Source organism: Ursus arctos, unplaced genomic scaffold, assembly GCF_023065955.2.
Source record: "Ursus arctos isolate Adak ecotype North America unplaced genomic scaffold, UrsArc2.0 scaffold_2, whole genome shotgun sequence".
Classification (NCBI taxonomy): Eukaryota; Metazoa; Chordata; class Mammalia; order Carnivora; family Ursidae; genus Ursus; species Ursus arctos.
In genome coordinates this window covers 88,681,456-88,749,271 of record NW_026622874.1, presented here as the reverse complement: position 1 = coordinate 88,749,271, position 67,816 = coordinate 88,681,456, and the positions used below count along the sequence as shown (strand labels likewise).

At 49.8% G+C, this 67,816-nt stretch overlaps 5 protein-coding genes across 11 annotated transcripts; 1 reads left to right on the top strand and 4 right to left on the bottom strand.

The window, feature by feature from the left end:
* Positions 1–15,568: 15,568 nt before the first annotated feature.
* Positions 15,569–16,487, bottom strand: AHSP (alpha hemoglobin stabilizing protein). The gene is made up of 3 exons (XM_026516366.4): positions 16,399–16,487; positions 16,150–16,228; positions 15,569–15,931 (listed from the first exon to the last, which is right to left on the bottom strand). Exons 2-3 carry the CDS (start codon positions 16,222–16,224, stop codon positions 15,728–15,730), a joined length of 279 nt encoding a protein of 92 aa, XP_026372151.1. The 5' UTR covers positions 16,225–16,228; positions 16,399–16,487; the 3' UTR covers positions 15,569–15,727.
* A 7,684-nt stretch (positions 16,488–24,171) lies between these two features.
* RUSF1 (RUS family member 1) lies at positions 24,172–38,933 on the top strand. Of its 5 annotated transcripts, XM_057315150.1 has the most exons (14): positions 24,186–24,255; positions 24,452–24,511; positions 24,721–24,835; positions 29,315–29,360; positions 30,963–31,024; positions 31,112–31,217; positions 33,431–33,532; positions 34,925–34,995; positions 35,074–35,258; positions 35,340–35,397; positions 35,752–35,822; positions 36,670–36,813; positions 36,920–36,997; positions 37,443–38,933. In XM_057315150.1, the coding sequence occupies exons 2-14, from the start codon at positions 24,496–24,498 to the stop codon at positions 37,538–37,540; spliced, it is 1,152 nt and encodes a 383-aa protein (XP_057171133.1). In that variant the 5' UTR covers positions 24,186–24,255; positions 24,452–24,495; the 3' UTR covers positions 37,541–38,933. The 5 variants fall into 5 exon arrangements, with proteins under 5 accessions (XP_026371672.1, XP_044246072.1, XP_057171133.1 ...); XM_026515887.4 differs by having other exon boundaries at positions 24,172–24,511; positions 30,992–31,024; XM_044390139.3 differs by having other exon boundaries at positions 24,189–24,511.
* Positions 37,611–43,930, bottom strand: SLC5A2 (solute carrier family 5 member 2). Of its 2 annotated transcripts, none has more exons than XM_057315149.1 (14): positions 43,608–43,930; positions 42,989–43,060; positions 42,807–42,911; positions 41,807–41,893; positions 41,391–41,496; positions 41,102–41,182; positions 40,748–40,977; positions 40,304–40,439; positions 39,951–40,058; positions 39,681–39,831; positions 39,386–39,554; positions 39,093–39,308; positions 38,175–38,304; positions 37,611–38,086 (listed from the first exon to the last, which is right to left on the bottom strand). In XM_057315149.1, exons 1-14 carry the CDS (start codon positions 43,731–43,733, stop codon positions 37,860–37,862), a joined length of 1,944 nt encoding a protein of 647 aa, XP_057171132.1. In that variant the 5' UTR covers positions 43,734–43,930; the 3' UTR covers positions 37,611–37,859. The 2 variants fall into 2 exon arrangements, with proteins under 2 accessions (XP_057171132.1, XP_026371669.1); XM_026515884.4 differs by having other exon boundaries at positions 41,807–41,971; positions 43,608–43,929.
* A 3,129-nt stretch (positions 43,931–47,059) lies between these two features.
* TGFB1I1 (transforming growth factor beta 1 induced transcript 1) lies at positions 47,060–52,597 on the bottom strand. 2 transcript variants are annotated; one of them, XM_026515890.3, is made up of 11 exons: positions 52,356–52,597; positions 50,952–51,067; positions 50,774–50,826; positions 50,529–50,671; positions 50,276–50,363; positions 50,045–50,159; positions 49,748–49,942; positions 48,681–48,854; positions 48,373–48,454; positions 47,954–48,102; positions 47,060–47,747 (listed from the first exon to the last, which is right to left on the bottom strand). In XM_026515890.3, exons 1-11 carry the CDS (start codon positions 52,471–52,473, stop codon positions 47,481–47,483), a joined length of 1,500 nt encoding a protein of 499 aa, XP_026371675.2. In that variant the 5' UTR covers positions 52,474–52,597; the 3' UTR covers positions 47,060–47,480. The 2 variants fall into 2 exon arrangements, with proteins under 2 accessions (XP_026371675.2, XP_057171134.1); XM_057315151.1 differs by lacking the exon at positions 52,356–52,597 and adding an exon at positions 51,910–51,992.
* Positions 52,598–54,163: 1,566 nt separating this feature from the next.
* Positions 54,164–60,700, bottom strand: ARMC5 (armadillo repeat containing 5). Its single transcript, XM_026515883.4, is given in 8 exon segments — positions 54,164–54,713; positions 54,715–55,068; positions 55,070–55,301; positions 55,389–55,521; positions 56,102–56,607; positions 57,112–57,898; positions 57,997–58,104; positions 59,646–60,700. Coding segments are annotated over 8 exon segments (2,832 nt in total). The 5' UTR covers positions 60,124–60,700; the 3' UTR covers positions 54,164–54,479.
* Between the last annotated feature and the right edge of the window lie 7,116 nt (positions 60,701–67,816).

Genomic DNA, 67,816 nt, shown 5'->3' with positions numbered 1-67,816 from the left:
AGCACCCAGCGCTCATTACCACATGTGCCCTCCTTAGTACCATCACCGGGCTACCACATCCCTGCACCCCCCTCTCCCCTCTGAAACCCTCAGATTGTTTCCCAGAGTCCATAGTCTCTCATGGTTCATGTCCCCCTCTGAGATCCCCCTTCAGTTTCCCTTTCTTCCCCTAATGTCCTCTGTGCTATTCCTTATGTTCCACATAGCAGTGAAACACATGATAATTGTCTTTCTCTGCTTGAATTATTTCACTTAGCGTAATCCCCTCCAGTTCCATCCATGTCCATGCAAATGGTGGGCATTCATCTTTTCTGATGGCTGAGTAATATTCCATTGTATATATGAACCACATCTACTTTATGCATTCCTCTGTTGAAGGGCATCTCGGTTCCTTCTACAGTTGGGCTATTGTGGACATTGCTGCTATGAACACTGGGGAGCATGTGGCCCTTCTTTTCACTACATCTGTATCTTTGGGGTAAATATGTAGTAGTGCAGTTGCTTGGTCATAGTGTAGCTCTATTTTTAATGTCTTGAGGAATCTCCAAACTGTTTTCCAGAGTGGCTGTACCAGCTTGCATTCCCACCAACAGTGTAAGAGGGTTCCCCTTTCTCCACATCCTCACCAACATTTGTTGTTTCTTGCCTTGTCCATTTTTGCCATTCTAACTGGTGTAAGGTGGTATCTCATTGTGGTTTTGATTTGTATTTCCCTGATGGCTAATGATGTTGAACATTTTTTCATGTGTCTGTCAGCCATTCGTATGTCTTCATTGGAAAAGTGTCTGTTCATACCTTCTGCCCATTTTTTGACTTGGTTATTTGTTTTTTGGGTGTTGAGTTTGAGAAGTTCTTTATAGATCTTGGATACTAGCCCTTTATCTGTAGTGTCATTTGCAAATATCTTCTCCCATTCCGTGGGTTGCCTCTTTGTTGTGTTAACTGTTGGCTTTGCTGTGTAGAAGCTTTTTATCTTGATGAAGTCCCAAAAGTTCGTTTTTGCTCTTGTTGCCCTTGCCTCTGGAGATGTGTCATGAAAGAAGTTGCTGTGGCCGATGTGGAAGAGGTTACTGCCTATGTTGTCCTCTAGGATTTTGATGGATTCCTGTCTCACATCGAGGTCTTTCATCCATTTAGAGTTTATCTTTGTGTATGGTGTGAGAGAATGGTCGAGTTTCATTCTTCTGTATATAGTTGCCCAATTTTCCCAGCACCATTTATTGAAGAGGCTGTCTTTTATCAATTGGATGTTTTTTCCTGCTTTGTTGAAGATTAGTTGACCATAGAGTTGAGGGTCTATATCTGGGCTCTCTGTTCTATTCCATCAATCTCTATGTGTCTGTTTTTGTGCCAGTACTATGCTGTCTTGGTGATCACAGCTTTGTAGTATAGCTTGAAATCAGGCAATGTGATGCCCCCAGTTTTATGTTTCTTTTTCAGCATTTCCTTGGTGATTCAGGTCTTTTCTGATTCCACACGAGTTTTAGGATTGTTCCAGCACTTTGAAAAATGGCATTGGTGTTTTGAACGAGATGGCATTGAAAGTATAGATTGCTCTGGACAGCATAGACATTTTAACAATGTTTATTCTTCCAATCCATGAGCATGGAATGCTTTTCCAATTTTTTGTGTCTTCCTCAATTTCTTTCCTCAGTGTTCTGTAGTTTCTAGAGTATAGATCCTTTACCTCTTTGGTTAGGTTTATTCAGAGATATCTTATGGTTTTTGGTGCTATTGTAAATGGAATTGATTCCCTAATTTCTCTTTTTTCCATCTCATTGTTAGTGTATAGAAATGCAACTGATTTCTCTGCATTGATTTTGTATCCTGCCACGTTACTGAATTGCTGTATGAGTTCTAGTACTTCGGGTGTGGAGTCTTTTGGGTTATCAACATAACATATCATGTCATCTGCGAAGAGAGTTTGATTTCTTCTTTGCCAATTTGAATACCTTTTATTTCTTTTTGTTGTCTGATTGCTGTTGCTAGGACTTCTAGTACTATGTTGAACAATAATGGTGAGAGTGGGCCTCTTTGTCGTGCTCCTGACCTTAAGGGAATAGTTCTGTTTTTCCCCAAGGGGATGATATTCGCTTTGGGCTTTTCTTTGATCGTTTTTATGATATTGATGTATGTTCCCTCTGTCCCTGTCCTTTGAAGAGTTTTGATCAGGAAAGGATGCCGTATGTTGTCAAACACTTTCTCTGCATCAGTTTTTGACTTTTCTTCTATTAATTAATTCTACCTCTGCTTAAATCCAAAAAATCATTGCTAAGGCTGATGTCAAAGAATTTATTGCCTATTTTTCTTCTAGGAGTTTTATGGTTTCAGATCTTAGATTCACATCTTTAATCAATCCATTTTGAATTGATTTTTGCATGTGGTGTAATGTAGTGGTCCAGTTTCATTCTTTTATCTAAGACTGTCCAGTTTTTCAAACACCATTTATTGAAGACACTCTCCTTTCCCCATTGTATTATCTTGGTTCTTTTGTGGTAAATTAATTGACCATATATGCTTTGATTTATTTCTAGGCTATAGTTATTTTTAATAGTCTTTTCCTTTAAACTTTACATTATAGTTAGTTAACACACCATTCTAATTAGAGTTACAGTTTTCTATTTCTGGCTGTCTAAATTTCATCTTTACCAGAATGTTAGTTACTTTCACATGTTTTTATGTCTCTAATTAGCATTTTTTCATTTCAGCTTGAAGAATGCATTTTAGCATCTTGCAAGGCAGATCTAGTGGTGGTGAAGTCCTTTAACATCTGTTTGTCTGGAAAAGCCTTTATTTCTCAGATACAGTGGAAGCATGACTTTGCCAGATAATATATTCTTGGCTAGCAATTTTTATCCACTAACACTCTGATTATGTCATTCTGCTCTCTCCTGGCCTATAGCATTTCTGCTGAGAAATCACTGATAGCCTAATGGGGGTTCCTTTGTAGGTTACTTTCTTTGTTCCTGGATGCCTTTAAGATACTTTATCATTGATTTTTAGCAGTTTCATTTTAATGTGTCTTGGAAAGGTCTTTTTGCACTGAGATAATAGGTGTTCTATTAGCTTCATGGACTTTTATGTCCAAGTTTTTGCCCAGGTTTTGGACGTTTTCAGCTTTTATTTCTTTAAATAATCTCCCTTCTCCCTCTCTTCTCCTTCTGGCACATCGATTATTTTTATATTTGCCCTTCTGGTTGAATCAGATAACTATCATAGGCTTTCTTCACTTTTTAAAGATATTAGTTCTCTCTCCTAACTGAATTATTTCTACATTCCTATCATCCAAGTCACTTCTTTTTTCCATCTGGTCTGTCCTGTTACTGGTGCTCTCTATTGCATTTTTACATTTTATTCATTGGATTTCTCAGCTCCAGAATTTGTTTGGTTTCTTTTTATAATTCCAGTCTCCTTGGTAAAGAACTCCTTATGTTCATTGATTTTATTCTTTATGCTAATTGAATTGTCTTTCTGAGTGTCCTTGTAGCTCACCGAATTTCTTCCTAATGGGTATTTTTAATTCTTTATCAGTTAGATTGCAATATACCATAACTTTACATTTAATCACCGGAGAATTATTATTTTCTTTTGGTGATAGTATATTTCCTTTATTTTTCATAGTGTTTGTAGGAATGGACTTGTGCTTTCACATTTGAAGTGGCAGACACTTCTTTAACTAAGCTTTTATGTCTTTTTTGGTTCTTATGACTCAATAGGCTGACTATTAGAAACCTTTCTTTTGTATTCCAGAAGGTGGTGTTATAGCTCAAGTTCATGATTTCTCCCTTGCCCACATTTCTTGGCCTGTTATCTAAGCACCCTCTGTGTCTACTGGAGTTCACTCTGGCAGATACATTTGTAAGCACACAAGGAGCTGACAGCAGAGTGGGGGAAGGTATGGGTTTAGCACATAGTGCTTTTGGAGTGCCCACAGCTGGTGGGGGTATTCTCGAGTGGGGAACTACCAAAGATTTGAGTGGACTTCTCACTGAAGTCCTGAAGTAGACAGTAGGAAATGTTCCTTTAATGCCCTTTGATATATTTATATCTGCTTTATTCCCTTTTTTCTCCTTTCCCAGACATAGTGGTCCTCAGAAATCCAGGTGCTGCTGGAGAGAAATGGATTTCTCCAGCAGCAACCTACACAACTAGGATAGCCAAGCAGTCACTCGCCACTTTCACTTTCCACCTACCGTGTGAGACAGGTCACCACTTTCCACCTCTGCTGCCAGAGAAGTGGCCACTGCTGTTTCCAAAAGTCCACCCCTGTATTGTTCCTGGGAGAGGTGTCCCCTTGGTGAGTTTCTCTCTCTCATCTGTGTCCAAACTTGTCCTTATCCTGCTCCAATGGCATGATGGAATCTCCCCTTAGGCAGGCTGAACTTCCACAAATTTTCTCTTATTTGTGGGTATCTCCCAGTTTTGCCATCTCTAGGTTCTTTTTCCCCCCAGTTGTGGTGAGTGGGGGTGGAGCAGGTTTGCTGACTCCTTTGGATCTGCAGCCTTTACCGAGGTTCTCTTTCTTTCTTTTGAGATGGAGAGGTGGGCTAGAAACCTCTTAGATTCTTTGCTGTAATGCACAGTGGCACATTTGTTCAGTTATGGATGTCTAATTGGTTATTTTTAAAGGGGGAGGAGAAAAGTGGAACACCTTGCACTGCCATAATGATGACTTCACTCCTACTAGTCTGTTCACACTGTTTCTAACCCATCACCACATGGGTAATTCTTAACTTTCCCCCTTGACTGTCTCTCAGTTCCCACTCTAACATTGAGAAACCAAACTCCAACCATCTATTTACGTGTTTCTTTAATTCCAATGTGCATGTATAACAGCATCAGAATTATTAACGTGCATTTCTGTGGGAACTAATTTTGTCAACTCTCTTATGTGCAGTTACTTCTGCCTTAGTCTTTTAGACTCCATCATTTCCAAAGTCACTTAGGTTAACACATTTTATTCCCCCATCCCCTTCAGTGAGGCTGTCTTGTACATTTGTAATACATTTGGATTCTCTTGTCATGTTCTGTATTCTTTCCTGCAATTCTTTAGACTTCTCTAAATATTTTTTCTCTAAATTTGCATACATTACAATACATTCTTTGTGTCATAAAGTTCTATGTATTTTGAAAAATGCATAATGCCATGTATCAACCGTAACAGCATCATACAGAATAGTTCCACCACCCAAAGAAATCCCCTATGCATCATATAGTTAACCTTCTCTGCCTCCTGCTTCATTCCTGACAACCACTGGTGTTTTTGACCATCTCTATAGTTTTACCTTTGCCAGAATGTCACATAATTAGAATCATGTATTATGTAACCTTTTCATATTGGCGTCTTTCACTTAGCAATATATTTAATGTTCTGTCATTTATGGCTTAACAGCTCATCTCTTTTCATCACCAAATTATATTCCATTGTATAGATAGATGTAGATAAGTTTATTTATCCAATCACATGTTGAAGGATAGCTTGATAGCTTCCAGTTTTTGGTGATTATAAATGATGTGCTTGTTCCTATTGTTTTTACTTTTTGGTCCTCTCAACTGACAGAGCAAAGAAATATGTTTGCATACAACACATGTACATATGCATATCCATAAATATTTCTATATTTATCCATTTGTGTGCAATGGCTGAGAATTTCTGTTGCTCCACATCCTCACCAGCATTTGGTGTTCTCCCTGTTTTGGATTCTAGCCGTTCAAAAAAGTGTATAGTGGTATAACATTGTCGTTTTAATTCGTACTTCTCTTATGACAGATGATGTGAAGCATTTTTTAATTTAAATTCCATGAGCCAACATATAGCAAGATGTGGAGCATTTTTACATGCTTATTTGCCGTCTGTTTATCTTCTTCATGAAGTGTCTATTTTTTTCTCTGCCTATTTTTAAAAGTCAAGTTGCTTTCTTGCTGAATTCTAAGAATTATTCATATATTTTGGTTATAAGTCATTTATCAGATATGTTTTACAAATATTTTCTCCCATTAATTATAATAAAATCCAACTTCTCATATTTTTCTTTCACAGATTATGCTTTCGGTGTTATATCTAGAAATTCATCACCAAACCTGAGGTCACCTAGATTTTCTCCTATATTTGCTCATAAAGTTTTATAGTTTTGTGCTTTACATTTAGGTATATGATACATTTTGAATTAACTTTTTTAAAAAGTATAAGATCTTCAAGAGAACGAGAAAACAAGCCACAGACTCAGAGAAGGTATTTGCAAGAGCTTTTCATGAATTATTCACGAAGAGGCATGGATCAGGTTTAGGATGTGTTTAGGTTTAATATTCAGTGAATGGTTTGCGTAAAAGTAAGTGTCATGGTGGGGATCAGGGTCATGGTCAGATTCAGAGTCATGGTAGTATCATAGTGAGTCATATAAGGGTTAGGGTTAGAGCTAGCAAGAGTGAGGGAAGGAAGGGTCAGGGTGAGAATGAGTTTCAGTCTGTTTCAGGGTCACAGTGATGATCAGGGTCAAGAAGAGTGTGAACATGAGGTTTCGGTCAGGTTCAGGGGATGGCTGGGGCACGTGTCAAGGTCTTGATGAGGATCAGTATCTGAGTAATGTTAGGATAGAGGTAAGGGTAAGAGTTATAGTTGAGTTTAGGGATGGCGAATCTAGTGTCAGGGTCAGAGTAAGCATTAAATAAAGGTCAAGATAAAGATGAGATGCATCTTTAGAGTGAGGTTTGTGTCAGAGTTAAGGTGATGGTCCCAGTCAGGATCAGGTTGATCGTCAGCATCATAGCAAGGGCCAGGATCAGTGCAATGGTAATGGTCAGGGTCAGGAACAGTGTGTGGCATCAGTTCAGGGTCATGTTGAGGGTGAGATCAGAGTCAGTGTTTGTGTGAGAGGCAGGGTCAGAGTCATGTCAAACATCAGGAACACAGTCATAGTCAGTGTTGGGTGTGGTTTGGGGTCATATTCTGTGTAAAGGTCAGGGTCAGCTTGGAGGTCAGAGTCAGGATAAGAGTTAAAATGAGAGTCATTTGACAGAATTGGGTCTGTATCATATTTGGTGTCAGGGTCAAGGTCAGTCATAAGTCATCCTAGTAAGACAGAAAAACTAAAGGGACCCCCTGAAAAACTGCTTTTTTTTTGCTCCTTTTCCTGCTTCTATTCTTGCTAGGACCTACACCCCCACCTTGCACATGCCTTATAGAACACATAATGTATGTCCTTCTTATAAAGGTCAAGGATTTAATGATTTCTTTGGAATCGGCCAGCACAGTAGATAACATCTAAGGAGTGACTAGGTGGGGTCATCATGAAAGTTTACCAAGACCACTGACTCATCAAGACTCCTGGCTCCAGGGTATAAATGACTTATCAGGAACACCTAAACACTCATCTTTGTTCCTAGATTACTAAAAAGACACATGCACGAAACCACCATCCTCAATAAAAACCCCAGACCCCAAGCAAAGATGAGACTCACTCTTCTTTCCTTTCTAAGTCTTCCAGACACTCTGTCCATATCTGCACTCCATATATATCTTTAATAAACTCTGCTTTCACTTCCTTTCACTTTGCATTTGATTTCTATCCTGTACAAATCCAATGAACCTTTTGGCTGGTCCTACGAGCCCCCACTCTGGGTCCTCAGACCCAGCAGCCTGCATCACCAGGGTCAGTTTCAGCATGAGGGTAACCAAGTCAAATTTAGGGTCAGGGTGAATGTCAAGATGAGGGTGAGGGTGAGGGTCAATGTAAAGTTCAGGGTCAGGGTAATTGTCAAGTTCAGGGTCAGCCTCAGAGTGAGGGTCATATCAAGGATTAGGTAAGGCTGAGGACAGAGTAAGGACCAGAGTCAGGGTAAGTGTGAGAGTATCAGGCTTATGGTAAAAGTAAAGGCTAGTTTCAGGTTCAAGGTCAGGAAGAGGGTCAGTAAAGATTCAGTAAATATGACTACAGTGTCTGGGTCAGTATCTGCTTCAGAATCAGAGTCACAGTCACGTTGTTTTTAGTGTAGGGTGCTGATCAGAGTCAGGTTCAGGGTAGGGTCAAGGTCAAGTTGAAGGTCAATTTCAGTTAAGGCTCAAGGGAGAGAGGAGGTCAGAGTTAGTGTCAGGTTACATCAGAGTCAGTTTTGGGAGATGGTAATAGAGAGGGTGAGGATGAGTGTGTTTTTTAATGTAGGTTTATTATTATTCAAGTAAGGTGAGGCCAACAAATCAAGATATGATTACCATTGAAAAGATATTTTGCTGGGGTGCCTGGGTGGTTCAGTTGGCTAAGTGTCTGCCTTTGGCTCAGGTCATGATCTCTGGGTCCTGGGATTGAGCCCCCCATCGGGCTTCCTTTTCAGCAGGAAGTCTGCTTCTCCCTCTCTCTCTCTCTTTCTCTCTCTCCACCCCTCTGCCCCTCCCCGCTGCTCATTCTCTCTCTCTCTCTCTCTCAAATAAATAAATAAAATCTTAAAAAAAAAAAAAAAAGATATTTTGTTACTTGCAGCTCCCAAGTGGAAGGGGCATGGCACGTCACACAGAGCCACATGGGGAAGCACTGGGGTTAGGAAACAGAGTGAAGGCAAAGCATAGGCTTTATTATAGTTTTCATGGGAAGGAGTGGGCCAGGCAGGGTAAGCAAGCTAACCATTGGCTAGTTTGAATAATTTCAGGGGGTTCTGAAGCATAAGGGTTGTCCCAGGTTGTCTGGTACCTGGCCCTGGGATGATTAAGGCAGAGGAATACTGGCCAAGAATCTAAGAGCTCTGAGAACACCCGGTAAAGGAAGTAGTTGGGAGGTATGGACTTTGGATTGGTTGGTTTGCATATGAAAGGTAGGCTTCAAGGGAAGTCATTTGCTCTCTGTAGGAGTTAGCTAGCCCAGGGAATGGCAGTCTCTCCCAAGTCTGCAAAACTCCAATTTAAAGTATCATAAAGTACAAAAAATTATAAAACAGGATTAATACAAAGTGTCAGGGATGGCAAGGATTAGGTTCAGGGCAAGGTTCTTATAGTAATGATCAGGTTGAAGGTCATGGTAAGGGCCATGGTCAGAGTAAGTGTAGCACCGGGGCAGAAGTCAGGTTCAAATAATCAGGGTCAGCATAGGTAAGGATAAGAGCCGAATATAGATCAGGTTCAGGGTAAGAATGAGAGTCAAAGTTCCAATCAGGGTAAAGGTCATAGTGAGTATAAAATTTGGGGTAAAATCACAGTTAAAATCAGGGTGAGGGTAGATCACGGACAAGTTAAGTATGAAGATGGTAATCAGACTGAGAGACCAGAGTAAAAGGGTCAGGGTGATGATGGTCAAGGTCCTGGTCTGGTTGAAGATCACCTAGAAGCTTCAAGGTGAAGACAAGAATCAGATAGTATATATGTGAGGACCAAGTTTCAGAGCCAGCATGTTTGTTATGGTCAGAATCAAGGTGGAATGATAATAAAGGTCAGAATAGTGGTCATTGTCAGGGTCAGCGTGAGGTACAATTTCAAGATCAGGGTGAAGGTGAGAATTAGAATTACTGTCAGGATGAGCCTCTGGATCAGAGTCAGGGTGATGATCACAATAAGGGTCAGCATTTTGATCATGGTAAGGGTGTGGAAGAGTACAAGGGACAGAGTGAGTGTCAAGTAAAGATTAGGGTAAGGAGGAGGGTCAGAAGCAGGATCGGGGTCAGATTCTACTATATTGTTATTGTAAGGTCAATGTGAGAGTCACAGTCAGGGTCATGGTCAATGTGAGGGACTCCATACACGTGTGGATGAGAATGTGAGTTGGTATCAGGGTGAGCACTGGGGTCCAGTCGGGGTGATTATCAGTGTCAGAGATATGGTCATTGTCAGAGTCAGTGACTTCTGGGTGAAGTTCATGTCAGAATTGGGTGACAGTAAGTGTCAGGTCAAGGTCAGGTTAATGATGAGGGTCAGAATGATGTCGGGGGGCGTGTGGGTGACTCAGTCATTAAGCGTCTGCCTTCGGCTCAGGCATGATCCTGGCGTTCTCGGATCGAGCCCCGCATCAGGCTCCTCTGCTGGGAGCCTGCTTCTTCCTCTCCCACTCCCCCTGCTTGTGTTCCCTCTCTCGCTGGCTGTCTCTCTTTCTGTCAAATAAATAAATAAAATCTTCAAAAAAAAAAAAAAAGGAAGAATGATGTCAGGGTGAGAGTGAGGGTGAAGGTCAGGTTTAAAGTATGAATAAAATGAAACTAAAGTGCATCGTTAGGATCAGAGTCAGAGTCAGGGTAATGGTCAATGTGAATTGCACTATCTTGGTGAGGATGAGGTTAATGATCAGGGTCAGAGTCATAGTGAAGATCAGGGTCATTTGAGTGTCAAAGTGAGGTTTTAGTTAGGTTGACAGATTAGGTGAAGTTCAGAGTGCAAGATAAAGGTGAATATGAGGGTGAGGATCACATTAGGGTCAGGTTCAGGAACATGGTAAGGTTTAGAAACAAAGTTATTGCTAGAGTAAGAATCAAGGTATGATTCAGAGTATGATGTCAGGTTCAATGTCAGGAGAAAGGTCAGAATCAGGTAAGTGTAAGGGTGAAGGTCAGTCTCAAGTTCAAAACAAATTGCTGGGTCATGCTCAAGGTCAGGTTGAGAGTCACTGTGAGGGTCAGAATGGTGGTCAGTGTCAGGGTGAAGATGAGAAGTCAGGAATATGAGGCAAATATTCAGAGTCATGCTCAGGATGAGAGTCAGGGTCAGTATCAGCATCAGAATCAGGGTGCGGTGCCAACCTGGGTCAGGGTGAGGAAGGATTAGCGCCAGGGTCAGGCTGATAGTCTGGTTCGGGTTCAGCATAAGTTTCAGATTCAAGGCTCTTTCACGGACATAATGAAGGTATGTGTAAGGGTCGTTGTAGAGTCAGGGTGAGGTCGGGGTCAGGGAGAAGGTTGTGGTCAAGTCAGGGTAAGTGGAGTGTGAGCATCAGAGTTAGGGTCAGGTAAGGGTCAAGTTTATGGTCATGGTGAGGTTGGATTCAGGGGCAGGGTGGAGGGTCAAATTGAATGCTGATGTAGGGATAGCTTCAGGATGAGAAGTCAGAGTGAGTGTTATGATCAGACACAAGATGAGAGTAAGCATCAGGGTAAGGTTTAGGTAAAGAGGAGAGGTAGAATCAGAATGAGAGTCAGAGTCAAGGTGACAGTGACTATATACTTCAGGGTCAGAATCATGGTCATGATCAGTATCTAGATCAAACTGAGGGTAAAGGTCAGGGTCATGGTGACAAAAAGTATGAGAGTCGAGGTCCGTGTGAGCATCCAGTAAGAGTAAGAGAGACATAAGGGTTCGGTGTCAGTGTAAAATTCAGGGACATGGTGAGGATCACAGTGGATCAGCATCAGAGTACGGTGAGGATCATAAGAAAGTCACAAGCACAGTCAATGTCAGGTTGAATATCAAGTCAGTGTTATAGTCACAGTCAGTTTGAGCAAGCAGTTCAGGGTCAGGGTGAGGATTAGAGTCATGTAGCGTATGAGGTTAAGGGTCAGAATCTAAGTCACACACTTAGGATCTTAGTCACACACACCAAGGTCAGGCATGAGTCAAAGTAAGGTTTAGGGTCATGGTGATTATGTGTGTCAGAGTAAAAGTCAACTTCAGAGTTAGTGCCTAGGTCAGGATATCAGTCCAAGGTCAAAGTAATCAGAATCAGGGTCAGTATTAGGTTCAGATCAAAGACCAAATTCAGTTTAAATTTTGAGGGGTGGAGAGTATAGAGTCAATGTTGGGATCAAGTCAGGGTCAAAGTTAGTTGAAGGTCATGGTCACGGAGAGGGTGAAGATGAGGTTCAAGGACAGAGTGAGGGTTGGATTCAGAGTCCGATTCAGGGTCAGGATCAAGTTGGTCAGGTTGAGTATGAGGTTCAGAATAATGATCAGCTTGAGCGTCAGTATTAGGGTGAATGTGAAGGACTCAGTACATTTGAATTTCAGTATTGGCTTAGATTTAGGTTGAAGGTCAAATAAAAGTTAGGTGTATGGTGAAATTGAAGAAAATGGATCAGGTGTACAGTGAAGTTGAAGATTAGGGTCTGAGACAGGTAAGCTTTAGGGTTGAAATCAGGGTTTGGGTGAGGGTCAGTATAAACATGATCCTTGGTGACAGGATCAGGCAGAGGATGAATATTATGGTCAGGATTAGTGAGAATAGGGATATAGTGGTGTTGAGTCTGTTTCATGCTCATAGTCAGGGTCTTGGTGAGAAGCAGGTTCAGGTAAGGGTAAGGATCAAGTCGAGGGAGGAAGGGTCAGTGTCAGGATGAAAATCAACATCAGGAAAGTTTGATAGTTAAGGTCAGTGTCAGGGTCTTGGTGATAGTAGTGTCAGGATCAGCTTCAGGATCAAAGTCAGCACATTAGTGTCAGGTTGACGATGAGGGTCAGGGCGAAGGTCAAGTTAAGTGTTGGGTTCGGAATCAGAGTCAGTATGAATTTCAGAGCCTTAGTAAGGGTCTATGAGGGTCACGGTCATGGTCACAGGGTCAGCAACATGTTGAGAGTTAAAGAGTCATGTCATGGTTAGGGTGAGGTCAAAGTGAAGGTCAGTTTCAGGATAAGAATCAAAAAAGAATCCAGCTTGAGAGTCAGGGGCAGAATCAGAGTGAAAATTCGGGTCAGGTAAGGTTCAGGGTGTAGTTAGGCATCAGGATCCATGTGAGGGCAGGGTCCTGGGATCGAGCCCCACAACCAGCTCTCCGCTCAATGGGGAGCTTTCTTCTCCCTCTCCCTCTCCCTCTGCCTGCTGCTCTGCCTGCTTGTGCGCTCTTTCTCTCTCTCAAATCAATAAATAAAATCTTAAAAAAAAAAAAAAAAGAAAAGAAAGAAAATGGGAGAGGTCAGCATGAGGGTCAGGGACATTTGGGAGAGTAAGGGTGTCTGTCATTGTCAGGATCAAGGTCAAGTAGGACTGGATGTCAAGGTCAGGGCGAGGTTAAATGTGGTTAAATTTCAAAGCCACCCCTGGGTTAGGTGAGATTAAAAGTAAGGTTATTAAGTTCAGAGTCAGACCTAGGGTCAAGGTCAATGTTAGGGTCAGGATTAGAGCAGGGTTCTTGCTGTAATATTTCATTCTTCTGTTTACAATCTTAACTTCCAGCATTAATTCAGGTACTGCTGTCAAAGCAAAAGAAACATTATTCTTCCTGCTAATTTTGGTTTATTTTTCTGCAGGAATAGTAATGGATTTGGGGTACTCATTGGCCCAGTAATTTTAATTGTATTCTTATGCACCATCAGATCCTTGTGATTCACACCTCTGAAAAGTCAAAATATTCCAAATTTTACTTCTTTGTAGATTTACAGTCAGATGCTCGGGTACTAGGAACGCAAGAACATGCAGTGCAATTTTAACAGGTTTCTATCCTTAAAAAAAAAAAAAAAAAAGGTCTGCAACTTCTAAATTTCAAGATTATGGAATGACTGGAATAGAATTTGGCCATTGAATTTCCCATTCTATCTTCCTTTGCGCATTTGAGAAATGGCTAGCTAGCAACTCCCAAGGTTAGAGAGTTTCAAATTTATGGAAAATTTATCGTCACTAATTGAGCCAAAGTGGCTTCTGACCATTCTTTTCACCTTCATACAGCAACAGAGTAAATCTAATACTTTTTTTCATATGGCTCCTCAGTCTCTCTCCTCCACTCATGCACAGCAGTGTAGGTCTTTCTGCAAAGGTAATGCTATGACCACTGTCCCATCTGAGCAGGCCCTGCATCCCATTAACTGGCTGAAATTTCCTGAAGGGCACAGTGGGTAGGCCCCGGCCTCCACCTGGATCACCAGCCACACCTCAAAGATGTTCACCACCTGGTTCCCAGGAAGACTGCAACTCTCTTGATGGGTCCTGACATCCTCACACCCTAAGTTTGGAAGGATGGTTGGGGGTACTGGGCTTGTTCCCTTTGGACCCTGTGATGTAGGACAGATGACGTTAGGGTTTGAAGCCGACGGCCAAGAAAGAATTCTTGAGACCTCTTTGGTGCAAAAAAGTGATTTTATTAAAGCACGGGGATAGGACCCGTGGGCAGAAAGAGCTGCAAGGGGTCAGAAGTGGCCCATTATATACTTTCAAGTTGGGAGAGGGTTGGGGATAGCATAAGTCTCTAAGGAATTTTGGAAGCAAGGTTTCCAGGACCTTGAGGGGCTAGCTATTGTTGGGAAAGGTCATTTATTACCATCTAATAAAACCTTAGTCTTGAGACCCTTCAGATATATATCGGTGGGCCATATGCTTGGGGGATGATTGCCAACACATATCTTGGGGGGTTTAGAGATAAAGGAAATTTCTAAAGGAATTTTTATATGTTAAAGTAGACTTACAGGATGAGGGGGATGGTGGGTGGATCAAGCTAGGATTGCCTTTTGCCCTCAGCAAACGGTTGACATTGAGGTAGTTGAGTCCCTAGAGGAATGCCACTCTGCCTGTTTTAAGGACTTGTCAGTGGGCTGTAGATAATAAGGAAATTTATCATTTTTCTTCTGCCTTTGTTCCCCACCCCACCTGAACTAGTCTAACGAAGCCCCCAAACCAGCTCAAAAGTCGGAGGTAGGAGCCCACAGATCCGAAGGGAAGACTTGCTGAAGATTGGAATGAGAAAACAACCCCTCTCACCACCAAACCTTTCTGGCTGAAGAGAAAACAGGAAATGACAGGAAAGCTCCTTGTTCCCTCCTGCCAGCCCAGGCTTCAGGCAGCCTCTGATTGGCGCGCGCGCGCACACACACACACACACACACACACACACACACCCCAGACCAGTGCTTCCTGCCCCTTCCCCACCTCTATCCCTCCTCCCCTGCTCACTTGTGCTGGGCACCTCTGATGCTTTCTGAAGATATCACAAAGCTTGTGGGACATTCCTCTTTCTAACACCTTCATTTCATTTTTTAAATACGGTGAGCCTGACCCCTCCGTGATTCCACCCTGCAATGAAGAGGTTTACAGGGTTTAGAGGTTGAGGAGAAAAGAAGTCTAGGCCAGGGAACAACAGGAAATGGTTGGGGCCTCAGAGACAGGCAGGAATCTCTGTTTCCCACACCTGGGATCTGAGGCGGAGGGATTATAGCACCAAAGGTTTTCCTATCTGGAAACTAAGGGATGTATTGAATGGTTCCCAAGATCCTTCCCAGCTCTAAATCACAACGATGCTCCAGGGAGGTATTTGTGGCAGTAGAATCGTTAGTTTCTAGAACTTTGTTCAAGCTGGGGCAAAGGGCAAGGAATTGGAAAATTGAGGTGGGTGGCCTCTTGATTCCACCTAGCGTAGGATGAACAAGACTGGGAGTCTTCAACAGCTTTCTTCTAGACAAGAATGCCCAGGACCACAATTTCTGGAGAGCTTTTTTTTTTTTTTAGTTCTGTTTTGTTTTACTCCTCCCCCCAGCACTTTCTCTGTAGTCTCTGCCAGCCTGGCCTCTCCTTCAGGCTATTTTATTACTGCCCAGTGGTTACTTAAGGCTGCTAACCTCTGCTCTAAAGAAATTAAATATCCAAGATCATATGTAGGAAGAAGGGCTAAAGGAAAAGGAACCAATTGCCTCCACAAGTCAGGGACCGACAACTGAAAAAGAACAGAAGAGCCAGGAAGACCAGCAAACCAATTTGGTCTTTATTGAGGTGTCAGGGTCGAGTGGCACCATGAAGGAGCAGAGCCTGAGCACTTGAAGAACACAGAGGCAGGATTTAAGGGTTTCTTTAGAGGCAGACCTGGGTATTTGGGCTAGGAGAAGGGCAGTGGGTGATTTAGGTGCTCAAAAGGAGTTCAGGAATGCCCTATACTTGACCAGGAAAGGGGCGGACAGAGCATTTAGCTCTTGCTGAAGTTCCTGTAGAGCCCTCTCCTGCTCTTGCTGCTCCCCCACCATCTGCCTCCGGTAATAGTTGATGTAGAAGTTCACCCAGTCATCCACCATAGTCATCATGGCTTCTTCAGGGATAGGAGGGTTAGGGAAGACCTGCAGGGTGAGGGGGTGGCAAGGGAGAATGTGGTCAGCAGTGTGATTCAGAAATAACTCACAAACTCCGACATCCTCCTTTCCCTGATTTGCATTCCCTGTCTCTGTTTCCATCAACTGCACCATTGCTCTCCCAGCTCCAGATTATTCTCCCTTCTCTGCCCTCACCCACCTGCCAAGAGTCTAGGCCTGCCCTTTGAAACAGTGCCTGGGCTTACCTGTTGATTCAGCAGAACATTAAATTCCTTCATTCCTGTAGAAATGAGATCCTTATTGGCCTGAAGAAGAGCCATCTGCCTAAGGTAAAGAAAGAGATAGAATTTAAGTATCCTTTTTCCTCATTTCTGGGTATTTCCCCCAATTCCCTCATTCCCCTTAAAGATCTCTGGTACCTTGCAGAACCCCCTCCCCAGCACCTCTCAAATCATACCCTGCTCTGAGATCACATTTCTCCCAGGCTGACTCACCTGCAGGTCCAACAGTGCTACGTATGCCTCACCCACACTTTCTGGGGTATGTAGGTCCCTCTCTGAGCTAAATGTAGGCAAGGAGTCAAGTATCAGCCTAAGAGGGAAACGCCCTATGTCTAGGTCCTGAAGGAGGGTGATAGGTCAACCAGGGGTTGGGAAGGAGAGAGACGTTTCCCTGAAGTTAAAAGATAGCAAGGCTAAGAAAAACAGATAAGTGGGGAGACCCAGAAAACTACACTCAGGACAGATCCTTGCCATCTGCCCCACATCCCCGTATCCACACTCCAAAACTAAAATTCAGGCCACCAAAACTAATATTAACTGACTCCCCGTTACATGACAGACACTTTTTTTCATTTTATTTTAACTCCAGTATACTTAACATGCAGGGTTATATTAGTTTCAGGCGTATAAGACAGGGATTCAACAATTCCATATGTCACCCTGTGTTCATCATGACAAGTGAACTTCTTAATCCCCATCATCTGTTTCACCCATCCCCCTACCTACTTCCCCTCTGCTAATCATCAGTTTATTCTCAATAGTTAAGAGTCTGTTTCTTGGGGGCGCCTGGGTGGCACAGCGGTTAAGCGTCTGCCTTCGGCTCAGGGCGTGATCCCAGCGTTATGGGATCAAGCCCCACATCAGGCTCTTCTGCTATGAGCTTGCTTCTTCCTCTCCCACTCCCCCTGCTGTGTTCCTTCTCTCGCTGGCTGTCTCTATCTCTGTCGAATAAAAAAAAAAAAAAAGAGTCTGTTTCTTGGCTGGTCTCTCTCCCTCTCTGTCTCTGTCTCTCTGTCCCTTGCTCATTTGTTTTGTTTCCTAAATTCCTCATATGAGTGAAATCATGTAGTGTCTTTCTCGGACTGACTTATTTTGCTTAGTTCCACTTATATTCTCTAGCTCCATCCATGTCATTGTAAATAGCAAGATTTCATTCTCTTTTATGGCTGAATACTATTCCATTATATATATATTCTCCAATTCATAGATGGTATATTATAGCAGCTACAGTAATCATTTGTGTCAGGCACTGTTTCAAGCGTTCATTAAGGTATTTATCCTTATAAAAAAATCCCATTGGGCAGAGACTAATAGAAGCCACATTTTGTAGATGAGACACCTGAAAGATGTGGGCAACTGGACTCTACCAGGCTGTGCTCCATAGGAATGGAGACACATTTGTGGCACCTGGGTGGCTCAGTTGGTTGTGCGTCCAACTCTTGGTTTCAGCTCAGGTCGTGATCTCAGGGTGGTGAGATGGAGCACCCCCATTGGGTTCTGTGCTCAGTGGGAAGTCTGCTTAAGATTCTCTCCCTCTCCCTCTGCCCCTCCCCTCCAAAATAAATAAATAAATAAATAAATTTTTAAAAAAGAATGGAAACACGTCTTATTCTCTACCACATCATCAGGTATTCAACAAAGCAGAAATACTTTTTTCCTTTGAAATATTTTCCTAATGTTTTCCATTTTTAGTAGATGTTTTTCAAATTTTGAAATCACCAAATGCTAATTGAAGTAAGTGCTTTGAAACAATTGTTTCAAAACAATACAAAAATGTACACTGAAGAAGTTGGTCATTTTTGTTTCCTCCCCCAACAGAGTAACCGGCATTAAAGATGTATTTATTTCCTGTCACATCTCTCTCCATTCAAAAACCAACATTCACAGGCACCTACATACTCATGAAGGCTTTGTTGATTTGCTTTTTTGTTTATCGCATGTTCTTAATTAACATACAACAAAATTGATTTCTCTTTGTGTACATTTATGAATTTTATCACATAGATTCATATAACCACTACCACAATTAGGACACAGAATATTTCTATCCACCCCAAAAAAGCTCCTCTATGCTACCCCTTTGTAGTGACCCCCACTGCCATACCTAAACCCTGCCAACCACTGATCTGTTCTCCATCACAACAGTTTAGTGTTTTTGCAGATGTCCTATAATGGAATTATACAGTTTATAACCTTTGAGAGTGGTTTCTTTCACTCAGAATAATGCCCTTAAAGTTCATGCAAGTTGTTGCAAGTAGCAGTAAGCTGTTCCTTTTCGTTGCTGAGTATGCATCACACGGATGCACGTAGTGTGTTTATTCCTTCACCCACTGAAGGACATCTGGATTATTTGCAGTTTGGGGCAAGCACGGATAGAGCTGCTACCAATATTTGTGTACAGATTTTTGTGTGCACATGTTTTCATTTATCTAGGGTAGAAAATACGTGTTACCACTAGGAGAAAAAATTGCAATACAACCTGACAAGGAACATGGATACAGAATTGATGACAAACTCTTATTGTCTTATTATCAGACTACAATCTAGTCTTTTTTTTTTAAGATTTTATTTATTTATTTAACACAGATAGAGACAGCCAGCGAGAGAGAGGGAACACAAGCAGGGGGAGTGGGAGAGGAAGAAGCAGGCTCATAGCGGAGGAGCCTGATGCGGGGCTCGATCCCATAATGCTGGGATCACATCCTGAGCTGAAGGCAGACGCTTAACCGCTGTGCCACCCAGGCGCCCCATACAATCTAGTCTTTTAAATTGCTAAGCGACTAATACAGACATTTCACAAAGAAGATACACAAATAGCCAATAAGCATATGCAAAGACATTCAACATTATTACTCGTCAGGGAAATACAAATTAGAGCTACAAGGTGATACCATGACATGGCCACTACAGTGACTAAAATTTTAAAAGATAGATTAAGTGTTGGGGAGGATATGGGATGAATAGAATCCTGATACGTTGCTAAGGGAGTGTAAGATGGTGCAACCACTTTGGAAAACGATTTGGCAATTTCTTATAAAGTTCAACATACGCTTACCACATGACCCATCAATTTCGTGAGAAATGAACATACATGTCTACAATAACACTTGTATGCAAATACAAATGTTCACAGCAGGTTTATTCATAATAACCAAAAAATGGGAACAACCCAAATGTCCAATAACCACTGAATAGAGATACAGATAGTGGTACGTTCACCCAATTCTATACTACTCAGCAATAAAAAGGAACAGACTAATGGTACTCATGACAACATGGATGAATCTCAGAATAATTATGTTGAGCAAAAGAAGTCAGACATACAATAAAGAGGAAGAAACGGGAATAAAAAAGACATGAAGCGGGGAGGTGGGTGGGGGGATGGGTGAAACAGGTGAAGGGGACTAAGAGTACATTTATCCTGATGAGCACTAAGCAATATATGGTATTGTTGAATCATTATTTTGTACACCTGAAACTTAATATAACACTGTATGTTAACTACCCTGAAATTAAAATTTTTAGGAAAAAAAGAAACCAGATATAAAATATGATATACAATATAATTCTATATCTATGAAATTCTCAAGCAAAAATAATCGATAGTGACAGAAAGCAGATCCAAACACAAGAGTGGAGATTAAAATGCAAAACTGCCCAAGGGAAATTTTTTGGACAACAGAAATATATGTATCCTGATTATGACAAGCAGTTTCATGCACTGTTACCAGGAGTGTGAATTGGTAAAGCTTTTTAGAAGGATAATTTGACAATACTTGTTCAAATTAAAAAATACATATACTTCAACCCAATGATTCTGCTTTGAACTCTGTTTTAAAGAATTATTCATATTCAATGCCCAGAAAAGCCTGTACAAGGAATTTACCATAATAATAATGAAATTATTTGTAATAATGAAAAGGCAGAAAAACCCAAACACTCCTTAATATGGGGAGTCATTAAAGAAATTATGGCACATTCATCCTATGGCATGACATGCAGCTATTGAAATAAATGAGGTAGATATTTATGTGCTGTTATGAAAAGATATCTAGGATAACATTAAAAAGGGGTCCCTGGGTGGCTCAGTCAGTTAAGCATCTGCCTTTGACTCAGGTCATGATCCCAGAGTCCTGGGATCGAGCCCCGCATCAGGCTCCTTGCTCAGTGGGGAGCCTGCTTCTCCCTCTGCCTGCTGCTCCCCCTGCTTGTGCGCGCTCTCTCTCTCTTTCTGACAAATAAATTTAAAAAGTCTTTAAGATAATATTAAATGAACCATAGTTAGAGCAGACTACCCTACAGGAGTAAGGATTAAACATAAAATTATATGTTTCTCCCCTCCCCACTCTCTCTGGGTGTGTGTGTGTGTCTAGAATAGTAAACAATGTTCACTTCTGGGGATTGGCTAGTATTTATCGGTAAATGGAAAAAGGAATAAATGTCAAAGGAGAAATTGATCTTATCTATCTCTATTATTGTTTGAATTATTTCACAGAAAGAACACATCCTTCTATTATTTTTATAATTCTTACAAAGAATACAAAATTTAAAAGATAGAAAGAAGATGGTGTAGTTCTAAAATCATTAGCCTCAAATTCGAATCCTGCCTCAGTGCCTGGAAGAACGAGGCCTAGCAGCTGTTCACTAAATACTTGTTGAATGAATAAAGAAATGAACGCTTTTGCCACTTTTCAGCTCTGTGACCTTGGTGAAGCCACTTCACATATACAAGTTGCAGTTTCCTTGTTTGCAAAGAAGGAATAAAATAATAACTACCTTACAAGGGCTATTGAGAAAATAGATTCACGCATTCCACAAATTGATATTTGACATCTACCTTGCACGAGGCACTGGTACAGGGCACTAGGAAAATACTCAGTGCCAAAGACAAAGCTCCTGTCCTCCTGGACTTTATGTTCTAGTGGGAGGAATAAGAGGGTGAATGGTAAGGGCAGCATCTGAGAGACAGGACAAGACCTGATCTACAGAGCTTTGTGGCCACAACAAGAAGTTGTGTTTCATTTTCAAGTGTGTAGAAAAACCACTGAAGGGTTTAGAGGAGAATGTTGCAATCTTCTTCCACAAAAGTAATAGGAAGCCACTGAAAACTTTTAACAGAGGGGATCAATGAGGTTAAAGTCAAGGAAACAAGCAGCTTGGAATATTCTGCCCAGTGTTTGGTATACTGTTGCATGCAGACTACCAAGAGGTTTCATGGGAGTAGGAAAAGAGGAACCATCACTCATCTCTTTGTCAAGCCATTGATCTGGACACTTCTCAAAGAAGTATATGATGCATCCTTGTCCTCACAGTTCAGTTGGGAAGACGGGACATAGGTACGTAATAAAAGCAAATACAAACTGGCTCCACAAAGCATATGCTAAGGGCTAAATAAGTGATACAGTGAACAAGGGCTGCCATGATCTCTGAGCAGGAGAAACCAGTGTGGATAATGGTGGTCAGTAAAGCTGAGAGGTCCATAATTAGTGTGGCAAAATATACCAGAGCAGCTCCAGTCTGTTCCCCCAATGTAATTGTTAATAGTGCCTCCTTTAATGACATGCTCAAAAATTCTGATTTGGATAATGAATTCTATGGTGATGCTAGTCATGAGGGCCATTTGCCTCATATGGAGCAAAAAGCCCCATATTTGAATACTTGACATTAATGCCAAATAATGGTCAACACTTAAATAGCATGTACTGTGTGCCAAATAGAATTTAAAAGTTTTACACATGTGACTCATTTAATCCTCAATCTTAACCTATTGTGGTATTAGTATTATTCCATTTTATAGATGAAGAAACTGAAGGACAGAGAGATGAGAAACTTGCCCAAGATCTCACAGATACTAAGTGACAGAACCTGAATTCAAGCTAAGGCCCTCTGATAGAAGTCATTCATAGAGGTTGGCTTCATTCACAGAGGCTAACATTTAAAATACTACACATTTGTCAGTATGAAGTTTCCTCAAAAAGGTATAAATAGAACTACCCTATGATCCAGCAGTTGCACTACTAGGTATTTACCCAAAGAATACAAAAATACTAATTCAAAAGGATACATGCACCCCAATATTTATAGCAGCATTATCTGCAATAGGCAAACTATGGAAATAGCCCAAGCGTCCGATGACTGATGAATGGATAAAGAAGATGCGATATATATATATATTTATTAATTAATATTTATATATTATATATAAAATACACACACAATGGAATATTACTCATGCATTAAGAAGAATGAAATCTTGCCATCTGCAACTACATGGATGAAGCTAGAGTATTAGACTAAGCGAAATAAATCAGTCAGAGAAAAACAAATGCCATATGATTTCACTCATATGTGGGATTTCAGAAACAAAACAAATGAGCATAGGGAAAAAATAGGACAGAGAGAGGCAAACCATGAAACAGACTCTGAACTATGGAGAACAAACCGATGGTTACCAGATGGGAGGTGGGTAGGGGACGGGTGAAGCAGGTGATGGGGATTACACAGTGCACTTGTGATGGGCACTGGGTGTTGTATGGAAGTGTTGAATCGCTGAATTATAAACCTGAAACTAATATCACACTTTACGTTAACTAACTGGAATTTAAATAAAAACTAACTAACTAAATAAATAAAATATTACACATTTGTAACCCTTCAATTTTTCACTCTAACACAGAACTCAAAACTTAAAAAGATAATAATGAAGCGTCCCAGGTCTATCTTAGCATCAGAGAGACTCTGTGTAGGTCTCAGATAAGGTGAGGCGGGGTAGAAGGGTGTTCCAGGCTGGGGTCCAAGAGGAAGGTGATAGTCTGGGAGAACCAGAAGTTTAAACCAGGGAGTCAGACTGTGGGAGTCCAAGAAAGCCAGGTTAAGAAACCAGGATGTTTTATTTTCTGCTAAAAAAGAGGGCACTTTCAGCAAATTTCTACTTTGGAATCAGTACGTTACACTAGATGGAAGGAGAAAGGGAGAGAGGGAAAGAGAAAAAGAGACGAGTTGGGAGAGAGAGAAACACTCTGTCTTTAGACTGTCACCCCAATTTCATGGACACTTTCCACCAATCAACACACAAGAACTTCTTGCCTATTTCTCATTTTCTGAGACCATTAACTGTAATCCCTTGATTTTCTCCCTCAGATGCCTTAAGGATCCTTTCAGAAATAATACTCTTCCAGGAAAAATAAGATGAAAACAGAGAGGGAGGGAAACCATAACCCTAGGTTCTCAACTCTAGGAAACAAACTGAGGGTTGCTGGAGGGGAGGTGTGTCGGGGGAAGGGGTAATTGGGTGATGGGCATTAAGGAGGGCACTTGATGTAATGAGCACTGGGTGTTATATGCAACTGATGAATCACTAAATTCTACCTCTGAAACTAATACAGTTAACTAAATTGAATTTAAATTTTAAAAAAAGAAAGGAAAAAAATACTACTTTTCCAGCCTTGGGTAAGGCCCAGGACCTCAGGGATCATTTGCTCCAACTTCTCATCATGCACTTGTTCGTTTGTTCATTCATTCTTATCTTTTAAGCACCTACCATGTGTGAGGTACCAGGGATAAAATAAGGAGTAATAGACAGTCCCTGCTTTCACAACAAAGGCACCTAAGGCCCAGGGAGGGACACTGACTTACCCAAAATAAAAAAAAACCTGTGTCTGTACTGGGTCTCAAACACAACGATTCCCCAAGGGATGCCCTCTTCCCTTCTGCCCATAGCTGAAAGTTTGGGTTACAAGCAGGCAGGTATCTCCAGGACTTGGCGGGCTAAAGGGCTCCCCTTGCTCCCGCGGCCCAGCAACAAAATGCTACAGAGTACAAAGGCAGAGACCAGCCCTGCGGTGTCCGCAGCGGGGCCTAGAGGTCCCAGAAGAAATTGTGGGATCCTGGGCTGCACAAAAGGAGGACGCAGAGGCGGGCGGCCTTTTCGCGAAGAAAGATTGCACCTCGAGAGCCGCCGTAGCGGAGCCGGAAATAGAGTTCTGCCACGTTCCGCGTTTAGAGGTTCGGCAGGAAGATTTCGGAGATGGCTGACGGCGCGAACGTGGAGCCCCAGCTGTGCTCCGAACAGTTCGGTTCCGGGGCGGCCCGCGGCTGCCTCGTCGCCGCCGACGGGAGCCTGCAGTGGGAGGCTTGGGGGTGGCGCTGGTGGGGGTTCCCTGGGCCCTTCACAGTAAAACCCCAAGGACGGGATGGCGGCGGAGTGGGGACTCCCAGGACTGCTTCACCACCTCTCTCCGGTCTCATGGCCGTGTTCCTGCCGCAGGGCTTCCCCGATAGCGTCAGCCCGGACTATCTGCCCTACCAGCTATGGGATTCCGTGCAGGTCAGCCTGGCCGCCTGGGGTAGGGAGCAGCATATAGTCACGGGCGAGGGAGACCATGCAGGCCACCTCTCTCCATTTAGAGATGGGAGACTGAAGCCAAGAGCGGGGCTGTGGCATGTTTCAGGTCACACATCTATGAGAGCTGATGATAGAACTTAGACCTCCGTGCCGCTGCGCACACTCCTCACCCCACCTTTTTTCTTCTCCAGGCCTTTGCCTCCAGCCTCTCAGGCTCCCTGGCCACCCACGCAGTCTTGCTGGGCATAGGGGTGGGAAACGCAAAAGCTTCAGTTTCAGCTGCCACTGCCACCTGGTTGGTGAAAGGTGAGCTGGGCCCCTGGAACCTCACCTGTCGCTGCTGTCAGCCCTCCTATCTCACTGCCTCTTTTTCCTCCGACTGGGAAGCCCAGCCCCTCCTTGCCCCCATCCCAGTGTTCTGGCCACTGGTTCTGGGCTGTGATGTGTATGTGTATGGACTCGTTCCTGATTGGATCTGGGAGCCAACCCTCCCCAGTCCCTAAAACAGTATTTTTATTGGTTTTATTCAACGATTAATTAGTCGCCCACCACCAGAATATCCTCATCCTGAGCACCAGCCTTGCAGCCGCACTCAGGTCCCCATACTGTTCAGAGGTCCTTAAATCTTCTAGAGCTCAGATCCCTAAGTTAATCATCCCCTCTCATTGACCTCTAGGCTTTTTGTGGAGCACTGCCTAAGAATGCGGTTACTCAATAAAACGACCAGCTGCTTGAAATGGGGGAAATTGCTCAGTTCTAGAAAAAAAACAATTTTGTAGTTAGTCCTGAGTAGGAAAGAGGAGGTTCTGGGAAAGGGGAGAGGCATTTTAGAACCTTGGGGATACTGTATGATGCTAGAAATAATAACTGTAGTAACCGTCTGTTGGACGTGTACAGCTTTTTGGAAAACCACTGATGAAAAATAAAACATATGGTTTGGTACCATGCCACCTAAAGAGTGAGGTAGAGAAGAAAAGGTTCCACGGGTTCCACATCAGGAGGGCCTATGGCTCTCTCCACTGTCCTTTGTCTTTCATTACTGTTTCCAGTGGGAACTTAAATCAGACCCAGGGGAAGGCTCTTTGCTCCTAGCATGAGCCTGGCCACATCTCTGGTGAGTCTCCATGGATCTTTAGGAGGGATCCGGAGGCTCCTGCTTACATCCTTATTAAGACTGAGCAAACTGGCCAAATGTGAGTCACCCCTCGAAAGAAGCCTTTCTCTGTGGCTTGTTGTCCTAGCTGTCTCTTCTTTTAATAATAATAGTTCACACAAACAGTGTTTATTGTTTGCCAGTCTTTAAATATGCTGACTTCACAGTAGCTCTGAGATAGGTATTGTCATTATACCCATTTTACAGATCAGGAAACTTGAGGCACAAAAAAATTAACTTGGCCAGGGTTACAGCCAGTAAGTTGTAGGGCATGGGTAAACCCAGGAGGTTTCGTTCCAGGTTAATTTTCATACCAGCAAACTGTGCTTAATTTGGACCTTTTCTGTTGCTCTCCTGTTGGCTGAGTGTTTGAAATGCGGCAGGAACATGGATCAGTAATTGATGTTTTCATGTCATTTCTAAGCACCCTAGTCTTACCACCAACATGTTGCCCATATATGTGTTCAAATTATTAAAAAAATAAAACCATTTTAAGATAGGAAAAGCTACCCCCTTTTAAAGCCTATTGTTGATATTAAAAGAAGCCTTAACTAGAAAAGAGTTTACCAACTCATTTCCGTCAAACCTGGGAAATTTGTATGCAGAGCTTTATATAAGAAACTCCCCTGGAATTTTTTGAAGTCATTTTCGGTTACAGATCTCTCTCAGTGGAATGTGATGTTAATTATCATAACAATAGTAATACTAGCAGCTAGTATTTTGATAGCCTACCACTGTATGCCAGGAATTTTGTGCACTTACATGTAATATGTAACTTAATCTCTACAGTGGCCATACTAGGTAGATACCATTACTAATACCTTTTTCAGAGAGTTTTCGTAAACTTGCCTAAGTGAACGTAGAGCCGGGATTTGGACCCAGACCGACCGACTCCTGTGTCCCACTCTGAACTACCACATTCTTGCCAGTGGGATTTAGAGTGGAGCCTTGTACCATTTGTGGACAGCTGATCCCTTACTACTCAAAAGTTTTTTGGTTTTTTTTTAAAGATTTTATTTATTTATTTATTTGACAGAGACAGCCAGCGAGAGAGGGAACACAAGCAGGGGGAGTGGGAGAGGAAGAAGCAGGCTCCCAGCAGAGGAGCCCGATGTGGGGCTCTATCCCAGAACTCCGGGATCACGCCCTGAGCCAAAGGCAGATGCTTAACCACTGCACCATCCAGGCGCCCCTCAAAAGTTTCTAGATCGTATAGCTCAGCTATCTGTCAGTGAGGCAAAGAAGAGCAAGTGGGAATTAAGTTTCCTTGTCTAGTGGACAGTGTTGACTTTTAGATACAGGGAGGGTATGTGTCCTGATTGCATCCTGGTGCCAACTCCCAGATTCTGACGAGGGCCCTGCAGACTGCTGCTGAAAGATAGAGTAGGTCCCTTTTCTACCCAGTGGCCCTTGTATGCAGGACATACACCTTATTGGATATGAGTGTGTAGTCAGAGGGACGAAATAAATAAGAGTCTGGCCCAGTGAGCTGGCAGCAAGTAAAAGTAATCTCGGCATGTTCAGAGTCACTAAGTTGATCCAATACAAGAATCTTATTCCTAGGTGCAAGAATAAAATTTTTGTGGAGAATAAAATACAGTTGAAAGAAAGAGGGTGAAGTACGTAATGGAGGAAGCCTGTAAAGCCACCTGGTGGGTCTTACTTCCAGGGACATACAGGGGACAGAAATAGACAAGCAGAGCAGGCTGGATGAGAAATGTGTTGTACATATGCCTTCTGTAAGGTAGCCACTGCTCGGGCCCAGCCGAGGTGCTAAGGGAAGACAGGCTCAGTGTTGCCATGTCTTCGGATTCTTCCAGAAAAGCTGGAAATCCAGATTTTCTCATAAAATGACCCGTTTTTGTTGACGTATCTTCTCTGAGCTTCAGTTATTTCATCTGTGAAAGGGAGTGATCTCTCAGAAGTTCATAGGATGGTGGTGAAGATTGAAAGGGATTTCAGGTGTCCACCAGCGTGTTTACTGGTGTTCCTCGGGCCCAGAGTTGCGTAAAGATATCTAGGTCGAAGGCGTCACTGCCCAAGGAGAGAGGCTGTGGCAAGGGCTGAGTACCTCTCTTTCCAGGGAAGAATGGGGAAGGCCAGCCTGTCACCATCTTTATATATTGTAGGGTACTCCCATCTCTCCCCACAACCTAGTTCCCCTTCTTGCATTCACTTAAGGGTCCATGCGCTCAAGTTCCAACAAGTTAGGAGCCCCCGGCCACTGTATCTTTCCTTTCCAGTGCTCACTGTATGAGGCCTTCCCAGTCGTTTGGTTCTAAAACAGTCCTTTGTGATTTCCCCTGCTGAACGTAATGAATGCTACTCTCAGTATAGGGGGTTTAAACCCGGGGGTGGCAAACCTTCTGTAAAGGACCAGGTGGTAAATATTTTACACTTTGCAGGCTGTGTAGTTTCAGTCACAGCCACTGATTGTGCCGCTGTGTCACAGAAACAGCTGTAGACAGTCTGTAAAGAATGGGTACAGTTATGTTCCAATAAAACTTTATAAAACAGGGAGTGGAAGATTGTAGACCACAGTTAACTGATCCTTGGTCTGAATCAGTGTTTTTCATACTGGTTGCCGTTTGCTTTTACCCTGTATTCTCGGTCTGGAGCCATGACTTTCTGGGTCACGGTATCCGCTTACCTCATATGAGACCTGGCACAAAGTAAGTAGCCAGTACGTTTGTTGGGCAAATGAAGGTCTAGCTGATTCTGGAGACTTCTCTGACTCTCTTTAGCCTGAGGAGGCCTCTCCCTCTCCCCCACAGCCCCAGCCATCTGTCATCAAACTGAAATTCAAATCCCTTTTTTTAAATTGATAGTCTAATGGCCACCCGTGAACCCATTGCCCAGCCTAAGAGCCAGAGTATCAACAATGACCTCAACTTCCCACCCAGCATTTCCTGCTTTTCCTTTTTTTTTAAATAGTTTTGCCATATATATATATATATATATATACCTAAATACTGTATTGTTGCGTTTTAGAGCTTTATGAAAAGTATATTTTGCCGTCTGTTGTCTTCACGGCTTCCTTTTTCATGCTATGACATAATACTAGGATTCATCCGTTTTGATGTGGGTAGTTGTGCATTAGCTTTCTGCTGCTGTCTGGTGTGCCCCTGAGCGAATATACCAGAGTCTCTGCATCCTCCCAGTCTTTGGCTGTTCAGGAACAATGCTGCAAAGAGTAGTTCTGGTCCATGTCTCTTGGCGTGCAGAGTTCTCCTGGGGACATACTGAGGAACTGCTAAGTCTAGGCACTTTCTTTTTTTTTTTTTTTTTTTTTAAGATTTTCTTTATTTATCTGACAGAGAGACAGCCAGCGAGAGAGGGAACACCAGGGGAGTAGGAGAGGAAGAAGCAGGCTCCCAGCAGAGGAGCCTGATGTGGGGCTCGATCCCAGAACGCCAGGATCACGCCCTGAGCCAAAGGGAGACGCTTAACGACTGCGCCACCCAGGCGCCCCAAGTCTAGGCACTTCTGACCGCATCCTACAGCTCCGTCTATCCAATATTTATGGTGCCGAACTGAGTTCCTAAGAGCAGTGACGCAAAATGAATCAGCCATTTCAGTCCAGCAGCCCCCAAGGCTCTTCCTTGTTCCTTACCAGTGCCTCTCTCCCCCAGATTCAACTGGCATGCTGGGCCGCATCCTCTTTGCCTGGTGGAAAGGGTGAGTTTGTCGTCCTGGTCTGGCCACTCTCCCCAGATGGGGGTCACATCTGGCTCATCCCTGGCTGTATTTTCAGCTCCTCCTCTCTCCTCCAGTCTCCAGGGGAGGGGAGATTAGCAGTTACATCATCAGCGCTAAGGAGTCCTTAGTAAGTACCCAGTCCCGGGGGCTCGCCCTCGCAGTGAAGTCTCAGAGCCATGGCTGCAGTCGCACCTGTCTTCAAGAGCACTGATAGGCCATTCTGCTGCCCACCATGGAAAAATACAGCCACCAGGTTCTAAGTGTCCTCTGTTTGCTTGTTGAAAGAGAATCCTGAACAGGACAATGCTTAATTCAAAAGGAATGATTTTCCCCCACTTTGGTGGCTCAGTTACTTGAGTGGCCTTTGCCGAGCCTAATGGAGGGTGGACTTGGGCAGCTCATCGGGATCCCTGTCCCACATGGAGTCAGCATTACCATTTATCTAGAAGGAATTAAGGATCTTGTGCTGCCTTCTTCCTCCGCATGTCAGTATTGGGCCACCTCAGGAGTGATTTAATATCTGCAATTAATTGTAGGCAGACACTACCGACAATGTGTTCAGTGATTAGTTTATGCAAAGTGCATAGTATCTTGTGGCACGTAATAAGTATAATAACACTTACGCTGCTACCAGCTCTGTGCCTCACAAGCTCTCTGCATATCATCTCTAATCCTCAGAACAACTTTCTAGAGAAGAATTGAATGTGGACATTTTAGCACACCTAAAAAGGGAAGTCACGTACCCAAGTCGCACAGCTTATCACTAATAGTATCAGGCTGCTTTATTGGGCAGAGCCCGAGACCAAGCCCACGTGTTCTCGTCCTGCCTTTGCCATTTATTCCCGCAGGAGTTTCTAATGTGTGCCCCATACCCCACCTAGGAATGCTCCTTTTCCTTCCAGGAGATTTCGAAGTAAGGGACAGGGCTAGTGCTGCAAATTCTAAGCTGGTCTGGGGGTTCCAACGTCCCCTGCTAGCGGACTCTTGGAGGAGAGGTCCCTAAGCGTTGGTGCATGGGCCAGGGAGTCCCTCTGCCTGGCAGAAGAGGCATCCATCCTCTTGGTGAGAGAAATATCCTAGGCCTGGATGTCAGAGCCTGCCTATTTCTCTTGGCCTTTTTTTTTTTTCCCCCTTGGCCCCCACTTTCCATGTGATCTGAGGGAAGTCACGTCCCCTCTCTGGGCTACTCCTCTGTAACCTGTGGGGGTCACACTAAGTGTAGTTGTTTAGCAGTCCAAAATATGTGGACTTCTTGCTGGGTACCCTTGATCAAGTGGGAGGAGGGGGTGGGGAGATGGCAGAGGGACCCAGGGATGGCCTCTCCCAGAGGAGGGCCAGAGGGTGGGGAGCAACTCAAGACAAGTCAGTTCTTTTCCCTGACGGACGCATCATGGGTTAGTGAGGGGGAGACACTAAGTGACCATGGAAGGTCCTCCCAACTAATGGTATTTCAGGCAGCAGCGACGGGGTGTTGGGAGAGATGTCTGCCTGGGGTGTGGATTTTGCTGGGCCCTTCAGACCTTACCTCAGCCTAAGGATGGCCTGCACTGCCCACAGAATGTGTTTTCTCCTTAAGTTCAGATTGCAAACCAACCTCTCCTCCCCAACAGGAGTAGACTGGACTGCAATGCCAAGCAGTGGAGGTAAGGAGGGGCCGAGACAGAGGGGAGGGAAGTCTTCTATAATGAAGGTCTCTTACCTCTGATCTCTGATCCCTCCCCCCCCCCCAGGCTTTTTGCTGACATCCTCAACGATGTAGCCATGTTCCTCGAGATTATGGCTCCCATATATCCCATCTTTTTCACCATGACCGTCTGTACCAGCAACCTGGCCAAGGTATCCACCTCTGGGGCCCCCCATACCTGCCTTCGTGGTGCTGTGTGTGGGCTTCCCTGGGGCCCACAAGTGAGACCAGCCTGGGCCCCGTGTTCAGAGCACTTGTAGCAAAGTGAAACGGTTCAGATTTTCCCACTCGAACTCAGCCACAGTTTCTGATTCTCCTCCAGCCAGATAGTGCCTCAGACAGTCTAAGACGGTGTCTGAAACCACAGGATTGGTGAGGAACTCTGAGCGGAAAGATAGAAAGTGTGCTCCAATGTCAGCATCTTGGGACCAGCTCCCTGGCTACCTTTCGTTCTTCCAGTAAAATATTTACTGAGTGCCTACTGCATGTTTGGCATCAAATACAGGCCCTCCCGTTTTTTTCTTTTGAAGAAAGCTGCACATGATTAAACAAATATTTACAACATTGTAACTACAGGTATTCCAGATGAGAAGGGTAGGGGGCTACAAGAGGGTTGAGCAGGGATGCTGGCTTAGTCAAGGGATGGGCCCCTTCCCTAGACCTGGGTCCTGAAGAATGAGTTGCAGGTGAAGGGTGGATGTCTTTTAGGAGAAAGAACAGTGGGGGTCAAGGTTCAGGGGCGAGACAGCATGAAGTGGTGGTGAGGCTGGAGGGTCACATGGGGTGAAGGCGAGCTCTTCCTCTCTGCCAGGCTGCTCACCCTCACCGTTCCTTCAGGTTGGCCACGTCCGGGTGAGGAACCTGAGACATGGCAAAGTTCAGTCGAGAGCGTAGCCTGTCTTCACCACAGGGTTAAGTACCTGGCACAGAGCAGGGACTCCAGAAGCCGTGTAAGATCCGTCTCAGAAGCCCATGTGTCCAAAATCACTTGAGAGCAGTGCTTCTCCACAGGGCGCCAGTGACATTTCAGATACAGCGGTTCCTTGTGGTGGGTTACATTTAGCCCGGGTACCAGTCCCTGGCCCAGGCACACTGCCCTGAGCACCCCCTCCAACCCCAGGGCAGGAGACACCAGAGGAAACCAGTGCTATAGCCGTGGACCTACGATTGTGACCTCTGCCGTCTGTTTCAAATTAAGCATGACGCTTTGCCTCTGGGGCCTCCGTCTCTTCACCTATCAAATAAAGGAGTAGAATAGGGCCGTGAACTTTCCCTGACCACCTCCCACCCTCTCTAGAGTTCTAGTCTCGGTGACTAGTACCTCCGTACCCCAGGTACAGCAGTCGGAAGCCTGGCTGTCATCCGAGCCTTCTTTTCCCCGCCCACTATTCCCTTCAGCTAAACCTCCGTCTGGCGGTTCCTCGTGGCTAAAAAAGCATGGCTGCTTCCTAGTTGGTCTCCCTGCTTCCATTCTCACCTCTCTTCATGACTTCTCAGAGCAGCCCAGAATCCTGTTAAGAACGGAAATCAAATCAGGTCACTTGCCTGCCCTCGTTGCTCTAGGCCAAAGACCTTAACAAGGTTTGCCAGATTCCACACGATCTGGTCACTCCAGCCTCATTTTGGACCACATTCCTCTTACCTTCGAACAAATTATTTCTGCCCGCATGACAACTTGTGTATTTATTGCCTATTGATTTATAGACTTCATGAGGGCAAGGGTTCTATCTGAATTACATCACAGCACTAAGTCTGTGTCTAGCGTCTAAAAAGAGATTCGATAAATATGAAATGGGTGACAGTGATCAGTGACCCTCATTGAGGAGTTCTGCCATCCTAGATCTCAGGGATTGAGGAGGTCCAGGTGCCCTGGGAGGTCAGGGCCATCACCGTGGGTTTTGAAGTGGCCTGGAAGACTTGACCGGGCCTCCAGTGGGACAGGAAGGGAGTGGAGTTAGTTGCAGACAGAATGGAAGCATAAAGTTGGAGACCAGCCTGGGCCTGGGAGCTTAGCAAAGAGGCAGGTACAGCCAAAGTAGAAGTTATAGGCTAGAGAAGTTGTGGGCTAGAACAGTCTTTGGGCCTCTACCTTGGGGAAAGAAATGGAGTTCCTTGGGACCAGGCCACAGGGAGGTATGACAGGCAGCACCTTAGTTTTCTCCAGAAACAAGAGGGGAGTGAACCTGGTGGAAGTGTGGGGATGAGAACAAGATACCAGGGACGGCATTCAGCGTTTTGCTGTTTGGTCACCTCATGCCTGGTTTTCTCAAACTGGTTTGAGTCCTTTCCTTGGCTCAGCCACAGAAGCGCCTATGTTGCCACAGCACGTGGCCATTCTGACCTTCCTTCTCCCTTTCCCCCCCAGTGCATTGTGAGCGTAGCTGGCGGGGCCACCCGGGCTGCCCTGACCATGCACCAGGCCAGGAGAAACAACATGGCTGATGTGTCAGCCAAGGATAGCAGCCAGGTGAGCAGCCGGAATTGGGGTTGGGGGGAGTTGGAGCAGGGAGGCAGGCTGGGCTCTGATTTGGGAGTAGGAAGAGAAGCACCTGAGTTCTGTCTAGTCCTACACTCTGTCCTTCTCTTAAACTGTTTTGCTCAGTTTCTAAACAGAAAATTTTTTTCATTTAAAATTAACTCCTTTCAACGATATTAACACAAGCTAAGATATATATTAACGTAAGCTAATATTTATTAAGCCCTAACCACGTGCTAAGTATTTCATTTATATGAACTTATTAAATCCTTACAGTGGTCTTACCCAGGAGGGACTCATTGGTGCCATTCTACAGATGAGGAAATAAGTCACAGAGAGGTTCAGTCCCCCGACCCTTGGGCACATCCCCGCTCTCCGGAAATGGTTGCAGTAATTCTTCCCCCATCATCTCTTCCGTAGGTTGTTAGGAAGGGAGAAATCAGTACAAGCCAGGACTTGCACTTCATGCCCGCTGCCTCTCACCTCCTCTCTTTATAACCCCCAGCCCTCCCCACACCCCCAGGCTGTATTTCCCAAGCCCCAGGTCTCCCCTCAGTCTGCAGAAGCAGGAACACATCACAGGGCAACACGGGACATGTGCTCAGTCCTGTACAGGCCCCTGCTTTCTGCTCGTGTTGCTCTGTTGACACTTGATGTGGCTGCTGGAAATGACTCTTCCCACCTGAGGGAGAGGAGGTCCTTCTGCTCCTGCGCAGCCAAGGCCTCTAAGCTCCTATTTGCCGTCACACCCACAGCCCACCCCCTTGCCAGGACAGTTGGGTAGGAAGAGCTCTCCCAGCCTCAGGCCTGCTTTGTGCCCGCACCAGCTCTCCCTTGGATCCCAGTATCAGGGGCACCAAGCCAGACTCTTCCTCCCTTATGATGAGTTGGGGACAAGTGGCCTGGTGTCTGTTCCCCTTGGGTGAACTCCGTCAGGCCATCAGAGGGTTCTGATGACATGGATTCCCAAGGGAAGAGGTTTGGCTCTTGTGCCTTTCTTCCTGAGGGGTTCCTTGAACCCTTTGCAAATGTGTCTGCCAGTTTTTATATACCAAGGGGCTGAGGGGGATCAGTCTTTAAACCACCAAATAGAAGAACTTATTCCGAGGACATTCACCTGCCTGCGTGTAGGGCTACTCAAAGGACTCTTGCAAAACAAGGAAGATGTACTCCAAGGGCACTGTATCTACCTAGACACAGAAGCAGCTGGTATCTTAAAATGACAGCTCACTCATTAAAAACTTACTAAGCGTCCTCATCAGTGTAGGGAGCCCTGGGAGGAACTGGGTGGGGCAGGGAGGAATGTGGTGAAAGGCACTCAAGGATCTTCACCCTGACCTGGAAGGAAGCCCTCCAACTCCCAGTCCTTCTGCCATTTTCTAGGAGACACTGGTAAACTTGGCAGGGCTCCTGGTCAGCCTCTTGATGCTTCCCCTGGTGTCCGCTTGCCCTAGGTAAGCCGGGATCAAGGGCAGGGAGGCGGTGCCCAGGCGGGCCTCCACCCCTGTTGACCACCTCACTCTCCCACCCAGTTTCAGCCTCGGTTGTTTCTTCTTCCTCACGGCCCTTCACATCTACGCCAACTACCGGGCAGTCCGAGCCCTTGTCCTGGAGACCTTGAATGAAGGCCGGCTCCGGCTGGTCCTGAAGCACTTCCTTCAGAGGGGAGACGTCCTTGGCCCCACCTCAGCTAATCAGATGGAGCCACTGTGGACAGGTGACCCAACCCCTTGGTCTCAAGTACTGTGTCTCCCAGCCTCTCCCCCTGGCTGGGCATCCTGACTCCAGCTTCCCACAGGTTTTTGGCCGTCTCTGTCTCTATCCCTGGGGGTCCCCCTACACTGCTTGATCTCCAGGTAAGTGGCCCCGTGTCTCCCACCCACCCCTGCTGCCACCCCCACTCCCCGTACATGCTCTTTATTCTGATAACACACTGGCCTCCCCTGACCGGCCTCACCTCTCTATTCTAGGTTCTTTATTGCCACTGACCAGACTTGGGGTCAGCAGGGGTGTGACACAGAGTAGATATAAGGGACACATTTGTTAGATGCAGGAAGAAAAGAAGGATGGACGTGGCATGCAGGGGTAATGGCTGAGAGAGAGATGGGAAGTAGGTGAAGAACAGATGAAGTAAGGACAGTTCAGCTGACTGCATGGTTACTCCTGCTTTTGCTTTCTCCTCCCCCACTTCACTCTCTTCTTCCCTTCAGTGTCTTTGAGCTGCAACAGCTGGTCGAGGGACACCAAGAACCCTACCTCCTTCGCTGGGACAAGTCACAGAGTAAGTGTGCCGTGCTCTCCCAGCCCTCTGGGGTCAGCTTCTCATTCCATTAGCTCCAAGGCCTCAAGCCCTGGACAATTTAGAGGCTGCCTGGTGTCCTGGAGGGAGCTCTAGACGAAGACTTGGAACATTCACATTATAACTGCATGCCCCAATGGGATTCGCTTTGTCCCTGTGTAAAATGAGACTGACAATACCTGCTTTATTGTCTGCATGTTTTTATGAGAATCAGGTAAGACGATTGTGTAAAGCACTTGATACATTGCAACGTAGTCAAGATTTATGACCTTTGGTTACCCCTAGAGAACTTTTCTCTCCCATCCAGAGTTACCTGGTGAGGACACATGTACTGGAGTTTACCAGTCTGCTAGTTGTGTGCTAAGAGGTGCTTATTCTTACTAGACATGCCACATAAACCCGCCTCAGTGGTCTCCTATAAAGTTGTATTTGGAAGTTAGGCATTTTTTTTTTTTAAGATTTTATTTATTTATTTGACAGAGACAGCCAGTGAGAGAGGGAACACAGGCAGGGGGAGTGGGAGAGGAAGAAGTAGGTTCCCAGCAGAGGAGCCTGATGTGGGACTCGATCCCAGGACTCTGGGATCACACCCTGAGCCAAAGGCAGACGCTTAACGACTGAGCCACCCAGGTGCCCCGGAAATTGGGCATTTGAGTTTGGCCAGGACATTGGGACAACAGGAGATGAAGTTGGAAGGGAAAGGGTGATAGCCTCCATCCATGTCAGGCCAAGGCCTCAGGGCACACAGGGATGAAACAGGATGGTAGGTTTGAGGGGGTTTGGGGAGGTGGCCCTTCCCTAATACCAGTCTGTCCCTGGGTTTCTCCAGGGCAGGTGCAGGTCGTTTTGAGCCAGATGGCAGGCCCCGAAACCATCCTAAGGGCTGCCACACACGGACTGGTGCTTGAAGCCCTGCAGGGAAATGGGCCCCTGCCAAGAGAACTGGAAGAACTGAGGAACCAAGTACAGGCAGGTAAGCACCTCACAGTCTAGACTGCTGGTGGCTCGAAGAGGGGCGGGGAGAAGGACTCTGTTCCACTTGGGGACCTGACAGCTTCTGGTTCTGCACCCGCCTCCAGGTCCTGAGAAGGACAGCTGGGTCATCGTCAGGGAGACACACCAAGTGTTGGACGAGCTCTTCCCTAAGTTCTTGAAAGGTAACATCCTTAAGCTCCATGGCTCCTTGGCCTCTGAGGCCTTCTCCCCAGAGCCCCTGCCTAACCAGTCTCCCTGTCTGCAGGAGAGGGAGCTCAGGGATGCTGAGGCTGTGTCAGTATTGACAATCTGTATAATCCCCGTCAGCACTGAAGAACTGGGGGCGGGGGGTGGCGGCGTGGCTCACAAATGAGTGATGGTGGCCTTTCCTTTAGCACCTGTTCCATTCCAGCTCTTTCCCATGTGCCAAGTCAGCGAATCCTCGCTACAGCCAGCTGAGGTTTTAGCCTCATTTTGTGCCAGAAATGAGCCAGCAGAGGCAAGAGGAGCCTGGGCAGTGGACAGAGCGTGCACCCGGCCTGTGCTGCTCCTTACCACTCTCCCCAGACTCCCTAGAGCCTTCTCCCCAGCAGTCCCAGCGGCGCCCTTATTATGACCTCTCCCCAGGACTGCAGGATGCAGGCTGGAAGACTGAGAAGCACCAGCTAGAAGTGGATGAGTGGAGGGCCACATGGCTTCTCTCTCCGGAAAAGAAGATCTTGTGAGCGGCCCAGATAGAGGCCCAGGTCCCCGGACGGGAGCCTGGAGCAAGCACACTTCGGCCACAGCAGGATGTGGGAACGGCAGCTTTATTTTTGCTTCGGGGAGCTGCTGTGGCCGTTCGGCCAAGGGCCTCCTGAGCTGTAACTGCCAGTCAGATGGACTAGGGCCCCAGACAGAGACAAGGTGGAGAGCAGGGGAACCAGGCGCCCCCCCCCCACTCCTGCCCTCCTCCCTTCTCACCACTGCAGGCTCCTCACCCCCATTCACTGGGAGGCTGAGCCCTGCCCTGGCTGTGGCTCATGGTATCCAACAGAGTTGGCCTCAGGCGTAAAAGCCCCAGAAGAACGTGGCCACAGCCATCATTAGCAGGGCATTGAAGTTGACCACACGGGCCCAGCTCGAGTCCTCACTGATGTCCTCCAGCCGCCTGGCTGCCACAGCCACCTCCTCCTGGGTCGGGGCTGGGGGGCCACCTGCCCCAGCCCCGCCCATTCCACAGAACCAGAGTAGGCACCTGCGGAGCAGGCCTGGTGCTGGGGACTGGGGCTCTAGGAAGAATCGACACTGTACAGTTAGTTTGGGGGAACTTGGCTCCCCTGGTGCCTCTCCCCAGCTCCTGACGTAGTAGTGCCTTACCCTCCATCTCCACTGCGTGCTCGGGACACCCGTTCTGTGTAGGGGGTGAGGCCGGACCTTCCAGCTCGTCAGCGTCCAGATCCTCTCGCTCCTCCTTGCTGTGCCGCAGACTGAAAACCAGGCGGTGGAGCTGGGGGAGGGAGCAGGGACCAAGTGAGCCTGCTGTTCCCCCCCCCGTCCCCCTCCCCCAAAGTCTCTCGTCTCTCGTCAGCCTGGTACTCCCTAAGCTCCCTTTGTCCGCCCTGTACACATAGTTCAGACTCAGTTCCCTCAAACCCGACCTTCCACGGCTGCCCTTTGCCCTCCGACTAAACCTAAGCTCTTCAGCTGTGTCTTTGAAGCTCTTGGCCTGGTCCCCCCGTGCTTCATTACCCGAAGTCCCCGTCTACACTCGAATCGCAGTCCTTGAGACTCTGGTCTTCTAGAGCTGCTAACAGTGTTCCTTCCTGTGGGTGTTTGTTCATGTAGTTTCCTCCTGCTGCCTTTACCACCCCCCCTGCAGCCCTGCCCATCCTTCGGCTCAGCTCTTCTGTCCTGGCCCCCAGTCAGCCCTGCCCTGGGGCACCTGGCCTGCAGCAGCACAAGACCAAGCCCTTCTGTGGGCCTCAGGAGAGTACTCTGTCACTCTCGGCCGCGGATCAGATCTGTGTTTTGAGTCCCACGGGCCATTCCGGGGGGTGGGGGGCTTTAATCACCTCCCCCACAGTCTTCAAGCCACCCTCCCCCAGACCACCTCGAATAAATGTCATTTAAATAAAACATTGTGCTTGCTTTGCAAATGCAGCTTCCAACTGGATTCCCAGTCTATCCTCATGACCCCTCAGGATGGAAATCCACGTCCTCCTCACGGGGCCTTCCTGGAAGTGGACTGGCAGACCAGGGGTAGAGAGGGCTGCCTGCCCAGAGGCTCGCACTTACGTGCTTGCGTGGGATGGGTGCTGTGCACAGCGAGACCACAAGGGTGAGGAGGCCAGAGCAGATGAAGAGCACGATGGCGAAGTAGAGGTAGTGCATGCCGCAGAGGAGCGCTGGGCACGCCGAGGGCCGCACACAGCTGCCCGAGCCAAAGGAGAACTCCGGGATCAGGCGCGCCAGACCCATGAGCAGGCCCCCAATCAGTCCCCAGAAGGCACCCTGCCGGGGGAGAGGGTGTCAGCCTCTTCCGGATGTCCCAGTTCCGCCCCAAGCTCACCGCCTCCGCACAGACGCACCTTCTCGTTGACGCGGGGCACGAAGAGCGCCAGCACGAAGACGGCGGACACTGGAGGCGCCAGGTAGCTGGAGACGGCCTGCATGTAATCAAAGAGCTGGCCGCCCTGCGCCGCCTGCACCACGGGGAGCCAGGCCACGGATACCGCCACGATGAACACCACCCAGAGCCTGCAGTGGGTGGCCATCGGGAGATTGCACCCAGGACTCCCCATCTCCCCCTAATCCTACGAGTGTTCCTGCCCCCACCCCGGGGCTGATCGGTGGGGCAGGACCTGGGGGAAACCCAAGACGCACCGTCCTACTAGCAGCAGCTCGCGGTCGCCCGCGCGGGGCCGCAGGCGCGTGTAGATGTCCATGGTGAACAGCGTGCTGCTGCTGTTGAAGATGGAAGCCAGCGAGGACATGAGCGCGGCCAGCATGACCGCCAGCATGAGTCCGCGCAGACCTGCAGGCCGATGGGAGCCGTGAGTCCCCGGCCGCCAGGGTATCCCCGGGAGGGTGCGTGCGGACTTGGCGAGGGGTGACTCCTCGCAGTGGCGGTGTCCACAGCCGGCCAGCCCTTACCATTGGGCATGAGCTTCACGACAAGCCGCGGGTAGGCGATGTTGGAACAGCCCACCTCGGTTCCGCACACGCGCTTGCACACCTCGGGCACCACGCACGCCACCTCGTCTGCGGGAAAGAGGGCACGACGTGGCTGGGACGGGACCTGGTCTGGGGGCACAGATCCCTGAAGTGGGGACGGGAAATCCTAATGGAAGACAGATGGGACCTCTGGTGGGAGGTGGGACTGGATGACGGGATTTCCAAATCAAAGGACAGTAACGGAAAGGGGAAATAGGCACCTGTAACCATACGCAAGAAAGGGGCTGGGTGGGGCACAGGACTCTCGGTGGGGGCGGGGTTGCAGACGTTACCCGGATAAAGAATGCGGCTGATCATGCCTGGCATGACCATGAGGAACATGGGCATCAGCTTCAAGTAGCCGCACAGGATGCAGCCCGCCTTGATGTGGGTCAGGCTCTTCCCGGCCAGACAGCGCTGCACGATGACCTGCGGCGACGGCCGTTCGACTACCTGCGTCCCAGCCCCGATACCTCGCCCTCGCAGGCCCTGCCTCTGCGCGCGGCTCTAATTCAGGCCTGCCTCCGGCTCAGCGGTGCGGGCAATGCAACTTCACTCAGACCCAGAGTCTGGATCCCGCTGTGTCTCGTTTAGCTCCACCCTGGCCAGGTTCCTGACCCCTCAGACAGGGCTTTTGAGCGCCCCGGATGGGTTCCCGTTCCACCCATCTCAGCTCCGCCCGCAGCGGTTCTGGTTCTGCCCCAGTCTCCCTCCCGGCCTAAGCCCTGACCCCGCACCTGGTCGCTGCACCAGTACCAGCCCGAGACGATGGTAAGACCCAGGAGCAGCGCGGGCCACGGCAGGTCCCCCGTCACGGGGTCCCGGAGCAGGTGGTAGGAGTCCGGCCGGGGTCGATAGCAGGAGCTCGAGATGTTGCCCACCGCCGGATCCTCAGAAACCGTCAGCGACGTCACTGCCTCCAAGTATTTGTCGAAAAGCCCCGAATACCCGCCCACCTCGTGGAAGGCTGTGAGGGCAAGGCTGTCAGGGGACCCGGCGCCCGCGCCAGGGCTGGAGACGCGCGGTGTCTCTGCCCCCAGGCTGATAGCCCTGAGAGCTCTGTGCCCCGCCCCCCTGGCTGAGCTCCGTACCGTAACCCATGAGGATGAAGGCCCCCCCAAGAATGACGAAGGTCTGCACGGTGTCCGTGTACATGAGCGCCGCCAGCCCTCCTGCAACGGGCCTGGGTCAGTGGAGATCTTTGTGCGAATTTGAAACATGTGCCCCTTCCTGGAGAGCAAATTTCAAAGAAATGGCCCATTCTCCAGGCTCATGTACCCGGGCATGTGGAGGCAGGACTCAGTGAGCAGAATGTGCTTCAGCGGCGCTCCCAGCACATCTCTCGAGCCCACTCCATCCCTAAGCCCCTGCCACAGCCACCTGTCACGGTGTAGATCATGGTGATGCCGAGAAGGGCGATGACGGAGGCATAGATGTTCCAGCCCAGAGCCTGTTGAATGAATACTGCCCCGGAGAACATGTCCACCTTGGAGGAAGGAGCGATGGCCCCGGTCAGGACCCAGGGACCCGGACAGCGACCCAGGTCTACCTCATGCCCAGACCGCGACCCAACGTGGCCACGCTTCAAAGGGTCTCTTATTTTTCGATGGTCTGGCCTTCCCAGGTCCCACCCATTGTGGCTGCGGCCCCCAAACCTATTCCTTCCAGACCCTACTCCAGACACGATTCTTCCAAGCGGTTTCTCCTTGGTCCCGCCCCCACCAGGGCTTTCTAGAGACCTCCACCCCGTGGTCCCTCCCTTCCCGGGCCCCGCCCCGCCCTCCATGAATGCGCACCGAAATCTTGGTGAAGATGTACAGAAAGAGCGAGAGCATTGACAGGTAGAGGCGGATGCGATGGCCTCCGAAGCGCTTCCGCAGGTACTGCGGCATGGTAATGACGCCCGCGGTCAGGTACACCGGCGCGAAGACCCAGCCCAGCAACAGCACCACGAACAGCGCCTGCGGGCACAGCTGGCGCCTGAGGACCGCTGAGATCCTGCCCTGAGTGCGCCCTCGACCCCGAAGGGTCTAAGAGTCCTCCTCCTGAACGTGCTATGCCGAGGAGAGGTCTCACTGGGGACCCAGAGAATGCAACTGCAGAAGATGTCCCTGGGCTCGGGACATGAAGGGACAGGGTCTTGACACCTCCATGGGCCCTTAACTAGAGCCCACCTGGTCCTCCCAGGCCATGACCCCCAGCCAGTCCCTCCCAAGATGGTCCCTATCCCTTCACCCCCAGCACATGAATCCAACCACAGACCCCTCAGCCTGACCACAGCTTCTGCCAGGAAGGGCTGCCTCCCCTCTCCTGTCCACCCAACCAAACCTTCTGTCCCTCAAGACTCAGTGCAGAGACCTCCTCCTCCAGGAAGTCCTGATCTCCCCAACCCTCAAAGACAAGCCTCAGTCCCAGAGCTTTGTCTCCTTCCCACTTCTGTGAGGGACTTTAATTTGGTCCAGAGATCCACACAGGCCACAGCTTCAGAGAGCATCAGAGCAAGCACTTCACTATCTTTGTTCACCCCACTTCAGAGAGGATTAAATCAAGGCCACAGAGGGTAGTGGCTGGTCCAGGCTTCCACAGCAAGTCAGGAGCAGGCCCTGAAAGTCGTCATCTCCGACATCCCCCTGCCTGCAAGCTGGATGTGCAACCCTCACTCGAAGCCCAACCACACCCCACCGCTGGAGAGTCCCACCTCCACTCTTACATCCCTCCTGCTTGGAGCCTCCCCAGGTGTGACAGTTCCAGGGGTTCCCACTGGGGTGGGGGTTATCTGCAAAAAGGGGGTCTCACATTCCACTCAAATCCTGCCACAGCCAAGCCGCTCGCAGCACCAGTCCCTGCCAGGCCCACAAAGTGGCCACTGCCGATGTTGCTGGCAAAGAGGGAGGCCCCGACCTAGATGGCCAGAGGTGGGTGTGAGCCAGGCTGCTTCTCCGGGCGTCCTCCCCGCACCACAGCACAGCCTCTCTCACCGGCCACCACACCATGCTTCGTCCTGCCAGGAAGTAGCCGCCAACCGTGCCTCTGTTGGTTCTGCACATGGACTGAGGGACAGGAGTGGGGGGGAGACTTGGGTTCGGAGCACATCTTTGGACCCCATTAGCCTTCTCAACACATTCCTCAGCCTTGTTTCAGGCTGAAGATTAACCAGCCCTGGGCTCTCTTGATGGTTCCCAGCCAACCCCCTGCCCCAGCCTCCTCCGAGGCATCTAGAGCAACCCGGGCCCTAACCTAGTGCCCAACTACCCAAGCTTGAGCATGGCTGGATTCAGCCGGATTTTTCCTGGGGCCTTGGATACGATGGGCTTCTGGTCAGATATTGTGTGGACAGGGGGACAGAGACCTCATTTAGAATGCTGTCCCTGATGAAAATCCACTCATCCCTTCAACTAATCCAATCCGAAGGCGGGAAGACAAGGAATGAGTATTGGCTGGGCCTTCCTGAGGCTATCAAAAGACTTGCTTGCCCCCCAGCCCCATGTTTCTTCTTCAAAGATCCAGGCATTCCACCCCTACTGAACATGGGGTCTCCCCGAGACCTTCCCCCCTGGCCCCAGAAGCCTGGCCCCCAGCAACACCCCAACTTCTCACCCACAAGCCGACACCAATGACCAGCAGGAAATAAGCAGCAATGACCAGGATGTCAGCAAAGTTGTTAATTAGGACCCTCTGGTTTCCCAGTCCCGGTACGGAGCCTGCCTCTGTGTATTCCTCCATTCTGCCTAGGATCTGGCCCTCAAGGGACCAGCCCGTGGATTTCCTCACGGGAGGGATTAATGGTTACCTCAGGGGCAGTGAGCCGACAAGTCCCCTAGGTCTTGTCCCCCCTCCCCAGCTTTGTTTAGCTGAATCAGGTCTCATCAAGGCCAAAAACTCGTCCTATGGAGCAGACACTTTTAAGTTCAGGAGCACTCCTTCCAGGGCCTTAGCCCCCCACCCCTTCCCCACTGCCCCAGGCTCAAAATTACTCCTTTCCCCCATGCTTACCCTTCAGCCTTGACCTAGGGAGCGTGGCTGAGCCAGCCTCCTCCTTTTGACTAACCCGGAGGGATCCTTTTCAAACCCAAATCTGACAGTGTCCCTCCCCTGCTCGGAAACCCTTCCTCGCTCCCCATCATACTAAAGGAAATAGGAGCTCTTCAGCCTCATGTTCAAGGCCTGCCATCCCCTGACTCCTGCCCGCCCTTCCCCTTGCTCCTCTACACCAAATCTGGGGTGATATCCCATTTCCCTCCAACTCCCTTGCCCTGCCCAGCCCCTGTATTTTCACGCGCTCAAACTTTTGCCTAAGCTGTGCGTTCTGCTTAGAGTGCCTCCCTGCTTCCCAAATGGCGCACTCCTACCTCTCAGATGCGGACCTTCAGTACCCAGCCCATGTCAACTCTTCAGGAAAGCCTTCTCTGACTTTTCTGATACAGTTATGAGCACATGGTGTTGTCCTCGTATGGGTCCAGGTCTGCCTTCCCAACAGACTAGAGATTACCCCCAAGCAGGAAATGACCTGACTCAGCCCTGGAGTCCCATTGCTCAGCACAGGGCTGAACAGAAGAAGGGAGGGTATTGATAAATATCAGTACCTCTGCCTTTCTAGAAGAATTGGCCAGACTTGGATATCTGATTAGGACAAGTTGGGCTCATGCCTGAGATGGAGAACAGAAAACAATATTTTAGGGGGATATATTTAAGCAATGCCTTAGTTTGGGTCCCTTTAAAGCAGACCGGAAGTTGAGAATCAAGTGCAAGGGCTTTCCTGAGGAGGTGACCCCAGGAAGGAAGTGAGGGGAAGTGAGGCAAAGAAAGAAGAAAAGCCAATAAGGGCCATGTTGATTAAAAGGTCGCTACTGTGAACAACCCCAGTGGGGACTCTTTGATACACTGTGGAGAACACACCTCAGAATTGACCCCTCAGAGCCAGGAAGCTGGAGTATTTATTCACCAATTCCTGTCTCGAAGGTTACAGAACCTCCCCCTCCGGCTTCAGGCCTGCTGGGGGCAGGAGCACACTCGTTTCTCCCGAGAGCACCCTCAGACAGCAACTCAGGGAGCAGCTGGGGAGCCCAGGTGTCTGGGAACTGTCTACCCAGGGGGGCGAGTGGATGTGGGCAACACACCCACAGCGTCTGCTTCAGGGGATGATAAATTTGAAATGCCTGAGAGAAATCCTGAAAGTGTCAGAGGACACATTGGGGTTTAGGCCCTTAAAATCCATATGCCCTCTTCATGGCCTACAAGGCCCTCCATGACGACTCCTACTTCCTCTTAGACCTCATCTCCTACTACTCTCCCCCTTCCTCACCCTACTCCGGCCCTACCGGCCTTCTTTCCTTTTGGTCACTATACCAGGCCCCCTCCTACCTCCTGGCCTTTGCACTTGCTGTCTCCTCTGCCTGGAATGCTCTCCTCAGGCCCTTTGCCTGGCTGTTTTCTTTCCTCAACCTTCTAAGTCTCAACTTCGACGTTACATATTCACAGAGACTGACTATCTGGTTAGAAGTCATCCCTTCCTCACTTTCTCTAACTTATTTCTCTATTTTTCCCCCCTTTTCGCCCTCCCTCCTTTCCTTTCTTCCTCATTCCTTCCTTCATTAACAAACATTCATCCAGCACCTACCGCAGGCTACACGGACTTCTAGACTCTGGAGAGACAGTGGTCAGCAAAACAAACATGTAACCTGACAGACAAATTCTCAGGGGCTCGCCTCCCAGTTTCAGAAACAGACATAAACAAGAAACAAACACTTATTTGCAATAGTGATAAGTGCTTTGAGGGACTAGGGACGTGCTATGGAGGGAAACAAGGGGGAAGAGTGAACTTTACTTAGGCCATCGGGAAGGTCTCCGTTAGCTCATCACGTGTGTCACTTGGTACTTGTCATCTGTCTCCTCGACTAGACTTCAGCTCTACGAGGTCGAGAAGCATGTCCGCTTGGTTCCCTATGGTCTCCCCAGCGCCTGCTATAGAGCCTGGCTTAGTCCATACTCAATAAACGCTTGGGGAAAGGAATGACTCGAGACTAGAGATAGCCAATGGCGGCATCCTCAAGACAGGAAGGTGGTTCATTGCCAGGAAGCAGACAGAATTCTCCAGGGCGAATATGTGGAAGGAGAAGAGCAGGAAGCCTGGGAAGACCTAGGGAGAGGAGCCTCAGAGAGGAAAGAAACTGGGGGTCAGGCCGAGGTGAGGACAGAGAACACCTCACCTTTGCCTTGCCCACACACGCTGTCCTTGGCTACCAGCTCCTCAAGCAGGAAGGGCCTCTGAGAATCCATGGTTTCCAGCTTCAAAGGCTCCTACAGTTTGGATCCAGGAATCCAAGCCCTGTCTCTAGGGAACTGCAGGGTCCAAAGTGAAGGTTCAGAGGCTCAGAAAGGCTCTGGGGCTTGGGGATTCAGATGGAGCCTAAACTCCACATCTTAAAATCCCTGGCCCACGAATTTCTGCTGGGGCTTAACTCAGGTGTCACCTCCTCCAGAAAGACTTCCCGACTCCCGGTCTGAGTGAAAAGCCTCCTAGTGCTTCCTTTGGTCACTACTCTGACCACCCCAAGTGTCATCCTCTGCTTAGGGGAGATGTTATGAGTCAACACAAAGAAGAGGGAAGCTGTGCCTTAGCGCCCAGATCCAAGGAGCGGGCATACATGGCACTTCTGGATGGAGCCCCATCGCTGAGGGTCTTTTCAGGAGCAGAGAAAAAATCTGAAAATTAGACAAGGTGACAAGGGTGGGAGGGAGTGGGAGTGGGCGGTGGGGGTGGAGAAAGATGAAGGCCTTATTTCAAGGATACAGGTTGATGAAGAAGTGGGGAATGAGGGTGGGAAGTTTCCACGGGGCCCAGCCTGACCTCCCTGTTCTGGCTCCCCGCTACCTGTACAATCCAGCGCAGGCGCATTTGATTCGTGAAGGACCGCCCGCAAGGGCTAGGCTGCAGGTCCCACCGCGGCCACACGGCGGGGACCTAGAACCCCCGGCCGCCGGAGCGCGCGCCAAAAGCAGGCAGTCACCGCGCAAGGCCGTCCCGCGCAGTCAGAGACACCGCACCAGCATCATGTGGCATGTGTTTTTATGTAGGTAGAAAAAAAGTGCACAGAAGAGTGAGGGAGCGGGGAGCAGGTATGTCCTGGCCTGTCCTCTCGTTAGTCAGAATTGCAAGGGCCCGCCCCCAGTCCGGGGGCTCCCTCGAGGGTGGGGATCAAGTGAAGACCTCAGGCGGGGTTGCCCTACGGCGTACGACCCACGCATGCGGTCTCGAAACTGGCCGGACCGTTGCTGAACTTGACCGTGGAGAACTCGAGAGTCGAGTACCTCCGGGGCGGGTCTCTCCAGTGGGTGGGGCCTCACCGGGTGGGCCGGGGAGAGAGCCCCAGGCTCAACGAGCAAGGCCGTGGGGTGCGGAGAGCGCGATTTTCGGGGAAGGGTGGGGTCCCCAGGGCCTTGGGCTGTGGCAGGGGCGAGCCCCGCCGGCGGTTAGCCGAAGAGCTTGACGAAGCAGGGCTGGCAGTAGGGCTTGCCGGCGCGCTCCTGGAAGGAGCCCTTGGTGAGCGGGCGCAGGCAGAAGGTGCAGGTGAAGTGGTCTGGGTGGAAGCGGCGGCCCAGGGCTGACACGCAACGGCCGGTCACGGGGAGGCCACACGTGGCGCACAGCGAGCCACGCCGCGCGTGGAAATGGTTCTCGCACAGCGGGCGGCCCTCGTGCTCGAAAAAGCTGCCTCCCGAGAAGGGCGCGAAGCATTCCTGGGGGAGGGCGGCCGCGAAAGGATAAGTCAGCCGCCAACCCCCCGCCCGGATAGCCAGCTTCAGGGGCTTAATAACCCACCGTGGGAACCCCACTGCCCACAACCTGAATACCCAAGTAATCGCCCCGCCCCAGGCTCCTAGCTGGGCTCCGGGTTGCCCCCGCCCCCCCGCCCCCCGGCACACCCCCTGCCGCAGCAGCGCACCCTGCAGACGAAACAGTCCGGGTGCCAGAGGGCGCTGAGCGCGGAGATGTAGTTATCCAGAATGGGGCCTTGACAGCCCTGGCAGCGGGGGGCGAACAGCTGCAGGAAGTCCCGGCGGCAGTAGGGGCGGCCCTCTCGCTCGTGGAAACCTGGGGGCGGAAACCGAGCGGAAAGAAAAAAAACTGTGCCCGGGACTCGCAAGATCTGAGACTGTGGGGCCCGATGAGGGGCTGTGGGAAGGAGCAGTAGAGAGGGAGGGATCGGGTCTAGGGTGGAGGCCGAGTGGGAGGGGATAGGGCGGGCCCCCGCGTGTGGGAGGGGGGCAGAGCACTGGGGAGGTTGTAGTAGGCTGGACCAACGTGGGCGAGGCGGGGGATCGAGCAGACGGGTATCTTTCAAGACCGGCGCCAAGCTCTCACCCTCATCTCCGAAGGGCTCCCCACAACTGACGCAGCAGAAATGCTCCGGGTGCCAGTGGGTCCCCAAGGCGGTCACCATTTTCTGCGGAGAATGAATGGGGATATTCAATGTGGCCCTCCAACACTTCTACCCTCCCTCGCCCGTCATGAACCCACGTAAGCGGGTTTAAGCAGGAGTTTGAGGCGCTGGAGACCTAATGGGGAACTTGGAAGTCAGAGACAATGGGCGGAGTCCGGAGGGCCTTGGACGAGGCCGAGGGGCGGGGCATGGGTGGGCGGGGGGGAGGGGTGCGAAGGGCTGGGCTCACGTGTCGGATGGGTTGATTGCAGAGGCCGCAGCGCGGGGAGAAGCGCTCGAAGTAGCATTCAGGGCAGAAGGGGGCTCCGTCCTTCTCAAAGAAGCTGCTTCCTCCCAGGGCCATGGAACAGCCACCGCAAATGAAGTGCTCAGGGTGCCAAGCGCGGCCCAGCGCGGTCACCACCTGCGAGTTGGGGGTAAGGCCTGGGTCAAGAGTGGCCCTCGGGTCGCCGTGTGCCCAGCGAGCTCAGCAAGATTTACATGGCGCATTTCAAGTTTTCTTTTCTTCTTTTTTCTTTTTACCATTTGCCTCCCTTCACTCATTTCTCCCCACCCACCCTGAGAGGTCAGTCTCTGAGTGACGGAAATTCAACCCAGGTCTTCCAGCACAGTGCCTAGGGCCCTCCATGATTTTAGGAGCCCATGAAAATGTTGGAATTACTTTTAAAATCAGAAGAAGAAAATGAGCTAGAAAATAATTTATGTATAATATTAATAGATTCATCTTCACACCAACAGTCATACAATACAATTAAAAAAATTTTTTTAAATGGAGGAAGGGACCCATGAAGACCAAAGTGCCTAGGGCCCACAGGAATCATCATGCCATCCTGCTTTGCTAAGATTGGAAATTTCGGGGTGGAAGCAGGGTGTCAAATACAGCAAGGGGATCTAGGTCAGTCACTGGGCTCGGTTGTTATCGATAACATGTACTCCGTCCGGAAGCCAAGAACCAGAGCTCACAAACCAGATGCTGGGGGAGGAGAAACGGTCTTTGTTGGTGCCCAAGAGGTGGTAGTCTTTTGTGAAGACTGAGGTTTGTAAAGGAGCTAATACAGTGCCTGCACACCACAGAACCACAACAAATGGTAACTGGGTTGGAATTCTCATCCTGCCACTTACGTGCTGTGTGACTCAGAGACTTAGTCTCCTCATCTGTAAAATATGAACAATGGTAATACCCACTTCCCAGAGTCATTTATCAAAAGCGAACAGCACAAAGTCTGGCTCTCAGTAAGGATGGGTCCAAGGGTCTCTACCACCCCCCCTCCCCCCGCCCCACAGGGCTCCACTTACTTGCCCAGCAATGGGTTTATTGCAGGAGCCACAGAGACCCTTGGTCTGGGTGGGAACACCACGGCGGCTGAGGTCAGACTGCAGCAGCCCCAGCATGGTGTCCAGGCTGCCTTTGCTAGCCGGCCCCGGCGAGGACGGGGAGCCCTCATTCACAGAGCTTGGCACTGGTGGCTGCGTTGATCCAGAGGCTGGAAGCTGCAGCGAGGAGGACATGAGAGTTGAGTCAGCAAGGCAGCAGGTGTGGAAGGTTCTACAAGGGGTTGGGAAGCCACAAATGCGCACTGGCCCACACCCCACCTGATTCACGTGGTTTTGGACACGGAAGTCAGACAGGGAAGCCATCAGTCTATCCAACTCCAGGGTGGCTGAGGTTGCTGAAGGCTTTGGGAGAACCGGGGATGGGCTGGGAGGGCTGTGAAGAACACAATTTGTGTCAGCTCCGAGCCCCTCAGAGTAAAGCATGCTGCCCTCCAGTAACTCAGGTATCCAACACATCTCTCCCAGCTCCGCCAACTATGTCAAACTCACAGGCTGGGCCTTTTTTTGTCCTCAGATTGGTCCTCCTTCTGTTCCCCCGCAGTCTCCTTGCTTGATGGGAACTGAGACATTATTTCATCTGTGGAGAGGAAAGAAGGGCACTGGACATGGGACCATACTCTACCCCCTCCCAGTTAAGGCTTGTGTCCCTTTAGCGGCTACTCTGCAAAGAGTCTACCCCTCCGTCTCTGCCCTTCCCTGCCCTGTCCCCATCCCATCAAGGCCTATCTCCGTAACCTGGTACCTGTGATGTTGAACTGGGTAGCATTAAGTTCCTGAAGCAACCGGTCTAGCTCACAGAGCCCTGTGCCCAAGACACCGCTGGAAGAGGAGAACGGAGGGGCTGCAGGGGCCGCAGGCTTTGGGGACCGAGGCTTGCAAACCGTACTGAAAAACAGTGTGGGAGTCTGTGTTCAGGGGTGGGGAGTCCAAACCTCCTTACCTAAGTCTCAGTTGGTTTCCCCATCCCCCAGTTCCCAGGCCCCTCACCTGTACAGATGGTCCTTGTCCCCAGAGGCCCCTGAAGACTCCCCGGATCCTGTCTACAGAGAGAAGGACACACGTGTGGGATGACAGGCCTGTCCTTCGCGCCACTCAAGACCAGATTCCCCGTACCCTAGCCAAGCTTGGCCCTAATGTTGCCCCAGTCCCTCGTATTTGATCTCACCTGTGGCTGGTGGCCATAGGGCAGGGGAGCTGCGAGAGGCTCTGGGGACCGCTCTTTTGGAGCCCCTGACCTTGGCATGTGTGAGGTGGTGGTCTCCAGGTCAGAGAGCAGGGCATCTGCAGGGAGGAGGCCATCAGGGTGAGAAGTGGAGAGGTTAAGGTTAGAGCAGAGACGGGGCCTTAAGAGATTAGATTAAGGGTTCCAAGTAGGCAGTAGTTAAGGAGGGCAGAAGACAGTATTAAGAACAGAGGTCAGGAATCAGATGGAAACACAGGCCAGACCAAGGCAGAGAAGTAGAAGGGCAGCAAGGAATATTTATGACCAAAACGTCCTAAATGGCTCATCTTGGGGAATCACGCACAAAAGCTGCCGGATTCTTTTATTCTCTGCATCTTCTCTGATGCAGTCAAAATTGACTCTTTACTCAAGTCAAATTTGGCTTCACCCCAAATTGCTCAACTGGCCGTATGCCTGGCACCCAACTTTCTGGTTGGCTGCTCTTTTGGCCCACTAATTCCTGCCCCCTCCGGCACCTAAACAGGCCCGCCCCGCCCTGGCGCATCTCCAGCCCCTGGGTCCCACCCCAGTCTCCTCATTGGCAGGTCCGCTGGGACCTGCTTTCTGATTGGCTTATTTTCCGCAGCGCCGGTTACCCCTGCTGAGCAGCACCCCCTATCGCAGGGTGCCTGAACCCCTTCTCTCTCATGGAGAGCACAGCCTTCCATCCGTTTCCAACAGACCAGAAGGAGGAGATGCCTGGGTCCTCCTTCCTCCACCAAGACACCCCCCCACCACCTCCCTTCCTCAGATCTAGATCCTTTAAACCCTTTCCTTCCCAGAACCTATAAGTCCCTGCTCCCTTACTCATTTCTGAGGACCAGAGTGGCACCCTTAACCTCTCCCTGGCATCTTGGCACTCATCTATTCTCTTTCTGCCCCCCAAAGACCCGAGCCCTACCATATTTAGGGGTCCTTAGTTCTTTTCTTCCCCAAACTCTGCGACGGGCCGGTTTTCTTCCCCAGAATGTAAAGTCCTATTCTCCCCCTCCTGTCTACTTCCCCAGTGCCCGGACCCCAGACCCCTTTAACCCCTCCTCTCCCAGCGCCCCTGAGCCCAGGCGCCCACTGGCGGGCGCTGCACCTCCCTGCCCATCCGTCAGCAGCGAGTGATGGAGGAGCTGAGCGAGGGAAGAAGGGAGGGAGCGGCCAGTCCAGGAAAAGGCAGGAAGGGAGAGGCAGGAAGGGGGACGTGGAGTCGGAAAGGAGGCGCGGGCAGAGACCAGAATCAAGAAGACAGGAGGCGGGGATGGGAAGATGCGGGGAGTGCGAGGGGTTTCCAACCCGGGGAAGCGGGTCCAGACGGCGGGGAGGAGCTGGGGACAAGGGGACCCGAGCCCCACTCACCCAGGTCCTCCATGGCGGGGCGCGGGCGCACCGCGCGGGGCGAGCAGGGCGGGGGCTGTGTCCGGTGGGGGCGGGGGGCGGGGGGACGTCCGGGAGTTGGAGGCCCGGCCGTGACCATGTAAGGAAGCCGGGACCCGCTGGGATGGGGCTTGGGGGGTGGGGTGGGGGTGCAAAGAACGGGAGAACTCGGGATGGGGGCGTGTAAGGGAGGGAGGGCCCCGGCCCACCCAGGCCCAGCCCGCCTCTCTGCCGCGGAGGCAGCCACACCCCAGCCTTGGCCGCAGCTGCCGGGAGCCCCGGGCGGCCAGAGCCAAAGTCAGAGAAGTGGCTCTCCCGGACCAAGCTCGGGATCCATGCTCTATAAGACTCTTAGACACAGACTGAGGACCCCAAGCAGACACCTCCCAAAGCTAGCACCCCGAGTCCTATACAGAGCCCCTGTCCACTCGGGCCATTCCCGAGCGACTTGTTGCAGACAGAATTTTTGGGTTGAGGGCAGGAGTGGTGGTTCTAAGGATCAGACAACAGGTTCAGAGTCCTTCCTTTAGAGAACCTGACAATGACATGAACGGAGATCCCAAAAGGCACACGTACCAGACACAAATCTCTCAGAAACAGAGACAGACACAACGACCTTCCCTTCAAGACTTGGAAACCGACTGAACCCAGGCCCAAACCCCATGCAGACTCAGGCAAAACATTCCCAGGCAGCCAGACCACAGCCAGCCTTGAAGACAAAGCCCTTCCCCAACACTGAGGCAACGCAGACCTGTTCCAAAAGAGCCCTTGCCCAAGATACTGGGGAACACAGACAAACAAGACACAGACTCCAGTCACAAAAGAACAAGAGGCCTTCCCTGGACCGAGACCCTGAGAATCAAAGTGGAAATGAACACTTAGAGGTGAGTAGGGACAGACATAACTGTTACAGCCGCTGGGCTGTGGGTCCCAAGCCAGCCCTCAGTCCACACATGAGTATGGACTGTGGGTCTCAACCCAGCAGCATATTAAACCGACCTGGGAAGCTTTTTAAAAATACTGATGCCCAGGGCATCCTTTCCTCTGTCCAATGCAGTGAGAAAGTACCTAGACATCAACGTTTTGAAAAAGCTCTCTGGGTGGTTCTAACGCATAGCCTGAGACCAGAGAGCCAGACACAGCGGCACAGAGATAACCAAGCATCGACCTTAGCTCGCCAGAAGCTAACGGGCAGGCCCAGTCCACGCACACTCCGTCAGGCTGCCACCTGAGTGGCTGTGATCCGGGACCCAGGTGATGGAGAGACCCTGCCCCGAGAGACCATTGCACAACATAAGCCCTTCCCTCACCCGAATGCCGCCCGGAGCTCTGGCTATCTCTGAGCGAAACTAAGACAGGGCTTCAGGGACTCCAGGAACACAGCAGGTCTTCCCTTAGGCTAATAGCAGAAGGACACTTGGCCCAGGAGATGGTAACAGACCCAGAGACTGAAAGCCCAAGATGGGTGAAAGACACACAGGAAACGGGAGTGCCAAGGCCTTGGACGTACCTCGTCATGCTTACTGCATTCCCTCAGCCCAGCCCCTTCATGCCTGACCCAAGTCTGTGTGGCTGGCTGGGTATTTGTCTGAGCGATGACGCTGCACGAGCGGGAAGCAGGCTTCCCCCGGTACTCTATTCTACCCCAGGACTCCAGGAACTTACTTATTAAACTCCTACATGCCAGGGGGGGCCTGTACTGAGATACAGCGACCTGAACGAGACCCTGTTGGTTGGTGGAGTGGGGGCGGGGGGACTCCCACAGCAAAGGAAGCAGAGACACCATGCAATAGGGGTATCCAACTCCAACGTTTTTAATCTCAACTCTGGAAGGCTGGGCCCGGCCAGGTGCCTGGGGCCCTGGGCTGTTCTCCATCCGTGGGCTCCATACTCCAACTGTGGCCTTGGCTCCTCACTCCTGCGTCTTCAGACCATCATCCTGGGGTACGGTTCCATTCTCTCATTGATCCTTGATGGTGACTTCTGCTCGGCCTCCTCTCGCGCTGCTCCGAGGGAGTCCTCCTTCATAGCTCAGCCTCCTCTCCCACTGCTCCGAGGGAGTCCTCCCTCACAGCCACTCATCCCTGGATCCCCTCCCAGGGGACATCAACACTCTAAGCTGGAACCCTTGCCCCCCAATTCGACCCCCATCACCACAGCCAGTAAAGCCTCCGTCAGGGGCCCTGCTTCCTCTCCTGCTGCCTCCACAAGCCCCACTAAGGCCAAGGCCCGCTTCCGTGGGCACTGCCCTGGCCCTAGGGTCCAGCGGGCACAATGGGCAACCAACCGGGGCCGGCCCAGGCGGAATACCTCACCCACCGACTCCGGGCCACCATGGGGGTCCCAGGTGGATATGGCCCACAGCCTCTTCCAGCTCCTCCTCCAGCCCAGGCAGCAAGAACCGGCCAGCAGCCTCCAGGGCTTCCTCAGCCTCTGAGCCCAGCAGGGGCTGGCCTGGTGGGGGAATGGGCCCCAGGGCAGCCCCACAGCCCCGGCAGCCATGCAAGTGATGCAGGATGGGCCAGGCTGCGCTGGGTGACAGGCCTCGAAGCGGCACCAGGTCCATCTGGGCTTCGGCAAAGCTGCCAGCTAGCAGAGCCCGGAAGAAAGGCGAGGCGGTAGCTGAGGCAGCTCGCTGGGCAGGGAGCCGCAGGCCTGAGTCCAGTAGGAAGTGCAGGTCAGGGGCTGGGATGGGGGGCTGGGCCCAGCAGAGGTTCATAGAGGCAAGGGGATGGGGGATCTAGGTCCAAGGGGATCGGAGGCGGAAGGGCTGGGATCACAGTGGGAGACACCAGGCCTTGGAGGCAGGAAAGGGAGTCCGCAGCAAAGAAGAGGAAGAGAGGATGTGGAGCGGGCCGAGTCAGTGCCGAGAGGAGGAGACGGAGGCCACCCTGGTCCAGAAGGAGCCGACGCCACAGAGAAGGCTTCCTGTGGGAAGAAAGGTGAAAAAGCGTGACGCCGCGGAATAGCAACCTTGCTCCCCTGAGCCCTGTGAGACGCCCACATCCCCCTCACCGACAGATGAAGGGCAGGGTCAGTGCACAGGCCACACGGTCCTCGGGGCTTCCAGAGAGCAGCAGGTGCGTGAGGGCGCCCACTCCAAAGGGCGACTCGGCCTGCACGGTCAAGTTCTGCAGCAGCATCTCACCTGCAGAGACGGACAGAGCAGGTCAGGTTGAGAGGTGATGGCCCGACTCTGGGTCCTTGAAAGGAGGCTAAAACCTCAAGGCACGGAAGAGGGGATGACTGCAGGCCCTGGAGGGAAAGGGTCCAGATGCTAGGAAACGGGGAGGTCAAGGGCAAGAACAAAGTCTGATGGTCAGGGAGTGCCGTCGGAACACAGAAGACAGGGCAGTCCCTGGTGGTGTTGGGAGGAGCAGGGGCGGGGGTGCTGGGAGGACATGGGGACCGGAGCCGTGGGTTTCCAAGTCAGTATGGCCAGTGGGAAGGCAGTCAGGACAACGCAGAACCAAGAGCAGATCGAGTAAAGAAGTACAGACGAGCATGATTCTAAGTTGCTGGGGCCAAGCCTGGCGTTGGGGTATCTGGGTCCCAAGACTTGGGCAGAGGATGGAGCAGAACTTTGCATGCTGGGAGTCCCTCTCCTCCTCCTGTGTGGTGACCGAAGTGGGATGGGAGGCTGGAGAGGGCAGTGAGAGCCACGAGCAGTAAGGTGAGGTTCTCGGTCCAGAACTAGAGCGGGGATGGGCCTCCTAGGGGAGACGCACCCAGCTCCCGGTGCTGGCGGCGAGCCGGCCGGGCCCGCAGCGTGGGCCAGTCATCCGGGGCAACACCTAACACGAGCCAGGCACGCAGCAGTGCGGCACCATAGCTGCGTACGAAGGCCTCGAGGCAGGCAGGGTTGCAGGTAAGGCGTGCCAGGATGCGCAGTGCACGTGGGCTCGGTGGGCCTGGTGAGCCCGTCACATAGGCCAGCAGGCCACACAGGGCTGGGCCGGTCACCAATGCGCCACTTGGGTCAGGAGCCTGGGAGAATCGCGACAGTAGCAGCAGCGCGGGCCCCTCGCGGCCCCAAGGCTCCTCAGGGGTGGCAGCAGGGCTGCGGCCAGGTGTGCGCAGCACGCGAGGCGTCCGCAGCGAGGTCGGGCCCAGGGTGGGGCTGGTTGGCTCAGCGGGCTCTGGCGGTGGGGGAGGCGGGGGACATCGCTCAGGGGACCAGTCAGGAGAGATGTCTCCCGGGCCTGCGGCATAGCCCTCAGAGATCAGCCACGACCTGCAGAGGGAGAAAGGAGAGACTGAACCCCGAGCCAAGGTAAAGGAGCAGGGCCGAAAGAGGTGACTGAACCCAGGAGGAGGAGGGGAGGCTACGGGGAGATAGGACAGAAAGAGAAATGGGTCAAAAACAAAACCCCCAACTCATTTAGCAATACCGATGCCTGTTAGGTGCCAAGCCCAGTATTAGGGTACTGGGCACAAACAATGAACAAAACTAAAGTCCCCCATCCTTCCAGAATTTATATTCTAGTGAGGGGCACGCAGACAACAAAATAAAAAAGGCCCAGTGAACCCGTCTGGGTCCCAAAGTTCAGAAGTGCTGGGGTAGAGCCACGGCTAAAGGCAGACCCAGGAAGAGAGGACATGTGTTTAATGGTGACCAGAAAGTGGTCTTGTCCTGGAGAACAAGGAGTCGATCAGAGTCCTACTGAGACAGAGTGGGGGATGAGGGTAGTGAAGAGAGCCAGGGCCCTCAATCCGCAGCAGTCAGGTGGGGACTCACCTTAGGCTTCGGAAGCTTCCAGCCTCTGCCCGCTCAGGGGTCCGCTCCTCAGGAAAGTCCCACGAAGCAGCTTCTCTTCCCTCTTCTTCCTCATCACCAGCATCACCACACAGCTGCCCAGCCAAGAGCGGTACAAGTCCCAGAGCTTGTAGCCGGCCCAGGGCTCCAGTGTCATAGAGGAAGCCCACGAGGGCAGCCACGACACGAGGGTGCCACGCACTGGCACGGGGGTCCCGTAGCAGACCCATCAACAGCTCCAAACCACCTGCGTCCCGCAGCCGGGCCCGGTTGATGGCCTCCCGGCACAGCAGGCACACGGCCCGCACCAGGGGCTGCTGGGAGGCTGGGCCGGCTCCGCTGGGCCCCCTGCGCCGCCGGAGCTCACCCAGTAGTACCTCCACGCCACCAGCATTGCCCAGTGCAGGCCGTACAAGGCCCTGGGCACACAGGTTGGCGAGGATCAGGATAGTTGCCTCTCGTACTGCCTTTTTGGGGTGGGAGGCCAGGCTGACCAGTGGTCCTAGTCCCCCGCCCAGACTTAGCTGCTCAGCACAGGCCCGGGAGCAGCCTCGACTCAGCTCCAAGAGTGCACGGACAAGGGCCAAGGTCAGCGCAGGGTCTGGGGCAGCGGCCAGAAGCTCAGCCAGAGGGCGCACCGCTCCCTGCTGTGCCAGGGCCAGGCGGTGCTGGGGTGAGTCGGCCAGGTTGCGGAGGGCGCGCACCACACTCTGCAGGCACTGTGAGTCCTGGCAGGCTGTCAGGCTCTCGACGAGCAAGGGAACAGCACCTGCAGAGGGAAGAGGAGGCCAAAGAGTGAGCGAGGAGATACCCAAGCCCCTCTCCCACCCCAAGCCCTAGCTAACTCCACACTCATAGCCTTCTCACCAGCAGAATGGATGGCCCCACAGCTCTCAGGTTCCATGGCTAAGTTCCCCAGAGCACGGGCTGTGCGGTTCTGGATGCTATCTGTCTTCACACATTGAAGAATAGTCACTGCAAGAGAATTTGGCCTCTTGAGGGTCCTGCCCCTTCTTGTCTCTCTCATTAATGACCTCAACAATGTGACCTGAGAGAGTTGGGGAAGGCCTCCAAAAGAGGCTAACACTTAATGGGTCTGAAAGGTTAAACAGGAAGGTATTTGTTACAAAGATGGGGGGTGGGGCTGTTACGGGGCATTTCAGGTTTGGAAGCAGCCTTTGCAAAGCCCCAGAAGTGAGATCCAATGTCTGTGCTGGGCCTCGAATGCCAGGCCAAGGGATCAGGCAGGACTTGAATACGAGGGCACTGGGAACCACAAAGGGTTTTAAGCACAGGAGTGCTATGATACAATCTGGTAGCCATGGGGAGAATGGATTATAGAGAAAAAGAATAAGGCAGGGGAACAGCAAGGAGGCTGTCCCTATTGTTAAGATAAGAAAGGACAGTGGCTTAAACCAAATCAGCTACCAGCACAGCCCAGCACATGGACACCAGTCCCTGGGCACATAACGGGAGAAGGATAAATGCGGATGGATTCAGGAGATACTTAAAATGTAGAATAGTGACTGAATGATGAGGGTCATATGCTAATAACAAAACCTGTAATTTATTGAGCACTTATTAATGTGCCAGGCCTCTTGTCAAACACGTTATGGTTCAGATGCATTTTATACAAGTTTAAAATACGTTAAAGTTTCGTTTTATCCAAAAAAATTAAGATTTCGTCAAAACTGGCATAATTTCCTAACAGGCGGCAGTGTGTAAACTATGTTCCCAACATTGCCACTAGGAGGCGCCAACTTAGCCGGTAAACAGAAAAGCTTGTTGTTGTATTTTTGTTTTGTTTTAAGATTTTATTTATTTGACAGAGAAAGAGACCACAAACAGGAGGAGCAGCAGGCAGGAAATAGGGAGAAGCAGACCCCCTTCTGAGCTGGGAGCCGGATGCGGGGCTCCATCCCAGGACCATGGGGTCATGACCTAAGCCCAAAACAGACCTACTGAACCACCCAAGCGCCCGCTTGTTATCTTTCGTTTAGTATTTGTTCTTATTGTACTAGTTTTTAATAACTCAAAGTACCTAGTCCATGCTTAGAATACGTGTGTTCTCTATTTGTATTTCATTTTCTCCCTACTTCAATTTTCCAAGGTAGCTATTATTATTCCATTTTACAAGCAATCCTTTCTCACTGCAGAGAACCATTACGACCCAAGTTCGTCCAATGGTAGCCCCCATTAGGCATTGAGTGTCTGCTATAAACCTCATAAATGGAGAGTAAGAATCACCTAGAAGTCACCATATAACCCTTTGGTCTCCACTGGCCCAGATTCGAGGAAACAACCAATACGCAGGTCATGGCTGTAATTATCTGATCTGGTCAGGTTCGGGTATAATCTATAAAGAATGCTTGAGGGCTTGAGAGGTACGGGTGTTGAGCGGTCAGAAGGTACGTTCTTTCAGGCTACAACACAAAGAACCCAAAACTCCGCCCAGGCCCAGAGAAAGAAGTTGCTGTGCCTGGAATCCTTCTAGGAAATGAGGGCGGAGCACTTACCCAAAGGGAGAATGCCTCCGAGTCTGCGCACTTCAGTCCGGCACGCCCCTTCCGTACAGCAGTTGGCTAGGATGCTGAGCGCCAAGTCCAGAGTCTTGCGCAGGCGCGCTGGCGGCGAGGGCGCCGACGACGACGCAGCGGAGGGGGCAGAGCCCGGCGAGGGGGCGGGGCCAGCAGAAGTCGCTGACTCGGCGGACGAGGGGGCGGAGCCGGGGCCAGCCTGGGACGGGGCGGGACCCGCTGCAGCCGCTCGCCGTAGCAGCGCGAGAAGGGGGCGGAGCCCGCCGCGCGCCCGGAAGCGCTCGATTCCCCCTGCAGCCTTGACGTGGCGCGTGCGGAGGGCTAAGAGCGCACGGCCCAAGGGTGTCTCGTTGGTAGCTGTGTCCTTTCCCCCACCTAGAACCTCCCCGGCCGCCGCCGTGAGCTGCGCGAGGCAGAACGAGAGCGAGTCCGTGAGGGTCGGTTTCGCAGCCGCCATCTTGGCTCAAGCCTAAGGCTCCGCCCCCCTCCTCGCCGCTCCTCCAAGGGAGCGGAACTGGAAGAGAGGGGCGTGGCCAGGCACCTCCTCTCTGACGCTTTTTAAGTAGCGCCGCCGCGGTTATTTTGCAAGTTGGAAGTTGTAGTTCTGGATCCGGTACTGTGTACGGTCGCAGAAGGCACGTAGAGAGTAGTAGTTATCTAATCGTTGTGCGAACCCGAGAGGCGCGTGCGGTGCATGCTGGGATATGTAGTCGCTCCTTGCTTAGAACGCCTAGCTTAGGACGGAGGAGAAACTCGGGGGGCTTCGCAGCCTTGGAGAACCCAGACATCCGACCATGCAGTCTCAGTACCGTGCTGCTCCAGGTGGCGTGGCTACTCCAACCCCTCCTCCCCCCCTTCCCGCGTGTTCACGACAGCGACCGCCTTTTCCTTCCAGCTCGCTTCGCTGCCCCACAGTGATGACCCGGGCAGCGAAATCCGCGCTGACGGACTCAGGATCGCAAACCAGGCCCAAAGTATCAAGTTCCTGACAGCGGCCGCAGATGGGGAGCTCTTGCTCAGTCAGGTGAATGAGAGGGTTAAACCTATCGAGACCGTTCGCTGCCACTTCCTAGAGCGGCACGGGCTAGGGACATTTCCGGTTCCGGCGGTGGACCATTCCCCCCCCCCCCCCCCCCCCCCCCCCGCTCCCCCTCGTGAATGTCCTCGCCCGGCCTCAGCTTGTGAACTTAGTGGCCGGTTTTTGGAACTTCAGGATCCCAGGGAGCCCAGAGGTCCGCCCTCCTTAGCGGAGTTGTTCCACCTGAGCGGCCCTCCCTGGTGTGTATGCGGCAGCCGGCCTCCTGGGAAATGCTGCTGGTCCTGAAATACCTACGTAAGTCAGGCTCCGGCCCAGGGAAGAAGCCTCTAACAGGACCAACTGTCTTGCAGTCCCCAAAGCCTTAGAGTGCTGGGAGTGTGGACTGACCACAGCCTACCTCCCTAACCTCCTTCACCACCAAAGTGATGTGGGAAACAGGCAGAAGAGAAATTATTACATTTCCTTATTACTTGTAGCCCATTGACAAATCCTTGAAACAGGCGGAGTGACATTGTTCTAGCGACTCAACTGCTTCAATGTTAATACTTTGCTAAGGGCAAAAAACAATCCTAGCCCCGCCCACCCCCAGGATCCTATAAGTCTACTTTAACATATAAAAATCCCTTTGGAAACTTCCTTTAGCTCTACCCCCCAAGATACATGTTAGCAATCATCCCCCAAACATATGACCCACAGATATACATCTGAAGGGTCTCATAACTAAGTTTCTACTAAATAGTCGTAAATGACCTTTCCTAATTATAGCTAACCCCCTCAGGACCCTGGAAATCTTGTTTCCAAAATACCTGGGAGGCTTGTACTATCCCTAACCCCCTCCCAACTTGAAAGTATATAATAGGCCACTCCTCATGACCCTGTGGCAGCTCTTTCTGCCCATGGGTCCTGTCCCTGTGCTTTAAATAAAACCACCTTTTTGCACCAAAGATGTCTCAAGAACCCTTTCTTGGTCATTGGCTTCGAACCCTAACCTTCTCTCCTACATGAAAAGCAGCCAGGCAGTTAATCCCTATTGTTGTTGAGAGTGTGACAAAAGCTTCCAACGTGGCTCAGATCTAGTTAAGCACTACCAGGTACACACTGGTCAGAAACCATACCTCTGCTCTGAGTCTGGCCGTTGCTTCAGCCTCAGCTCCAACCTTGTGCAACACTGTGGTTTCCCACTCAGGCCTCCAGCCCTACAAGTTCCACAAGTTCCCAGAGTGCAGGGAGGCTTTTGGCTGCAGTTCAACCTGGTTAAACACCAACGGAGCACACCAGTGAATAGCCCCATACCTGCTGAGTGTGGTAAGACTTTCAGCGTTAGCTCCATTCTGATCTAGGACCCGTGCAGACAGAGTGCCAAGAAGCCTTGCAGCTGCGGGGACTGCAGTAAGAGCTTCAGCCTTAGCTCTACTCTGTTGCAGGACCAGCGCTCACACAGGGATGTGCAGCCCTTACTGCTGTGCCTGATGTAACAGCTTTGGACGCAGCTTTACATGCTCAAACACCAGCATTCACACACTTGGGAGAAGCCCTGTAATTGCTGTGAATGTGGCAAGAAGTTCACCAACAGCTCCGACTGCCTATGGGACTAGGTTACTTATAATGAAGAATGGCCAATCATGGCCATGGCTTTAGTGAGCACACCCAATTACTGAGCACCAGTGCATTCACTTGGGTGAACAGCCCTATGCCTGCTCAGAATGTGGCAGAACTTTCTAGCACAGCTCCAAGCTCCTTAAACACCAGTGCTCGCACACAGGCGAGATGGCCTAGAAGCGCTCAAGTTGCAGCGAGAGTTTTGTAGACAGTTCAAAGCTGCTGCAGCACCAGCATACAGAGTGTGGCAAGAGCTTCAGCCGGAGTTCCCACCTGCTCATCCACCAGGTGGCCCACGGTGGTGAGAAGCCCTGTGTCTCTCTGCAATGTGGCGTTCGCCAGCAGCTCCAACCGAGGCCAGCACCAACAGACGTGCCAGGGTGGCAGCCCCTGCCCACACCCCTGGCTTCGGTTTCAGTCCAAACTTCAGTTCTAACTTTGGCCCAGTCCTCAAGGAGCCTGAGCATCGCTGAACAAATCTCCTTTCCGCTCCTCTAGGGTTGTTGATTCGTGGACTGAATCAGGGAAACCCAGGCTGGAAGAATTAGAACAGTAGAGCCTTCCCCAAAAGGAAGGCTTAACCCTGTTTTTTGAGGCCCCAGAGACAGAACGTCAGCTGGAAGGAGAGTTTGGATGGTAGGAGCTATCCTGGACTGGCCCAGCTGCTTCCAGATGTAGGGCAGATACCTTTGGCAGCTGCTAACTAGATCTCTTCACAGGCCTAACGAATGACGGGATTAATCATTCCAAGAGCAACAACTGCCTCATCCCAGAGGGATGGGACCAGATATCAGGCACCCCTGTAAGGAACACAGTTGGTGGGGGGTACCTAACCTCCAGAGGGGATCATAAGGAAGGCTGTGTTCTGGCAGAAGGACCAGAGAATTTGTACTTGGGACTACTATGTGAGCTCTGGGGTATATGACCCCTGTGAAAGCGAACAGTCTTTATGGAGGAAGACTAGGGCTGGGAGGGCCCAGAGCCAAAGCAGAGGACCAGGAGACCTGTCTGTTGAGTTCATGCTTTGTGACATCTCTAGGCAGGGGCAAAAGGTCCAAGGTTGGTCATCTGCCCCTTTCCCTTCTCTAGCCCCTTCCCTTGTGTGTTCCCCAGATCCTTTGTCAGATCCCTCAACAGAAAAAAAGTGGTCAAGGTTCACTTGTGCATCTCATAAAGTTCACATTGAGGACTAAACGTGGCTCTTTTGCCTGGGCGTTGGAGAGAGATGCCTAAATAAATACACTTTTATTGGTAAAACATAGAAGCCAGAGGGAGGCTTCCCAAAGCACTACATAATCCATGCCCAGAGCAGAGTCCAAGCTATGAGGGACTTCTCTTTCCTTCCCATAGCTGACTGTGTTCCTGGAAGAGGCACAGACTAGTCTTTTTGAGGTTGGAGGAGGCTTAATGCCCCCCCCCCCCGCCGTGGGACCATCCTTCCACCATTGGCCCCATGTCTTCTTTTATCAGGTTTGCTGCTTCTAGAATCGTACTCAGATAGAACAGGGGTAAAGGAGAGGAATGTGAAGCAACCCCTCTCTCAGCTTCTAGCAGAATGTCCAGGTCTATCTCTTCTAGCTGTGTGACCTTGGACAGGTCTTCTTCCGATCTTCGGTTTCTTCATCTGTAATACAAGAATGATGATGGCTACCTCACAACACTGTGTTGATCCCATGGGATCATGTACATGATACCCCCGGGTCAAAGGGGTGACTCTAAACCTCAATTTTCCCATCTCCTTCAAGTCTGGAGCCTTTTTGCTGGTGGTGTCAGTCAAGAAAAGCATCGTGCCAGCTCATGTGCTCGCTCCTCCATAAAGTTACAGATGTGAGCAAGCAGCCCTGGTCCTGGGGTAGCTTGGTGTCATGAGGGAGATGGACTCAGGACCAGAACAACACAGAGCGCACAGTCCGGGCAGTGGAGAAAGGGCTTTATTAGGACTGAGAGGCTTCATTGAGGTGATATCTGATTCATACTACCTGTCTCCCCAAGCTGGGAGCAAGAAATGCCTCTGGGCATGGCGTCCTTGATGAAAGGAAGGATTCTTGCTATGGTCCCCATCAATGGCACTTCAAAGAGCACAAGTTAGGGTCCGAGTTGGAGGCCTGAGCCCCCAGCACATACAGAGTTGGCACTCAGTAAATAATTGGTATGATGGGGTCCTGTTTATACCGCTTACCTGTATTGGTCCTTGCCTTCTTTGAAGCTCTATGACGTAGGCTACAAAATCTGTAATTGGATATGAATATTAGGTGCATGGTAGAGTTGGGCATGGAAGGGGATTTGTTTGCAAAATCCCTTTCAGAGAACTGGAAGCCAGTTTCTCACTTTAAGGCCAGTATCCTTGGGCACCATCTCCTCTCAAATTGTTATGTGCTTGTAAATCTCTTATCTTCTCCTTTAGGTGATGTTTAACTTTTTTATAAGTGTGTGCATTACTTTTATAATCCTAAAAAGATTAAAGTCGGGGTGCCTGGGTGGCACAGTCGGTTAAGCGTCCAACTCTTGGTTTTGACTCAGGTCTGATCTCTGGGTCATGAGATGGAGACCCATATTGGGCTCTACACTCAGGGGGGAGTCTGCTTGAGTTTCTCGTTCACTTTCCCACTGCCCCTCCCCCTCCCCTCTAAAATAAATAAATCTTTTAAGGAAAGATTAAATTCATATGATGAATGTTATCCATTTATCCCTCATCTATGGAGAAATTAAAATACATTATTTAGTGTTTATTTTAAATGGTTTTTACTACAAGAAGAATAAAACTGCCATAGCTCAATTTTTTAAATACACACACACACACACACACACACACACACACAGTGAAATTCAAAACACGCAGTGAAGTTTGCCATCTCTGTATGTGTGTGTGTTTACACAGTGGAGCCAACATTTAAATTAGGAGATTTCACATCACAATCTAGATTTCCAGTTTGGTGTTTTGGAGGAAGAGCGTAGGGAGGAGGACTGGAAAATACCCCACTCCAGCTGCAGGGTTGAAGTTGCCAGGGCTAGTAACTTCAAGGCATGGGATAGGTGAAACCTTGGGCAAGGGCAGAGACTAGGGGATCATTTGGAAGCAGGTTGGGGGGTGGCTAGCCAGATCCAAGACCTGCAAAGAGGGGAGCTCAGGGATTCCCTGATCCCAGCTATTCATGGAGGGTGGGACAGGAAGAAGGGGCAAAGAAGTCCAGGAATATGACAGCCTTTTCTAGCATAGTAAGACACTGTCCTCTCCACCTTATCTCCTGTCTGATTTTGATCTCAGTGGTGTGAAGATCTCTGGAATGTCTGAGGTAGGTTCTGGGTTAAGGGCTAGAACTCATGGCTTAAGAATCTGTGATACCTGGGAAATGCCCATGGAGACTGCCTCCCCCCACATGCTGTTCCGGGTCATGAACATGCCGTGTCTCACCTCCCGCTTTAGCGCTTGTGCTGCGGCTGCTCACGGTTGGAAGGGAGGTGAGGAGTGACAGAGCCTCCATTTGTGCCATGACTGTGAAGAACTTGAGGACAGAGAAGTTTCATGAAAAAGAAGGAGCCCCCACTCCTGGTATCATCTCTGAGCAAAGTTCTGACCCGGAGGGCCCACTGTTTCTCCCTAGGATCGGCTGGAAGAAGCCAGGATTGGCATTTCAGCACCCATAGCTCGGGATACCTACCAGCAGAGAATCCCATACTCCTCCTCTTCTGGACCCCAGGGGTCCCACCCACACAACTCATCTACCTCTCTCCACCAGTGCCAGCTCTCTGAACTGACCACAGAGCCTAAGATCCTAGAGGTTCCCTAAGTGATAAAGAGAATGTCCAATTGGCCATGTGTGATATGCTCACCAACATCCCGGGCTCAAGCAAAGAGAGCCTATGGAATTTCAAATGTTTCCAAGTCCATGCATCCAAGCTCAGTCAACTCACGTCCCAGGAAAGTTCTCACTCAGAACCTAGGGCCTCTCAGTTTACTCGGCATAAAAAAATTTTGTATCATGAAAGAGTAAATGAATGGATTAATGAATCTGGTTTCTAAGACAATGACTTACTAGAAATAACAAATTGGAAGAAGGAAGAACGTTAGAATTAGGCAGACTAAAGGGACAAGCAAGAAGGAAATGGGGAAAGAAAAAAAATTTTCAAAGGAGATAAGCTCTTTCTCCTTCTACCCCGCCTTCCCTGCCCTCCCTTCCTGAAAAATTAGACCTTAAAGCCTTTGGGGGCAGACAGAGTAAGGAAGGCAATTTCTGAGGGTGTGTGTCAGGCCTGGCAGGGTGAAGAGGGTGTCCACAAGAGATGGTGGCCTAGCATGGGTGTCAGAGCCTGACAGGGCTGGGAGGGCATCATGGAGGGGAAAGAGGTGGTAGGAGAGATAGAAGCCTGCTTATACCAGCTATTGATCAAATAATTACATATATTAAGGATAACGAGCCAGGTTTCTCAGTGTCAGAAAAGGAAGACACAAATAGGGAAAAGGAGAAAACTCAGTCCTTATGGTTCTGGGTTGGAGTTGGAGATAGCAGAGTGGCTTTATGATTTTCCACAGACATGTAGATAGATACAGAAATATAGATATAAATGTATATATGTGTACTTACGCCCCCGTGTATGTGTTCATCTATTCCATAGCTCTGAAGGGCCTTGGAGCAGCGCCATCCCAGTAACAAAAAGTTCTAACATGCTCAACATCAAGAAAGCCTGAAGGACTATTGTAGAATAATGGAAACTAAAAAGATGTGACAAGTAAATGCAACATATGCTTTTGAAATGGATCCTTTTGCTGAAAAGGACGTTCTGAGTTAATTGTTAAAACTCAATGGTGTCTGAGGTTTCAACGGCAATTTCCTGATTTTGGTGGTTGTGTTGGGGTTCTATGGGAGAGCGGTCTTGTTTATAGAAAATACACGCTGGAGCGTCCAGACGTGATAATGCACCAAGAGAGCAATTTATTCTCCAACAGTTCGGGGGGCGGGGGGGGGGGAGTTCTTTGTACTAGATTTGCAAGTTTTCTGCAAGGTTTTTGTTTCAAAAAGAATTTTAGGAAAATAAATCTAGGTACTCAAAGCGTATGATCGTTTGGGAATGTTTAAGGGTGCTTAGACCTGCCCCCCCCAAAAAAGCCATTGTATTAAAGGTTGGCAAGAAAGCTGATGTCCTTATTGGTGGCCCAGAAGTCAGAGAGAGACAAGGAGAGCACAAAGAACTTCTAGCACCTTCTTTCTCACATCTACTTGCCACTGCTGCTCCGTACCAGCAGTTGCTCCTATTTCCCAAGTACTTGGGCACAAGTCACTAGATTCTCACATATAAGCAGATGTGAAAATATCTGCAACCTTGAGATTTTGAGCTTAGCACCCTGGGCAGACTTTGGGGGGGGGGGGGCGCGGGAGTAAGAATATCACTGTATTTCTTCTCCTACAGGTGGTTTTTCTATTGCTTCAACATTTTCCCCTCAAAATTAAAAGAACAAAAAATCCTGAAGCTTAGACTTGGATCACTTAACCCTTTCTCTTCTTATCTATTCCCA

Excerpts from the sequence above, each read along its gene's own strand:
- AHSP (XM_026516366.4), bottom strand. The coding sequence starts at position 16,224 with ATGGCTCTTCTTCAGGCCAATAAGGATCTCATTTCTACAGGAATGAAG. Across the intron at positions 15,932-16,149 it reads ATGTTCTGCTGAATCAACAG|GTCTTCCCTAACCCTCCTAT; the intron begins GTAAGCCCAGGC and ends CTCACCCTGCAG.
- RUSF1 (XM_026515887.4), top strand. The coding sequence starts at position 24,212 with ATGGCTGACGGCGCGAACGTGGAGCCCCAGCTGTGCTCCGAACAGTTC. Across the intron at positions 24,836-29,314 it reads TGCCACCTGGTTGGTGAAAG|ATTCAACTGGCATGCTGGGC; the intron begins GTGAGCTGGGCC and ends TCTCTCCCCCAG. Across the intron at positions 34,996-35,073 it reads CTGGTGTCCGCTTGCCCTAG|TTTCAGCCTCGGTTGTTTCT; the intron begins GTAAGCCGGGAT and ends TCTCCCACCCAG.
- SLC5A2 (XM_026515884.4), bottom strand. The coding sequence starts at position 43,733 with ATGGAGGAATACACAGAGGCAGGCTCCGTACCGGGACTGGGAAACCAG. Across the intron at positions 41,497-41,806 it reads ACATCTTCACCAAGATTTCG|GTGGACATGTTCTCCGGGGC; the intron begins GTGCGCATTCAT and ends CCTTCCTCCAAG. Across the intron at positions 38,305-39,092 it reads CACCCATCCCACGCAAGCAC|CTCCACCGCCTGGTTTTCAG; the intron begins GTAAGTGCGAGC and ends TCCCTCCCCCAG.
- TGFB1I1 (XM_026515890.3), bottom strand. The coding sequence starts at position 52,473 with ATGGTCACGGCCGGGCCTCCAACTCCCGGACGTCCCCCCGCCCCCCGC. Across the intron at positions 50,672-50,773 it reads GACAAGGACCATCTGTACAG|TACGGTTTGCAAGCCTCGGT; the intron begins GTGAGGGGCCTG and ends ACTGTTTTTCAG. Across the intron at positions 48,455-48,680 it reads GCAATCAACCCATCCGACAC|AAAATGGTGACCGCCTTGGG; the intron begins GTGAGCCCAGCC and ends CATTCTCCGCAG.